The 60,948-nt window shown below is 43.0% G+C and overlaps 1 protein-coding gene across 2 annotated transcripts; it reads left to right on the plus strand.

Moving 5' to 3' along the window:
* Window positions 1-23,502: 23,502 nt before the first annotated feature.
* LOC118792086 (prospero homeobox protein 1-like) lies at window positions 23,503-59,465 on the plus strand. 2 transcript variants are annotated; one of them, XM_036549789.1, is made up of 5 exons: window positions 23,503-23,930; window positions 27,886-29,689; window positions 35,080-35,187; window positions 42,729-42,923; window positions 58,395-59,465. In XM_036549789.1, the coding sequence occupies exons 2-5, from the start codon at window positions 27,953-27,955 to the stop codon at window positions 58,578-58,580; spliced, it is 2,226 nt and encodes a 741-aa protein (XP_036405682.1). In that variant the 5' UTR covers window positions 23,503-23,930; window positions 27,886-27,952; the 3' UTR covers window positions 58,581-59,465. The 2 variants fall into 2 exon arrangements, with proteins under 2 accessions (XP_036405682.1, XP_036405683.1); XM_036549790.1 differs by lacking the exon at window positions 23,503-23,930 and adding an exon at window positions 23,957-24,168.
* Window positions 59,466-60,948: the final 1,483 nt, after the last annotated feature.

Genomic DNA, 60,948 nt, shown 5'->3' on the forward strand with positions numbered 1-60,948 from the left:
ACCGGGGGCAGTGTGACATTTCAATCACACACTAATATTTCAATTACATGGGAGGGGACCATTAAGGGTGAACTGTATCTGGTGGTGTTGGTACTTAAGTGTAATTATTGGATTTTTTGTTGATGTTGTTGTTGTCATTTAAATATTTCTACCCCACTTGCAACGTGTCATCTAATTGCATGATTAATAGGAGTTCCTTTTTTGTTTTTAAATTTTGTGAAACTATTGTTTTTGTTTCAACTTTACTTGAACCCGCAACCCATTCCCAGACACCATTCACTATCAGTCTTAATGAAAATCGAAGAAAAATATATTTCGGTATATATTATATTGTAATTATTTGTATAGTAATAATTTTATTATTTACTAATCTTAGAACATATATTTTGTAACATTTCATTTATATCTAGAAGCTTAATGAACATACCGAGGTATTATTTTTCATAATAATTTTTACTACACTAATATAATGGTACAAAGATGTGGGTCATAAAAAGAGGATAATAAGAAAAACCATCATTTAATAGTTCTATTTTATTCAGACTGAATTCAATGACATATTTTCAAATATTTATTATATGGAAATGTGCAGATGCAGAGTTTCTCAGTGTTTGTGCCATATGGACACAAAGCTAGTGTTAATGTCCTTATTGTACCAAACCACGGCTCTGAAAAGACCTGAATAAAAGAAAACCTGAGTCAGGACGTAATGTGTAAACTTCAGTGAGTCACCCTCCGGTGCTGTGGCAGGAAACGCCACCATTTCCGCGCTTCTGCCTGCGTGGGTCAGCGCCTGTGAAAACCCCTGTCACTTACAATGGGCCCTAAACAAGGTGATGAGCTGGTACACAACTTGGTGGGCAGAGGCTCGCAAGGAAAACTGGACTCCCCTGGGGGGGCCGGTTTTTCCATCACAAATTGAAAGTGGGCTTCTAAATTTATACCACGCATCCACAGAGGTAGATTAATTTATAGCCTGGTTAGCACACGGCTAAGCAATGGAACGTAATGGAAATCATTCAGCTGACTTCACTCTGCAGTGGCTGAAGTTTGCTGGCGGGAGACTGGGGCAGAGTGCGAGAGCTTTACTCCCTTTCTCTTCTAGGAAGAATTTCAAACATTTGCCGCTTCCCCCTATGGGGCTTGTCCGCATGATTCCATCACTTGTTCATGCATACGTGCTTTATTTTTACTTTCGGATCGATCCCCTCCATAAATAGGTCGCTCACTGTTCTTGGCGTCCAGACACCTTTAATTCTGTATCGCGCTCTTTCCAGCCCCATGCTGACGGAGGGAGGGAGGGAGGGAGGGAGGCCTGTTCATTTTGTTTTCGCCTTCAAATCAATGCGGGAGGTGATTAAAACTTTTATTGAGTTGTTCCACCCGCCTCTCATTGTTTTCTGAGGGGAACATATCTGTGTGCGGCTCGCGTACGCCCGTGCTGGGGCTCGCGTGGTAATTAGAAAATCTTATTTTGCTGTGGTTGTGTGCCAGCAATGTAATGCTTCCCCCGCGGGCAGACGGCTCCAGCCAAAACAAGCCTCCAGGTAGCAGTAATGCACCTGACAAATCAGGCACACGACTGGAAAAGGGTGTTCCCATCCTTCTGCTAAGCGTCCGCTTCCCTCCGTTTTTCCACGTCTGGCAGGAAGTCGTTGGAATGGAAAGCGACCTTCCTTAAAGACCCACGCCATCGGAGGTCCGAGCGGGCAGCAGCTTTCGGGATGTGCGCTTGCGCACAGACACCGGCGCAAACGTGAGGAATTAAAAAAAAAAGAAACGCACACGGAAGCGAACCCTCCCGCCTTGACCACCTCTCCTGGGCCGTATTGGGACCCGCCGGCTGCACGATGAACAGGATGTTATGGTTTATTTAACGTTTAATGTGGGTGTGAGGACAAGGTGGATGGTGCCCTCCAATCCAGTCTTATCTTGATTTATGGCCGTAATGGCTACCTCTTTTTTCCTCTGGGAAGTCTTTGAAACCCTTTATGACGGAAGCAGCTTTGCCGGCACTGAGCCTTGTTGTAACCTCTTAAGGAAAGTTCATGTACCAAAGAGGGGAAAAAAAGGTGGGGGGAGGAGTTGGCACAGGGGCACCAAAACTAGAGTGTGTGTGTGTGTGTGTGTGTGTGTGGGGGGGGGGGGGGGGGGGGGGATGTGTACGGTGTAAAAACAACCCACAAATGCAAAACCTGTTTATTGAAAGTTATCTTGATTCAAAAGAGACACTGCAAAATATCTGATTTGAGTTTCACAAAGAATCCAGAATAAACTTAGAGGAGATGGAGAGCAACATCTCCTCTAGCATTAAAGTCCTCCCATGTAACAAACAAGATTAACAGTTCTGCTCTGGGAGAGTCCTGAGTATAAATCTGAGAACTGCTGCATGCTAACGTGGATGAGCGGCTTCTCCTTCGGGACAGAAATAGCCAGGCCTCGATAAGTATCTGTATACCCCTGTCTGCTGAGAGGGTTTGAGCAGGTGAAGTATGTTATAGCTCAGACTCAGGACAAGGAGAGATGTTTTCATTTCTTTTTATATCAATTACATACAAAGCATGAGAATCACACAGTTCTAAGGGATTCCAGTCTTTTAACAGAATGTGTCATTTTCCACTTTGATTTATCTATATGTAAAGTGTATGTGTGTTTGTGTGTATATCTAAAATGTTATTCTGCAATCATAATAGCATTGCAAGGAAGCAAGTCATATTGTCATACACTCCAAGAAATTTTTAAATGAAATCTATACTACAATTATGCTTTTTGGAAGTCCATTAGAAGCTTTTGGAACTATGAAAAACTGCAGAGGTTTCCCGTTTCCCTGGGGTATGAAAAGTTACACACAGAAATTCATCAGTATCATCCAGCATCATGGTTAAGGTCAGAAAGCTCTCCAAATACTGTAAGTAGTAACTAACCTCTATAATTTGAAAGAAACCTATAAAAGGATTCACAAAATGTAAACCTAGTCTTGGCACTGTAGTGTCACTGTATGTGAAGGACAGCTGGAAGCATGTCATAGGGACATCTTAAACAAAATTTGAGTGTTTTGAATATGCTCATCAGCTTTATGTTTGGGGAAAAAAAGATGAAGCTTATGTTGCTTATGAAGCTCATGCCCACTGTAAAATATGGCGGGGGTCAATGATCTTTTTGGTATGTTTTTATCGAAAGGTCCTGGAACCACTGTAAAGGTAGAGGGAGTCATGAACTCCGCATGTATTAGGACATATTTTCCAAACATCACATTGCCTCCATCAAGAAACAATGTGCATGGCCACAAATGAATATTACAGGATGACATTAATGCAAAGCATTCATCCACATCCTTAAAGAAATATTTAACAGCACAAAATAAATGTTCAAACTGGCCAGCTCTATGTTCATTTCCAGAAAACAACCCGTTCATATATTTTTTATATCTGTGTGTGTGTGTGTGTGTGTGTGTGTGTGTGTGTGTGTCATTTATTTTTTCAACACAACAAAATAGTTCACAAAAAATCAACACCCCCCCAGAAGTGCCAGATAATATGTATTGTAATGTAAAAAAGAAAAAACAAAATCCTACGAGAAGTATTTGCAAAGTACTAAATACAGGGGTTTGAATAAATGTGACCTTTGTGTTTTCTGAGATACAACTATATACTTATGAACAATATGACTTCGCTCAGTGCAGTTTAGTAGAAGAGAGTATCCAGTACATACATTATTTGTAATATGCCTTTTGTTTTTTTTTACTATTAAATTTGCAGCATGAATAAATATGGGGGACATTATATAAATAGATTTTCCTTTCTAAATATGCCAAACTTTTTCTTTTCTTTTTCATCCCATGACTAATATTGCCTATCTCTACATCTTTCATATTTACATTTTTCCTAGTCATTTGGGAATGGCGTTTGAGGCTTTCATGATTGCTTTAATTGAAAAACTGAAACAAAATTGTACTATGATGAAACTGTCATGCATTGTTGCTTTTACATATCTTTAGTGTCAGCAAAGGCTGGGAAATCTTTTCAACTGCTTTCTTTCCCAAGCAACCTACCCAGCCTACACTCCTACATCTCCGAGACCGCACAAGAATTGGCGGAGCGCTGATCGCACCTGTTATTTGATTTTCTCCAGAAGGAGCAGGTTGAGAAAGTTACCAGTCCCCATGGAGAGATCATCACTCATCAATAATGGATCAGGCTCGACTGAAAGTGGCCATGTAGTCCATCATTAATAATGAGCTGGCCAACACCATCACTGAAAGAAACTGCTCTCTGAGTGCAGTTTGTCAAGCTTTCAAACCTGCAACGAGGGAATCTGATCTTATTTAATATTTAGAGGGCTCGTTCTGTGTGGGTGGTTTGTGTAATGACAGAGGCATGGCCGACGATCAAATGTACACATATGATGGAATAAATTCATGAGCGTTCGAAGTGTTTTTGGGAGTGCATTTACCGCAGTTTATTGTGGTAATTTCAGCAATGAATAGTATAGCAAAATGACTTAAGTGTTGTGTGAAGTAGGTGCCCATTTATATTTACTGGTTCTGTTCTAAGAACCACATTTACACCAAAAATGAATATTAGCACTGAAATGTGCGGGGTTCTGTAGGAGACACTGACATAAACTCAAAATGTCATTAAACTTGACTTATTTTACTAAACATTTTTACATACTTAAACATACACAACATAAAGGAATGATAGTCTCTGATAATGGGAAATCTTTTGAATCATTTCTGAAGGATCACCAGCTCAAAGGTCTTCACCTGAGGAACATGCTTTCCAGAACTGACAACCTCAAACTTGGAGATCTTCTGAGCTTCCTCCTCTCCATGTTCAACACTAAAAGCATCTACTTAACCAAATTTTCAGCAGAGAACCATGTGACCAGTTATTTCTCATACAAGTATCAAAATGAGCCACATCTACACTTCTTTAGTTAGTTGATCGTTAATACTTGAGCCCGATCAAAACGTAACCGTAGTGTTTATTAATACAATGCAGGGTATAAGAAAGTTTCCTAAAGAGTGATGGTACAGTTGCGTTTTGATGTTTCATTCAAAACTGCTTATGGAATAAACAAAAACATAATGAAGTGGTCAAGGCCAACAGGAGACAATCTTAGTGAGTAACTCATTTTCCGAATCTCTGAACCAGTCTCTAGGTGCCAGGTGATCAGTGCATAACTATGGCAAGTTACCATGAGGAAAAGACAGCCAGTCTCTTTTCTGCTCCTTGTGTTTCTGATGTTACGACAAGCCAGAATACACTGAGCACATTGAGTCAGGGTGTACATACATTCATTCACCTGCACAGGGAAGGCTAATCAACCATGGCCCATTTTAAGGACTAATTGCAAGGTACATCTAAGCTATGATAATTGTTTGTGTGTAATCACAGGCAGGTGAAGCGTTTAATATGAACAGGAGGCTATTAGGGAAAATGCTTAATTTCCACAGACTGGAAATTGTGTTTTGAAACTAGACCCTCTAGGGCTTGTGATACTTCTAAGTGGTTATGGTGGTGACCACAACAAGAAACAATTAACCTCCTGTGCAAACAACCTAGGTCCCTCACCCTGGGTATTGGTCACTCTACTACCAGACATTCTGAGGGGGGATGACATCACTGTCTGGGCTGGAGATGTGTGCACACATTGAGTCCCGTCATCAGTTTCATTGATGTGAGTCATGGTGTGCATTTAGCTGGTGTGACAGTAACCAATGGTGTGCATTTAGCTGGTGTGGCAGTAACCCATGGTATGCACTTAGCTGGTGTAGCAGTAACCCATGGTGTGCATTTAGCTGGTGTGGCAGTAACCCATGGTATGCACTTAGCTGGTGTAGCAGTAACCCATGGTGTGCATTTAGCTGGTGTGGCGGTAATGTCAGTTCAACCCATAAGACTACAGGACTGGACCACCAACGCCATGCAAGCAAAGATCAAATGGGTGAACCACAACACACTATCTCTAATATCAGGCTGCAAGTACTGGATCACTCTGCAAGTCCCTTTCATGAGTGACTAATTAAGGTCCCCAAGGGGTTATATCACAGTATTTGACACATTCCAGTACATAGTGGCACACCTTTCACAGGTGACTCAGCATTCGTGGATAGTGTTTTAACTTTGAGGCATGTGTGCGACACCCTACATAACAGTTAGTTATCAGTAACTTTGTTGTTGAAGGAACATTTAAATGTACTGATGCATGCAAGATAATGGTTAAATCAGGTAGGACTGACACCGTGTCATCTAGAGCTCTAGGATGATACAAGCATGAACCCTCTGACAGGCAGCCTGTACACCCCCCTCCCATTGTGAATCACAGTAAAAGCTTTGAAGTATAATGTATTTTCCATAAAGCTATTTGAAACGGTGTCACCTTTATTGTACGGCTCCGCTTTGTTATTGTAAGATATCTTAGCGGTTTCTTGTAATTTTTATGAGGGTGAATAAAGCAAACACAATAGCACCCCTGGGGAGAGGCCATTTCCTTCTCTCGCGCAAATACAAATCACCTGTGTTCAGAAGAAGGATAACAAACCTGTCCTTATCTTTATTATTTCACCATTTTCTTTAGTGCTTCTCGGTTTACACTCTTGCCCATAAAAGGGCATTACGAGGGTGCAGTGAAAAACACCTAAATATAGCCGCGGTGGCCGAAGGTGGGGTGGGAATGGAAAGGGAGGGTCCAGGAGCTGGACTCCTGCGGCTTGCCGCGCGTCATCGGATCACCTGCGATTACAGGGGAGCGGCTGCTCCGGCCACTTCTGGAGCACCGCGTCCCTGGCGCTTCTCGAAGAGCGGCAGGCGGCCTGATTAACGATACGTCAGGCGTGATTGATGCGGCGAAGGGGCGACCGACCGCCCCGCTCGCACGCCTCTCTCCGCCAGGAGGTTATTGTCTCAGAGGCTGCGTGGAAAGAAAAAAAAAATGCTGGACCGCTTCAGCGGCTCCCTCCTGCACATGGCCAGCTTTTGTTGGGGGGTGCAGCTCGCCACGAAAGTGTTCTTTTTTTTTTCCAAACGAAAGCTGACAAGCTTCGGGTCACGCAAACAATGTCGCCCACTGCCCCCCCTCCCTTAACCCCCCCCACCACACACACACCCCACACCCCACACCCCCCCATGGGCTCAGTGCGTCCGAGGCACATCCAATGACACAGGCCCGCGACTTCAAGAACACTACATGGCAACCTTGATAAGCGGCCGAGAGAGAGAGCTGAGGGCCTGGCTTGACTTTCAAAGCCTGACTGTCATTCCCTGCCTGTTTGAGCTGCCATTGTTTTTAAGGACACTGGGCTGAATGTGTTTCCGGGCTACCGCAATCCTCCTCCATCTGTGACAAGACCTCTAAGGCGCTTCACAGAATTGTTGTAATGGCTACAATCATTTGACTTCTTTGTCGGACGCATGATTATGTCTGCAATTTATGCACAACTCTTCAATGCTGAACAAAATAATGTATGTAAGATATGTAGGTGCAAATATCATTTATATAAAGCGATTATTTTTACACCTTTAATGCATGTTTTACAAAAGTACATGTCTTTGTGATTACTGTACAGGCATTAGAATATAGTCAGGGTAGTTAAATAGTTTGATGTAGAGTTAGAAACTCCTTTATTTTTTGTTTTCATTATTTTTAATGAAAAATATTGTGATTGCACAAGATAATACATTATAAAAGATTTTTGGAATATTAAAAAAGTATTCAAACTTTAAATATATGAGCAAATTATTCTGTATTTAGGATTGTACTCGATGTGAGCTGCAGCATAAATAAAACCAATTAAAATATTTTGAAAACACATTCATATTATTTTTTAGCCAATGATGGGCTCATAGCAGACATAGTTACTTCAGGTAGAATGAGCACAGTTTTAATTGCCTGTTATATTCACTGCCATCATTTTTTAAATGAACATATTTCTTTGCAAACTGGTCAGAATGCCAAAGGCCCCTTCTTATGTGCCTGTGTAAAAATGTAAGATCTATATTTAAAATAAAATTAAATAAGAAAGGGGGCAGTTCAAATTGACTTTCATGGAGAATGTTGTCAACTGACTACCCTTCAAAATTGTCTACAGCTATAAATAGTACATCATAGTTATTGGATTTTGAATTAAAAAAAAAATCTAAGAATAAATTTGTTCTGAATTTACTCTGAATCGTTGTTCTGTTGACTGTTAGAACTGTTGTGATAGTGAACATCTTATTTAAATGTCTGGTATTAAACGTATGGTCATTACCAAAGATTTTTACAGAAAACAGGAAAGAGCTTGCTGAACCCTTATATTGATTGAAACCAGACAACTGAATAAATGAGACCCATTCGAACTCCATTTATTTTTTAACTCCATTATGTATTTTATATCTGTATTAGCAACATTACACTTACAGTAATACTGTAATCGGTGAGTGTACAGTGGCATGTGCTATATAGTGTCATATGGGGGTATATGTGATATACATGTGAAATGACACTGACAGAGACAGACTGCCAGGTGTGTTATTTTGCCTTTGACTTCATAATTTTTATTTTAAAGATAACAAATAAAAATGAGTCACCATCTGTGATGCATTTCCTTGTTACATTTTTTTGTTTTGCCTACCCTCCTAAACAGAAGACTCAGTACTTCTTTAAACCATGACCCTCTTAGAACCTTGCAGATGTGGCTGCAGTAAATTAATTTCTCCCTTCCAAAGGTATTAATACATTTTATATTTTTGGCTATATACACTGTTTTTATCTTTTGTGGTAGTCTCCAGGAGACAGAATTTATATCTGTATTTAAAAGTATATTCTCCGAAACGTAGTCACATTATTTAACAGGAGGTATACTTTAAAAAGACTGTAATACGTAATGTTTGCATAGGGTAGTTTTCTCAACCTAATAGTCAATAATCCTCACATGTTCCTGTACTAGATAACATGAACCATTGAAACTGATCAGTTTCTCGTCATGCACAGTGGCGTGTACATGGCATTTTGGATTCAAGTCACTTTTAAGTCGGTTTAAGTGATATATTGGATGCATTTGTTAAATGTTGTGTAAAATATATTTGTGCCACAGCTGAACCAGCTAATGAAGGAGCATTCCATGGCTTTGAGAGAAAACCAGGCCTTTGAATAACAGGAACTACAAATCAGCGGTAGTCAAAAATTCCCTTGAGCGAGTGCCACATATGCAATTAGCTGATCGTTGCCACCAGCATGTCTCTCCCTGACCCCAATGACTGCTGGACCACTAGCTGTGGGCAGCCCTGTACAGGAGGTGCCAGTTCATCTTAGGTTTTAGACTTGACCCCCAAGTGCATCATTTTTACAAACTAAAACTGCCGTTGAGACAGAATAACTGTAGCAATTTAGAGAGCCATATATCTGTGAGCTGAATATGTGGTAGAACTTCAAAGAATGAAAGCTACTGGATTATACGAGATACACATGAAAGATTTCATCAATTTTTTTTAGCAATACAGTTTCCAGCATGCACAGGATAGTGTGGGGGTCAGGGAACTTGTGGTAAAAAAGGGTGCTATCTCCAGTCCTAGGCAAAGCACTCACCTGGTATCCTTGAGCAAGGCACTTGACCTGAATGGATTTGGTGCATACACTCTTTAAATGAAATGGTCTGTGGTAATACAGAATACCCAAGGTACCTAACTCCTGCCCTGGATGGCTGCAGTCAAATAGGTTGCAGCCATTATATGACTTACAACCTCAGAAATGTGTGCTGTGATCAAACTGTTTCTTTTAAGGAAGTGGCTAGTTAGATCTAGCACTTAATTAGCTGAGAGGAGAAAAATCTCATGGACTGCAGTCCTCCAGGAAAAAAAGCTTTAGCACTATTGCATTGGTGAACAGCGGTGACAACTGATAAATGGGGTTCTGGTCTTCCCTCCTGTTGTTTAAATGAAGCTGTTTACTGGATGAAAGTATCTACTGTTCTCCTGTTCAAGAAGTCCATCCACTGCTGGTTGAAATCCATCTCTAAAATTTTACTGTTGACTGTTGAGCTCCAGGTAAGGAGAGAACACCCCTGCTTTAGACTGAAAGCTGGTGAGAAAGTCAAGTCACAACCCAAACATTGCTAGTTCAGATTGGGATGTGTCATTGGTTGACTCTGACCTTGAGCAGACCTTGGTGGGCCATAATTGGCTTCAATAATTGGCCGGCTTGAGCTGGCCAGGGTTGCTTGATTCATTGCTACATCAGGACTTCTCAGTCACCTGTAAGCTGCTAAGCTGTTGTCAGTGAAAGAAACACCAATTGTCCAGTTGGTGTTGGCTTTCCTGTAGTGCACTGTGGGACTTGGAGTGTATAAAATATAGCCGTAGGCTGTTCTGTTAGCAGAGTGGAATTCAAAGACATTTAGAACAGGAGAGAACTGGAGTGATGCTGAGGAGAGCCATGTATGGTTTCTAGCAGGTTCCATCTCCACCAAAGAGAACTGAGCACTCTGATCCAAAACTGATGCTGAGGTAACCAGGTGTTCTCCTTTGGCTGGGTGAGACATTAGAGTAGAAAGTGGAGGTGACCAGGGACCCCTGTGACCAGTGAGGAAGTGCAGTACAAGGAGGTATGAGAATTAGCTTCTTATGGACCTTAATACACTTTACAGACATTTATAGAACACTATACATGTGTAGTCTATACAATATATGGATAGTACTATATATACTGAATGTCAAACAGTAAGTTATAGGTATTTTTATTTACTGGCATTTGTGTGCTGTTTGTATAAACTGTGTGTATTTCATTCTACTCCTTAAACATAAACTAATATTTAATTGAGTAAAGAGTTGTATTTAAAAAGGGCCTGCTCTCGATTTAGGAATAAAAGGGTCTGTCTTCCTCAAGCAACAGGGACTCGTCATTTTTGCGATTGTAACGCATGCCATGGCACTGCAAGTTCCAGACTGTGTAAATATATTCACTTTACCATTTGTTGGTGCTATCTGATACACTTGAGCCAATTTTGCCAAAGGGCATCATTATACTGTATGAAAAAAGTGTTAGCATTATGTTGACACCTTTTGTTCTCTGAAGTGTGGGGCACATGTATCTGCAGCTAATGCCGGTCTCTCATCTCAACTTCAATGGCTAACAGTTAAAGGGTAGAGCAAATAAAAGAGAAAATGCCTTTTGAACCCTTCCTCTCTCCTCTCCCTTTTTTAACTTTCCGTTTTTTGGCAACGTTGTAAACTGCCGACGTAAAAACAGAAAGATAACAGGCTTGCGTTTTCGTTCCTCAGAGCTACGGCCCTGACAGTTTCATCAGCCCACAGGCCAACGACATGATACAGCGCTCTCTGTGAAGACATTTGATTTTTGTGTCGGTTTGTTTTTTTTTTTCTGTGTCTTTGTGGGTTTTTTTTTTTTTTTTTGCTCCGTGTGAGACCCGGCGATAAACAGAACAGCGGCTGGAAAACCTCGCATGAGCTCTGTGGAAAAGTTGGAGAAGTAGCTGATAGGATTGTTAGCGTGAAATGGCTTCAGTTCAGTGCTCTGTCGTTTGAGGACCCCCTATTCATCCAGGAGGCCAGGGGGCCTGGGGGGGGTGGGGGTGTGTGTGTGTTTGGGGGGGGGAGGGGGGGTGGGGGGTGCATCGGGCCAGCAGGCAGGGAGGCATGGAGCCAGCCCGGCCCACTTGTCTCTGCCAGCTCGCCTCAACCCTGACCTGTGGGCCAGACTTGTCGAGAGAGAGAGAGCAATTTGGTCTCAGTGGTTCATTCATTCGTACCCAAATGCCAACGTGGTGGATGATTTGTGTCCAATTATTAGCAAAGATTAGAGATCAAATGCATTGATTTTTGATTATTTGAGATGAGTGTTGTATGAGCTTTTTATAGGTAATAATAATATGAACAACATTATAAAAATACAGCAGAATAGTTTCATTACCTATTTTGCTTTATATTACAAATACTTCCTGCATGAATCCTGAAATCCTAGTTCAGGTCAAGCAATGAGGTTTGTGGTATCAAAGTATTTTTGAATAATGACTAATATGCACTTTAGTGGGCATGTGTGTGAATATTTTTTACACTGGTAGCTAAATAACTAGCAGCATTGTTTGCCTATCTAATAGCATGACACCATAATTGTGTTTGAAAGGATGTACCCAGCTTTACAGTATCCATGGTAATGGAGGGGAGTGAGATTATTCACAACAATATGTATGCTGTAGTGCATTTGGGAGAGTACCAAGTGTTATTCTAACAAACTATTTTATTACATATCTGACACTTTAACCAAGGACAATTGATATCTATATGGTGTGTAATCGTTATTGAATTTGTTATTGCATTTATTATTTAACAAACCAATATTATATCTCACATTTAATACTGCTATTCATAAAACTCTGGCTTTTATTGGGTAGCAGCTGAGGTGTACCTAAAAATGCAGTGCTAACTATCTGAATCATTTTATATTTAAATATGACCTTCTTTTGCAACAATTCAAATTAGACTTTCCCCAACAATCCTACAATATTCTCTTATAGCCTTATGCTGAACAATATTTGAATTTTTTCTGATTGGGTTTACAAATTTGAAGAACATTTTGTACAAACATTACATTTGTTTTGTCACATCTTTAAATGACAACTCACAGATTACACCAACTGGAGGAATTAAGGTATCTGTGTTGTTTGACAGTAATCAATGGACAAAATGGAGATGTAGGTGGAAGGCTGAGTCCTTTCTCCCAAAAACATGACACTGTGACTTCTAGTCAGCTAATTGTAAAACACTTGGTACCTAACTTAACAAATAAGCACATCTCATGTTTTTTCCAAGTCTCATATTGTCATTCATGTTAACAACTTTCAAATGTTGCTATTGAAAAAGATGACCGTTCCTTAAATTTTTCCCTCAAATTTAAGAAGAAACTTTACTTTATGCAATGAGTTAGTTGGCTTTTCCCTGCAAAAGAACAACAATGAATTGTCTGAACAACAATGGTTGGTGCTGGCTTTTTAAAGTCAGTCAGATCCAGAGATATCTATTGCCATGTTGTTTACAGAAGAATAAAAAAACATAATTCAGAGACACACACCTTTTTTCTGAAAAAAAAAAAAAAAAATGCATGAGTTTTTTTATTTTTTTATTTTTTTGCAGCATGTTTCACTTTGTTTCAAACAGTATCAGATATTGTGGTGGTAAATAATTTTCAGTTTATGGCAAGTTATATAATAATGAAGCACGTTTTCCCCACAATGCTTTCTCTCTTTCCATACATGTAGCTTCAAAAATGACCCAGTGTATTATTCTGTCAGATTGCTGCAGCAAGTCAGCAAGGGGTATGCAAAGTGTGTATGTGCGCGTCGGCAGAAGAAAAAAGGGACATAAAATTCTGTTTTTAGCAACCTTTTGTTTTAGTAGCCAGCTGATTTATTTGTGCAGCTTTGTGGCATATGGGGCATTTCTTCCTAGGTCCGCTGCATTGGATTCACACACTCATCCAGTCATGCGTGCACACACACACACACACACACACACACACACACACACACACACACACACTCACTCACACTCACACACACATTGAGAGAGAGAGAGAGAGTGCCATGACCTCCCACGTCATGCTTTAGGAGGCAATATTTATATTTGTTCCCAGGATATTTTTGGTTTGTAATTTAGTTCTGTGTTGGGCTGTAAGCTTCACAGCTCCAGGTAACTCCTGAAAATGGCCTCCTCTGTGTGAGAGATGCTTTTTCCTAAAGACCTTGAAGACCCTTCCCAGATGTAATAGCTTTTAGCGATCCCTCCACTAATGTGTTGAAAAAGCCGCTCTGTGACACCAGAACCTAGCCATCATTGTGCAGCTTACATCAGTGTCTTTTTGCATGCTCAAATTATTTTTCTGATTAAGGAGTTTCATTACTTTAATGCTTAAAGTGTCAACATTCATGTGTATAAATATAAAAGACACTTCTTTGTCATTACTGCTGTTAAATTTTACTTTATTTTAATAAATTGTGCCCTCTTGTCGTTACCTTTCTGGGAAAATAGTTGTGTAATACCAATCAAATCTGCTACATTCACATCACATTTTAAGAAAATGCAACCTGTTTGCTGTTGTTTTGTTAATAAACTTCCCAAATTCTGTCACTCCACACTGTGTACAATCCTATTAAAAAGGGCAAAATATGTAAGACAATACATTTAATATTACAAGATTAACAGTCGTGAAAGGCCTTTCTGTAATTTATTCTGTGTATGTGTTTCTGTGTGCATGTGTTTGAGAGACAATGTGTGCATGCATATGTGTTCACATGCATGGTTTTATAAATTTTTTCTGCGTGTCTTCAAACCATTTAGGTACTTTAACTGCGCAAACACACTAAATAATGAGAAAGACATGTTCCCATTGCTCCATACTTGCATTTTCTCTTTGATACATTGCAATTTCATCAGCAATCCACTTGTAACACCAGCTCTCTGGACTGCACTGACATATTCAAATGTGGTCGATTTTTTCGTTGTTTGTTGATCTTGCATTTAAATTGCTAATGTTTTCAGGCCACCGACTTCGGCCATCTGAATAAATGCATGAATGAACTGTGGAATTCAGGGCAGCTGAGACTTGTGCAGTGACAAGATACAGTGACTTAAAATCCCAGCGCCGCTCCTGCGCTCAGACACGCTGAATGGAGTTATTAAAATGGACATGTTCATTTACATACAGTGTGTTTCACGGTAAGTCAGAAACCCCTCTGCTTGCCCCTGTGTAGTTATCAGGATGTTCCATGTGTGTGACAGGGGTGGAACATATCTGACATAGTACAGCAAAGCAACTAGCGCCACTTACAATCTGTTGTTGTTTGGGACAGGATGACCTCAACTTGGAGGTTCCAAGATCACCCAAGGTTGTACGCTGATAGAGAATCTGTGCTTGACGTTACCATTTAACTTAAGGTGTAAATTTGATTCTGAATTTAACCCGGGGACATTGCTAGGTAGGATGAGTCAGGCGCATGCCAGCAGATGGTCCGTACAACACTGACCGACAAATGACTGGCTTGTCCAGCTCTTCCTGTGTTTAAAGGTTTCAAAGAACAAGACCATCTCTCCCTTAGGTCACTCCGCTCAAAGTCTATCCAAAACTATTAGCTGTATAATATGTGTGAAACAAACCTTGATGACAGAGAACTATGCTTCCAAAGCATTGTTAGCCGACAGCAAACTACCCCCCAACCCCCTTCTGACTGCTAATGACTCAACTGGAGCTACAGTAGCTCTGAGCTAGCAAATACTATGTTGTTCTGGAATATTTTCTTCCAAAATGGATACACCTCCACACACGGAGTTAACACAATCGTTAAAGGCTGCCTCATAGGGTGGTGATACATACATTACCTTGGAGCAGTACAAACAATGGAGAACATTGCTGTATATATCTGCATAGCCTCCGTGTAGGTCAACAGGTAGGGCTCAACAAAACAAAGCCCAAGACCCATAGAGTATAGCTAACATAAAGATGAAATGTGACCCTTGCAATGAGGAGACACAGTTTGTGTCCATCTTAAAGAAGAGATTTCACAAAAAAAAACACCAACACACGCAACTGGAAGGAGCCAGGTTGAAGCCTTCCTGAACTTGATCACATGGTTAAATGGTACATTAGTATATTGAACACGTCTTCCACTCCAGACAACCAAAGGTCAATGCAGAAAGACCCCAGCCAGTTCAAGTGAACTTTAATGCTGTGACCGTGTCACATCAGTGCATAGAAAACAGCATGCATCAGAAGACAATTTGCCTGAATTAAGCAGGTCACAGAAGATACTCACATTGGCCATTCAGGTCTGACTTCTGTGTGATTATGGGGGAATCATTTTGCCCAGATTTATCACTTACAAAAAGGAATAGAGGAGTTATCAGAGTGAGGGCACATTGGATCAATTTAACAAGGATTCACAGTTATTTACTTATATAGCCTAATAGAACAATAATATTATGCTATCTGTGCAAAATGCATCACTTTGGCTTTCCAGCTTAGGGTGAATGCCAATACATTAAGTCCTGCCCAAAACAGAATGTCAGACATGTATATATTTTATTTGGTACTCCATTCATATTCAACATCAGTGGCCTCAGTTTACCTTTGCACTTATTCCTATCTCTGTCATCAGATTCAGAAAAAGAATAGCTATCGCACCTCATGTGTTTTAGTGACTACAGCTGCAACAATTCATATGGGTGAAGAAAGAATGTCAGTCCATGAAAATAAAATTTCGTTTGTTCAGAAATTTTAAAAAGTTGAAAAAACACTGAAATGGTGAAAAAAAAGAAAAACACTTAAAAACTTAGAGATAACACCAGCTTGTACCTGTTTTGTTGCATTGTGCCGCCCACCCAGCTGCAAGAGAAGATACACATACTAGTACGTAACAGCTCAATAGCATCTAACCATATAATTATTAACAGAGGCATTGACATTGTTAAGACCCTTATCAGTGGCAATTGTTAGAAGCCCTTATTTTTACATTAGGGCAAGAGATTCAGGACCATTTAACACTGTACAGAATCTACTCAGTAAAACTACAAATTTTGTCAGTTGTGGCCTATGACTAATGGACTATTTTGGGGTTTACGCGGAAAAAAATACAGCACTGATGATGCGGTAAGGATAGGGTGGTGGTGAATAAATCAAAGGCATATTTGTGGTATGTGATTATGTGGTAGCACATGCTTCATTTATTCTGCAATAAAGGCAAGGCAACTGACCAAGGAGTGTGCACTGAAAATGTACATTATGCTCTGTCTACCAAAAAAGGGGAAACAGTGTTTTAGTGAAACATTCTGGCTAATTCTGGGCCCGTGGCATGCTTCTCACACTCACTGTGTTTAACAAGTTGCAGTGATTGACATATTGCCTCTCCAATCACTGAAGCCTGACTGAAGAAAAACAAAATAGTGTGAGAATGAATATCAGCAGAGGAGAATGAGAATGAATAAATAACACAATATGTTATTTATTCACAAAACTGACCATAAAGAACATAGAACATGATTTGATTTTTCTGCCCTTTTGGTGTTCCTCATATTATTTTTTCCAAGTAACTCCAATTATTATTTTAATTGGATTTAATTGGATTTACTTCACTTTATTCATTCCTCCATTTCTTTTCCTTTTTAACTTCTTTTGTTGTAGTCTTTGCAGTATTTTTCCTCATATTTTTATCATATTTTAATTTTGGCCAAATATATTTTTGCCTAAAACTCCTGACCTCTCACTGATGTTTCACCAGATAAACTATATGTGTACAATATACTGTGGGGGCCGGAATGCAGGTATTATACCTAGTTTTTGATTAGTTTAGATTTTTTTTTGTTTAGTGGTGGTCTGGTTGGGGCTTCATTGGCATTTTTCCAGAATGGTGCTGCATTTAAATAAAGGTTGACTGTAGCTTTGATACGGTGTTGTACAAGGTGAGGCTTCATTTGTCTTTCCACAAAGTACTCTCGATTGGTTAAGCCTTTTCCTTCCCTCATTTTCCATCTTTATAAAATTTATAGCCTTGAACTCTTTTGGTATCCTTTGGAAATCCTATCACGGTGTCAGCGGTCAATGAGCTCTGTAAGTTGTTGTGAGTTTTGTGCAGCCATAAATGTTCCCGCAGGTGTGCTGCCTTTTGAAGACTTTGAGGAAAGAAAACAGTCCTGGGTACGTGTGCATGCCAAATGCATGCGAAACACCACCTTTCCCTTTCATTTGGATTAAACTGGGCAGAATAAATGGGAAAGATTTTTCTTCGTGTTACAACTGGATGAAAGCAGATCTAATGAGATCAAATCAGAAGCCATACATGAGCCCCATAAAACATATCTGCCCATATTAATACACCTTTAGAACTTGCAGCATTATTGAACCCTGTTATTTTTTCACAGCTCCATCATGGGCCCCATAGAATCAATGGATACTAGTAGTATTAAGATCTTTCTAGTGTTGCTGATTGTTCATGTTTCTGCTAAACCACTAAAATGGTCCAAATGGTCCAATGATCAGTCATCTATGATTCTATATAACTTAGATTAAAGCATACAATGCTCTACATGACACAGAAAATATTCCATTCTTTTCCAACTCTGAAGTACTGAACATATGTAGGATTCTCATCCGACCATGGGGATTAATTTGTGGCTAAATACATGGAGAATTAAATCTGCCATGCCAACGGAAAGCAATTGGCTATGCATTTTCACTTACAATCTGTTGAGATCTGAACACTCTGTGTAACTGCATTAAAAATGCCTTTATTGTTCATACCAGCTCTGCCTTTTGCTGCCATCTCTCTTCTCGTCGTGAGAGAGACGTCAAGTTAGAAGGCCTCCTTAGACAGAACGTCTGTGGAATGCAAATCAGACGTCCTCATTTCAGACACTGGCAGCACATCTACACACCATTCTCTGCATTTAGGAACATTCCTTCTGGATGTACCTCAGACTAGCAACAGGTCATTTGTCATGTTTTTTCTCTTTATGTTTTCTTCATGCACTTGTTTGTGCGATTAATACATGATACGCAATCGAGAATATAAACAAAAAAAACTAATTGTGAAGTGCTTGTCAGATAAAACTGTGCACTTCATCCATTTACTGTAGACAGCTGGATATTTGCTGGGGCAATTCAGGTTAAGTACCTTACCCAAGGGTACAACTGCAGTGGCCCACCTGGGAATTAAACCAGTGACCCTTGGGTTACATGCTCATTATCACTACTGCAAACTCACATCTGATTACAACATAGACCACGTGAAGCAACAATGAGGCCACAACAATGAACAATGTCCAGAAAGCAGTTTCTTATGAATATTGATCACAGACATCAAAATTTGGCTGCATCATCATACAATTTCATTGCCTTGAATTTGATTTTAAGATAGCAGTATATTTTTTGTCATGACTATGTCATAATCATCTTCTTCACTTTTACCTAATGTCACCAAAATCCAGCATAAGATTGTAAAATGTAAAGGAACCTCATCAGAACCATTTTATGGTCATGTCCTTTATTTATAACTATGCCATGATGAAAATTAAATTTTGTGCAATCCTTAAGATGAATCAGATTTTGGGTTTAGGTAATTATGCTTGGTCAAGTAGCTCATTTGGATGCTTCTGGCTTGTCATTGGATGATTTCAGTCTCTACATTTCAATTTAAATTCTTCAACCCACCATACAAATGCACAACTAAATGTGGGGCTAATGGGATTAGTGTATTTTGATGAGGTGACCTCCACAAAACCATTTGTAGGCCTCCTTGTTGGCTAATAATTGCATTCTTCATGCTATGAAGGGAACACGAAACCTTAAGCAAACATTAAAAGCAGATAACCATAGGGCTTATTTTATCTCTCCGAAATCTGAAATAAATGTAGGCCCATCTGGGGTTGACTTGGATGTTTGCCTACTACAGGCTAATGGACTGATAACACCTGTTATATCAAGTTTGTGGAACAAATAACAAGCTTGTCAGAGCACTTGTCAACTGCTTCATATAACATTCATAAATAACATTTGGCGCGTTGCAGCGTGTGCCACAGCGAGGACTTAGAGCTGGCCTCGGTTTGTGTATTATGAACACTTGCTAACTAACGTATCGGTCCGATGAAAGAAGAGCGGCGAACATTCCTGCCTGGCGCATTCGATGCAGCCCTAGTGTTTAGGTGAAACCTTCAGGTAGACAGTGCAGAAGATCTAGTATTACAATTCTGCGCCTCAGGGTATCGGGAAAGTGCGTCTACGCCTTTCTCCACAGGGTCAAAAGTCCCTGTGGAGAAGTACATTGTCAGTTTCTTCTCGTCTCTCGTCCAGCTGCAGTACAAGTAGAAGGTCCTGCACTTCTTCATTCGTATAGCGTTTTATTGAGCACGTGACAGACACGACAGGTTTTTGAGACCTGATAAGAAAGATCTTAGCTGGCAAATAAATGCGGGCGCTTTTAAATTCTGTTAGTATGATCACCAATCATATAATCAACAAGTCATCTTATCAGTAATTGACATCAAAAGTGTTGATAGCCTATAGACACACACGCACACACGCACGCACGCAGGCAAGCAAGCACGCACGGACACACACTGACAAAAGAAATATTTAAAAGGGATCCATTTGGAATACTTCGAGATAAGCGGTGCCAGTGTTAATAAACAGGCTTCCTCTACACCTCAACAGCGTCTTCCTTTCCTAAACAATATTCCTTTAATGTTGTAATGTGTTTTTCCACTTAATGTACGAACCAATCACACCTTTGGGAGAGAATGCAAAATTAACCGCACACGTTATAAAGTAAGTAGGAACACCTGTTTTGGAAAATAAACGCCTGACACCGAAGTTTCTGACTTCCTAACAATTTATTCATCCTCAAAAACACTTGCTTGCGACATGGAAACTGACTGAATGACTCGCCTTTCCCTTTTGGCACCGACAACATTAGTTGAAGGAAATACGGGGTGGGAAGACTTCTCAATAAGAATATTCAAAACGCATCGAGTTATTGAACTTAGAATGTCACACTTAAGATACACTGTAAATGGAAGACATAATTAGTAACGCATTTGTGACAACAGCTGCTGGAAGGAATACAGTATAAGATCGAAGTCAAGAATACATGCGGTATGAAAAGAAAATTCAGTACTTTTTTGTAGTGTTCCTCTGAGAAAGATTTATGACTTTCGGAAAATGATAAATTATAACATTTTGCCAAAAGAGTAATCTTCCGACTATAAAAAAATTCAGTTTACCCTGGATGCTTAGGATCAAGCCTTCAGCCTAATATCCATGCAAATATATATATTTATTATAAATATAAGCAAGTATGGTAGGCCTTTGCCAATAACTAGGCCTTATAATAAGACAGGTGTAATTTGCATTAGATTACTTTGGCTGTCCGGATTCTGGGGGTTTAAAGAAGAATAACTACTGAGGAGTTATGGAGAAATGCACTGGCAACATTAACAAGGTAAATTATCAAAACCTTGTAACGTCTATATTCCCCACACAATTATCTTAGCTCACCTCTGTAAACACAACACAGGTGTGAATGAATGGATTATGTAGTTCTTCCACAGTGTTCACAATTATCAGTTTAAACTCACAACGGTAATCAAACATCCCCACTTACCCTTGAGCACTAACAAAAAAAAGGATTAATTTCCGCTTTGTTAACCACTAGTAAATAATGGCACCAATGTTATGCGCACTGCTTAATTGAATGTGACTTAAAGAAATAAGCGCAAGAGAGAGAAAAGAAGAAAAGAAAATATTTTAGAAGTCTTTTTTTGAATAAAGGTGTATCCAAAAAGTGTGCTTAAACCATTACGACCTGACGCATTTAATGCGAGATTACCCCTAGTGGTTCTGGCAATACATTGAATCCGTTATTCATGAATTGAACATTAATCGCATAGACCTGCAGAATTTGTTTTGTTGCAAATAGTAGATACGAAATAAATGGGGGAAACAATGCAAATATAATATCCACTGAAATGAACTGTGCATTAAAACAGTTTACATTATCACTGTTAACCGAGTAGCATCGCTTCATACATAAAAAGACGACATCAAAATTAAACTGAATGAATCAAATAATAATAAACCATCACTTAATGTGTCTTGTGTGCTTATTAGTCAATCAGATTATAAATGAAGATATAAATTATGTCTATGACTTTTTGTCTTAGTTTGATAATTCACCTGTATAATATAAAGTTATTGGCAACTAAAATTTCATTTTATCACAATGCCATCTATAAATGTATTTATTTGTGAAGAGTTAAAATAATATGAAGGCGCGTAATGTAAGGGTGAAAGGGATCTTACCGGTATTTTTGCGTGCCCAGTTACTGCATATTCATCTCAAGTGAAATTGTTTCACTTCAGTGACATTCATTTCAGATGTTTGTAGATATTTATTTGTAGCTGCTGAACTAGAACGTTGATATGGACTTAATTCACATGATTTCTTGTGGTTCCCAAAAGCAATTAAGTTGATCAAAATGAGATACAAATACTTGAGAAGGAACAAAATATTTATTAAGTATATATGGAGCTGTATGCTGTATACCATTCTGACATAAAATGCGCATTATAGGAAAGTTAATTAGCAAATAATTAAAGATGTTTGATATTATTAACACTGATTAGGTCATCGTTGTGTAGCAGTATTTATTCTGAAGAACAGAATTTCTAATTTCATGCATGCCCTTATTGGGCGACTTCTTGCATTCCTGTGGTCCCCCCATGATACAACATGGCAATTCCTGCAACTGCATAAAATTGAGCACTCAAATGAGTTCTCATTGGCAGAACGTTACATGAAAATTCTTGAGAAAATATGATGCACATTCACGTTGTTTATCAGCTTAAAAAATAGTTCCTTTTTGTTAATATCACCTAAAACTGCGCAATTTACACCGGCGAGAGCGTCACATCGGCTACTATCAGGTTCGCTGACAAGGAAGGTTACAGAAGTTGATTTGAAATGTTCCATATCTGTAGTTGAGATGATTCTGCATGAAGGGGCCAAAAACAGCGAATGAACGAGCTGACATTTCCTCTATCACAGACATTTCACACTCCAATAATACATTACCATCTATAATACAGTGACCTACAATGCGGAGAAGTCTAAGATGCACTAAAACTCGCAGGGATGCGGGTAATTATTTATTGGCATGGTTACAGACCTAAAACAGACACCCGTTAGAGAGCAGTAACAACAGACTATATCAGATATGCTACGCAGTTGTTTGGATCATATATCTATTTTACATGTGCGTGCTCGCGTTGTCATGTAATAGATGAGCAATAGACGATCCACTATAAGGAGTCGAATGTGCTACGGGACACGCAACCTGTTCCCTTAACTTTCTCCACATTCTTGGCACTACTGGACGCGACAGGGCATTGTAACTTCCAACTATCAGGCCCAAGACTCATATCAATTCCGAAAATATTTTTACGTATTATCTTTTTTTCATATTTACTCCATTCGTGTAAGTTTTTTGATCAAAACAATTGAAATATAACATTCTCGGAATAAATTGTGTATTGGACACACAAGTCAAAAAATAAAATTCAATTTGCGTTTCTGTCATAGCAATATAAAGGTTTAAAAACATTCTCATACATAGCCTTTGTGATAAAAGAAAGTATTTTACTTCCGTTATATTTATATGTGTTTTATTTTGGGAAAAAAAAGTCATTATTTGAAATCTTGATAAGTATGTATATATTTGAACGTGCACGATTACATGTTAAATCTGAATGTTTAAATGTTAAACTAGCCATCCTAGTGCTCGAAATCTGACAGTATTCCTTTCCACACTTAACTGCAATAATGGACTGCATAAAACTATATGCTAGCTTTATTTTTTTTATATAAATATAAATGTTCCATTAAATATGTGCATTTATATGTAGGAAGCATTTTTATCAAAATCTAAGAAAGTTGAAAACTATACGTCCTTACACGTCGCTCAATTTCACTTGCAGATTTTCTGGAAAGGTGGAAAGTCGTCTTTTTGCTCGTAATAGTGTCATCCACGCCTTATCCCTCGGTGAAGTATTCAGTTTTTTGTATTCCTCTAAATCCATCGGACAGTTCTTATTGGTAGGTGCAAATGTTACATCACGATGATTATGACGCGCCGTCTTCCTGTTTCCTTCAACTGTGTCTTAAAGTGAATCTTGTTGGTGGGGGAGAGCCTCAGCCTCAGCTGTGCCCAGCTCGCCTCGGAGATAAATACAATTTCAATCCACAAAGGAGAGCGGCGCAAAAGAGCTCTTTCCTCTCTCACGCTCATCACTCCTGCCTGCCCTGAGAAATTACAATATTCATCACCAGGCGAACAGCCCTCTGTATTCTCCCTTTCACCAGCAAAGAAGCTCAATTTCCTCTCATTTGCGGAGTAAGTAACCTTGTCCTTAGATAGCTCCCGTTTGTTCTCTTTGATCGCTTGCGCTTGGGGGGAGACAGAAAATCGGAAAAAAATACACTGGTAGATGTATTTCGACCTAATCCTTTAAATTTAGCAACAATGCAATAAGTCTTTGTTATTAGTGGGGTTCTTCAGAAACTACTCTGAAGACGTTTTTCAAGGGTTTTTGCGTTGTTTGTCGGGAGGATAACGCTCATTCTGCAACTGAGTAAGTGGGGTAATAATGCTTGTTATGTTGTCTTAAACTTCAACGCGAATTGACGCGATGTCTCTCTGTTGAGAAGCTGTCGTTATTTAAGTTGGTCGAATATAGTCATAGAGCATGCATCATCTTTGAAGCAGTATAGACCTTTAAGTGTATTGTATTAGCATATGTTTCTTTGTCTCAATAGAGGGTGGTTCTTTCTCATCTCGCCGGTTAGGTGCGGATCAGCTTTATAGTTGTATACCCATATCTCCTCATTTACCTTGTCAAAAAGGGTATTGTGGAATATTCATGTTAGATCTGTTGTGAAGTGCGATTTTTTTTACTTAGATCGTTGTTCTTCCCTGCGCTTTCCCCAGAAAGAGTACGTTGCATCTTGAGAGGATTCAGTGGAAAAAGTTGCGTGAATTAAGTGCTGAAAGGTTGGAAACTCGTGAGTTCGTAGTGAATTGTTATGTTCCATTAGTCAATGTTGTGGGAGTATTGTAAGATTAAGAGTTCCGAATATAAGATAGAGCCGCGTTGTGTTCAGAACGGAAAACGGTCCAAGCGCAATAATGTTACATACACGAGCCCTAGCTCACGTACCTTTCCTTTTATACTGGTATGAAAAGCAATACCAAAGTGCTGTTTCTGACGCTGGATGTTGTACCGGTTAAATTTTCTTGACATTGCGGGTAATTTGCACATACGATCCATTATCACTCTTCATGATTTTGGACTTCATCCCATCTTTGTTCTGTTTGTGTACTTAGGGATGGCATTTTTTACCTACCGTCTGTTGCCTTTTGTCTGTAAGTTTGTATTTGGGGACGCAATATAAAGGCAGTGAATTTCTCGAGAACTATCAAGTGCGGGAGTGTTCCTTATGTTAAGTCCTTACAGTTTTCGAAAGGTCCTTCAAGTTCAATACTGCGCATGGGCGTAGGAGACAGGTGCGTTGTCTGAAAAGACAGGTGCGACTGACTTTATTTCTAGCAATAACGACTTCGCTCATTGTTAGCTATTGAAAGCTTAACTTAAGGTCAGTCTAAGGTACATTGTGACCCTATAAATAAACTGGCGAAAAGTCTGTGTATGTGTGTGAGCCCTTGATTTATTGTCATTTAACATGGCTTTACCGAAGAACCGTTTTGTAGACCTTTTAGACCATTTTGTTCACAAAAGTATTATGTTTTTCAGCTTTACATTTTGTACGTTAATAATAGAATAGTTGTCTCAAGTGTGTATATTTTCAAAATGCTAGGCCCACATTTAAGTGCCAATGTAGCCAATGTAAGAGTATAAAAGGACGTTTATATAATTACTTGCGAATACTGTGAATACTGGCATTTATATAGGGATGAAAACATGTGATAGGTGCATTATACATACATACATACATATATATATATATATATATATATATATATATATATATATATATATATATATATATATATATATATATATCCTGTTGATCATCTGTACGTAGTTCCACCCTTACCACTACTTAAAAAAAATCAACTTTAAACATCAGTTCTCTTGGTGGTAGCCTACCGTGTTAATGGCTTGGTCACCTTTCAGTTATTAGCTAAAGGAATACCTCCCGGCCGCACCTGGGGTTTCATTAAATTAGTGTCAGTGCTTTACAGCGACGGTTCTCGATATGACATAGGCATAATTGCAGAGCGAGCTGTGACGAAACGTCCCATATAACCGCTTTATTTATGGTTCGCCCGGGATTTTTCGTTTCTGGAGGTAGTGTATTTAGTGAAAAGGAATTTAGTGACCGAATGGATTTCACTTCGGACATGGGTGCTGATTGTCATTTAAGTGAGTTTTTTCTCCCTAAACAGTCACGAGATGTTGGTAACACATACGGAAGCAGGGTCGCAGAGATTGTACTGATAACTGCTTGAAATGTGTGTTTTTCCCTATCAGCCTATTTTTTGTGTGTGTTCATTAATCTGTACATCTGAATATGCTTGTTTTCGTTTTGCATTTTGATGGCTCTGTACTGACTAACTGATATAACTTGGGAATATTGTGGTGAGGAAAGTATTTGAGGAGTTACTTGACCGATCTACAAAAGTATGATATAATAATGTAGACAGAAATACGGAAACTAAACACTCTGACATTACACGTACAGTCCAAATCTTATCTGGGATTTTGTTCTATAGTTTATATCACACTCCTGAAATATATATCTGATAGCATCTTTAATCGAGTAATAGTTGGAATTAAATACGTGAATGCATTTGTATAATATTCACTGCTATATTTATTTACATTATTATACAAATACCTTGCCTAGCACTTACCATAAATGTACTACTCAAAAACGGGTGCCACTGAATGGCAGTTAATCGCTAAGTAGTGTTCCTAGTCGACATATCTACATCAGAAAATATTTGAAACCTGAACCGAGTTGGTTTTAATATGTTAACGCTTCCATTGCTTAGTGAAGTTGGATCGCCGGTATTCTAGCGCTTCCATGGGTCTAGCTTCATGGTGCGCCCAAGACAGAGAAATGTATGAAATTGGTTTCAGCACGGGCAGTTCTGCAGACCAAGTCACAGATGTCATCCTGTGGAGTGGGTAGATTTTTATAAAGGTGAACCGAAAGAGATGGGAGCGAGTCCAAAAAGTGGACAGGCTACTTTTGGCATGCTGACCTGTTACTGTGGAGATGGGCTCTGCAAGGCATAGGTATAAATTAACAGCTGAAAAAATGCCATTTTTCATTTGGAGATATTTGTTCTGAGTTGGACAGTCTGAGATATCGCTCCCAAAATATTAAATTGCTTTGGTCCAAAGCTGACTCTGGTAGATGGCTATTGTCCCCGCAGTAAGTACAGCACGACAGTAGTATGCCTCAAAGGCCAAGTTTGAAGTTTGCAAAAACATAAACATTTAGTAAATGGGTTTTTGTTTGACTGAGATTGATTTTAAGAGTAAACTATAATTTTGTGAAACTAAAATGGTTTTGTTAGATTTTTTTCCTGTGTTACCAGCAATGGATAATATTTTTACATTGGCCCATTTTTATGTATCACGGATTGTTTGGTTTGTAAGAGGCACTGTATAGTTGATGTTTTTTTCTTAAGTTAATTTTGATGCGTCTGTAATGTTTTATGCCACTAAAGTGCACAGTTCTCTGCAGAGTTTTGTAAAATGGCAAACATGGAAACGGGGCCAGGACTTTAAGTAATTATCATAATTGTGCGTAGCATTTTGTTTTGTGGGCACAGTCTGTCACTACATTTGAAACCAGGAGCTGGGGAAGTTGATGGACTTTGCAGTGGTCTTCAAAACGACCCCACCGTATGATGTTAAATCAAGGTCTAAGTCTGAGAACTAATAGTACAAATATTGACATGTACTTTTCCTGTCGCCCAATATTTCATTTAATCATATGCTTGTAAAACTCCTTGTCCAGGATAAGCTGGTGTATTCTTCAAGATAAAGTGTTCTCATTTTAGACATTTCTGCGTTGGAATTATGCTTGCTTAAGCACCTATTTTCTCTTAATCCATCATAAACTGCTGGAATAGAAAAATCTTAAAACATGTCATTTTGACCAGATCGCATTATAAACTGTGTAATTGTGCAATAACGTGCAAATCACACTAGCAGCCCATACTGCATTGTTATGTTTTATTCAGGATTGAGGTCAGGAAACTTGGAGGAATTTAAAGAAAAAGATTCATCTAGTCCTTTTGTTCTGTTGGACAGGGTCCCAGCATTCTCGAGCTGTGTCCAGCTGACAGGCTTTTGAAGATGGCACAGTAACAGTCCAGTGATGCCTGACCATGAGAGCACAGCCCTCTTAAGCAGACAAACCAAGAGAAGAAGAGTTGACATTGGAGTGAAAAGGACCGTAGGGACAGCGTCCTTGGATTTCGCGCGAGCAAAAGCTAGCATATTCAGTGCCATGAATCCCCATGGATCCGACCAGGATGTGGAGTGCTCGGTGGTGCAGCACGCAGACGGGGAGAAGTCGAACGTGCTCCGCAAGCTGCTGAAGAGGGCCAACTCGTACGAAGACGCCATGATGCCCTTCCCGGGAGCCACCATCATCTCCCAGCTGCTGAAAAACAACATGACCAAAAACGGTGGCGCCGAGCCCAGCTTCCCGGGCAGCGGGCTCTCCAGTGCGGGCTCGGAGATCCACCAGGAGGACGCCTGCAGCAACTCGTCGCGGGAGAGCCCCCAGGAGTGCCTCTCGCCCTTCGGCAGGCCCACCCTGGGCCAGTTCGACATGGAGCGGCTGAGCGACGAGCACCTGCGGGCCAAGCGCGCCCGCGTGGAGAACATCATCCGCGGCATGAGCCACTCGCCCAGCGTGGCCACACGGGCGGGCGACCACGAGCGCGAGGGCGCACCGCAGCCGCCCAGCCCCCGCGAGAGCTACCGCGAGAACAAGCGCAAGCAGAAGCTGCCCCAGCAGCAGCAGCAGAGCTTCCAGCAGCTGGTGTCGGCCCGCAAGGAGCAGAAGCACGAGGAGCGGCGGCAGCTGAAGCTGCAGCTGGAGGACATGCAGAAGCAGCTGCGGCAGCTGCAGGAGAAGTTCTACCAGATCTACGACAGCACCGACTCGGAGAACGACGAGGATGGCAACCTGTCAGAGGACAGCCTGCGCTCGGACGGCGCCGACCGCCACGCGCCGGACTCCGCCGTTGACCGCTCCGACAACGAGATGTCCGACCTGGACCCCGGGAACTTCCTGGACCGGGCACGCGCCCTGCTCCGGGAGCAGGCCATGATGGCGGAGGGGGATAAGCCCAAGCGGGACGGCCCCCGGGGGAAGGGCCAGGGGCTGCCCTCCATGAACGCGGAGGGGAAGCAGCTGGCCGAGACACTGAAGCAGGAGCTGAACACGGCCATGTCGCAGGTGGTGGACACCGTGGTGAAGGTCTTCTCCAAGCCGCCGCGCCCAGTCCCTCAGGTCTTCCCGCCCCTCCCGATGCCCCCAGACCGCTTCGCCGTGAACGGGGAGAACCCCAACTTCCACACGGCCAACCAGCGGCTGCAGTGCTTCGGCGACGTGATCATTCCCAACCCGATGGACACCTTCGGCAGCATGCAGGTCCCCAGTGCCAACGACCAGACGGAAGCTCTGCCCTTGGTGGTCCGTAAGAACTCCTCAGATCACCAGTCCTCCTCCGTGCCCACGCACGCGGGCCACCACCACCCTTCCCTGCACCCCTCCCAGCTGTCTGCCACGGTGGGGTTCAGCCCTCCCTCTTTCCGGCACCCATTCCCGATTCCCCTCATGGGCTACCCCTTTCAGAGCCCTCTGGGTACGCCCTCGGGCGCCTACCCGGGCAAAGACAGGTCCTCCCCCGAGTCCCTGGACCTGTCCAGGGAGACCACCAGCCTTCGGACCAAGATGTCGTCCAATCACCTGAACCACCACCGGTCCTGCTCCCCTTCGCACCCGGGCAGCACCGCTGAGGGCCTGTCCTTGTCCCTAATCAAATCCGAGTGCGGGGACCTGCAGGACATGTCTGAGATCTCGCCGTATTCAGGAAGTACAGTATCCTTTCAAAAAAAAAAGATGAATAACCTTGTTGTGTGTTTCTGCACCCGCCCCCGGCGCACACACACTTTTTTTTCGATACTAATGATTTCATTTTCCGTTTGCTGTTCCCCCTTTCCCCCTTTGTTTGCCTTTCCCCTTCATGTGTGTGTGTCTCTTGTTTATAGATGCTCTGATAGACAGGGTTACATGTGGCTGTCTAAACACTCCAGACATCCCTGCAGGGCTTTCAAGGGCAGGATTCAATTACTGTACACGACCGTCACGAGAACGAACACTTGTGGATCACCTAAGACTGGCAGACATTCTGTAGTAAAGACATTCTTAACATCAGTCTGCGTTTGACTTTAGTTTTAACCCCACAGCTCCTATAGTGGTCTGACAGTGAGAAAGCTCTGTCTTTAGCGGCTTTTAAGTTTAAGCTGTTGGGAACTGATCTGAATGTTCCTGCTGCTCGGCTCACACTTCCCCGTTTCTGTTCTTTACCTCTCTGTTCTAACCATCAGAGGCCCCATGATTAAACTGCTTTCATCACTGACACATCATCATTTCCTACATAAATGCTCAAAGTAAATTATGTTTCAAAGCCTGCAAGCAAAATGGCAAGAGGCTTCATAGCCAAGAGGTCTTAAAAACTTACATTTGAAGAGAAGGAGGGGGGAAAACCCGTTCCTTTATAAGAGGATGTTTTGTTTCCCAGCGATTCGGCTTCAGTTGGACATAAAAAGCTGATTGACGCTGAGATCTAGTGGGGATTGTGTTAAGCAGCATGCTCTAGAGGAGCAGGTCCTAAGCTTCGATTTCAAGTCGTTTTCCGTTTCTCCACAGCGTTGCTGGCATTTAAATTCAAGTGCAGAACGATGGAGAAAACCGCTTGAGGTTCATTTGAGGCCTTTCATTTAAAAAACAAAAGCACAAACACCACACCCCCAGCATTGTACATTTACAATAGGCCATAGAGTGTAATAAAGACCCACTTTCTACCTGCTTTTTCTTATCATATCACACTGTAAAAAGAATAATTGCCGGCTCTATTCTTATTTTTTTTTTATGAAGATTTGTTGACAGCCCGAGGCACCATTCGCCGTTGCTTGGCAGCCAAATAATTTTTTTTCCTCTTTTCTTTGAAGCCCATGTTAACAGGTGTGTGCGGGTAGCTGTTTGTCTCATTCCTCTCTCCTGTCTTGTTTCTTGACCTTTGTGTGAATGGTTCCCAGAACACCCCCCCCTCCCCCATCAAAAAATACTCTTATGAAAGCTCCTGTTTGAGATATGAAAAGAGAAATAATTTGAAAAGCACACCGTAGATCTACATACCAGATGGGCACAGTCATTAATAATACTGTATTTCCCACTCTTAATCTGCTGATTTGCTCTTATGGCTAGTTGTAATATATTACATATAGATATAAGAAAGAATATCTATAATAACTAGTATAAAACACTAATTCATGCCAATATTCAGGGTAATGTACATGTATGCGTAGTAGCAATACACAGCAATGTGTGATTTTATGGGTAACTGCAAATAATGTAAATTAAACTATCAGTTCATACAAAAAATGAACTTGTATTATTGTGACTGCTGCTACACATGCAGTGTGATGTGTTTCTCTGGTAACTGCATGTCAATATTTAGAATGATATTTAGAATGATACTCTGCTGTAGAGTACGTTTTTTTAAGAAAGTAAGAATATATTATAATGCAAAGTCGTTCAGTTGAGTATCCCCAGAACTCTTATAGTGTATCATTACGTGCTGTTATTATTATACAAAACATAACTGTTATTATACAAAATAATTTTACAGTTCAGCTTTAAAACAGTACATTCTCAGAGAATATTTTATTTAATTTCAGGTCTTTGCTAGTATTGGAAAGGCAATGTGTTGATGTCAGCCTGTCAAATCTCACCCTGAGCAGGGCAGTTGACACAGATGACATGTACTGATTTTCTCTCCCAGTGGGAGCTTTGTCTCTCCCTTACGGTGCTGAAAGAGTTAACCTCGCAAGGTTTCTGTTAACATCCCCAGAACCACCACCTGCGCTGTGAGTTTGTACTTCAGCCCAGCAACAACAACATCTCGATATTTGCAAATGAAGCTGTTTAATCAAATATTAAGTTTTATTCAAATGCTTGAAGAAACAGACAGCCAATTGTCTTTACCCAGGCCCAGAATGATCTTCCTTGTCACGCGGTCTCTTTGCATCTCAAGAAAAATAGCCTTGTTCAGTCCCCCAGAGCATTTGCATACAGAAAGTCTGTGCACAGCCTCAGCGTTGTGCTGCACTAAGACATGGAGGCAGGTGAAGGCACTTTGCATTTTCCATAGATTATAGGCAGGGGCCGGTTCACAGATGCACAAAAGGAACTCCCTGACCTTCCACTGGAGAGCTGGGACTTTAGGGAGGGCCTGAGGACCCTTTGTTTGAGAGAGACATTTGGCAGAAATGGCCAATTCAAGTTTTTTCCCCGTAGGGAAACAGAACCCTTAAGGTTCAATAAGCATTGTCATTCTGCTTTTGAGCTGTGAAACCTGCCATTGTTTTCTTGAATGTGTCTGTGTCGACCATCACTTTTCGAAGTTAGTACACAATGTTCACTCCACTTTTTACATATGAATGCCCATATGCCATTTTGTGCTCTTAAAAAACATATGCACACTATAGGACAACACTCGGCTACCTGCTTGTTTTCATGGTCAAAGTCTTTGTGGTTGAGCAAAGCCCAGATTTCCTGTTTGTTTGAGGACTGCTTGAGGTTCAGCTGCAGTGTACTGTTCCTCTAATCTTTTCTGCTCCAGAGCAGATGTCTGTCATTAATTTATGGATTTATCATCTATCTTTTCTCTCTCTCTCCTTACACCTGGAAATTTGCTCAGGTTGCAGCAATGGCCGTACCTCTTACACATGTTAAATTCATCTGTGAGGAGGTGGGTGGTGTTAGGAGGTGTTAGAACATGGCATGCACCACCATGTCCACCTCCCAAGTCTCACCACCCCCCAGCTTCCACTCCTCTCCTTCAGACTACTGATTATGAATTTTTAACATGTTCTTTTATGAATATGCCTTCGATATGGCTAGGCTTGTTTTCTCCGTAGCTGTATGTTTACACAGTCTGTTTTTCCATGAGTCATTCTGCATGTATGTATCCTGGAAACCATTAGGTCTTTTGTGGAAGGAGGGTTATGTTGCAGGGAGTGAGAATTTGAGTGAAATCCACCCTGAGAACTACTGTCTGCTTTTTCATGGTTTCTCTAACTATTATGTTATAGCGCTTGCGGAAAGGTAAGCTTTCACTATGACAACAGGAGAGAGTAGGTGATTAATAGCAGAAATCAGTAGCTAGAGACATCCATTATTCAATATTCCATTTTAATGTGACTTTACAGTAAGTTAAACACAATTATAGTTTGTGAACTCAAAGCTTCAGACTGGACTATGAGCATTTTGAAGTGTGTGAATTTGGCGAGGAGATGTTAGCTTTTGCATCTTTATGAGGTACTTAAGAGCATTTGGTAGGGCATAAACGTTTTTTTTTTAATTGTAAACCCAAACATATAACACAAATTTTTTTCCAGTGAAATTCTGGTACTTGATTTACATGCAGTGAAATACATTTTGTCTTTCCTTGCTTGAGGCCTGCTGTCGCTAAGCTTTTAAACAGATTTAGCCCTTAATTGAGATCACCAATATGAAATGTTTACGGATCGGCACAGTAATTTGAAAAGAGCACCTCAAATGTAATTAATTTTTATTAAGAAGCTCAAGAGGATGTTTAGCATTCCCTTATCCGTCCCCTGCCCTGCTGTCTCTGTGGTCAGAGGAAAAAAAAAAAGTGGACAATAATCTATAATCGAAATATTTTTTAATACACACTTTTTTTAAAAAATGATTTTCTGAATGGGATGAGTTTGACTCCTTCAGAAGTCCTGCCCAATCAGGAGAGGACAGCTTGTCTCCCACTCTCCCAGTGCTGTTATTCTGCATATGCGTTATGACAGATGGCAGCGGGGAGGGTAATGCTCTTTTAGTCCTCCCCATCACACTAATGGAGGTCACCCGGGGTTCTTACAAGTCCCCTCTCCTGGCACAAGGAGTACGTCAATCAGGAGTCATCCTCTCTGCGCTCACCGAAAGCGACGGCAGCACAAAGAGCGCGTTGGGCGAAGCTGCCGCTCGGTTTGCAAACGAGGGTGCATCTCTCTGCCCGTCCCCCTTTCTGCTGGGCCGACTGACCTGCCACCACTGAAGGGTAGCGTTAGTGCTCCTATTTGTTAATGACCTTCTCTCTAATGTGTAACAGAATGTGTCAGTGTAAAGCAGTGGATGGGCAGGGTCCTTTAGCTTTGATCTCTGTTTGCATTTAATTATGGGATTGTTTATAGTGTGGATAAAGCCATTATCTGTAAATGTCAAGAACGTAGGGATAGTTGTGCTGCTGTTAATATTTCCCAAAATTCAGATGCTCCCTTGTCTCTTTAGTTGCATGTTTGGAGTTTGTTTTCTGGTCTTTCACTGGACAGGAGCCTTTTAATTAAACTTACAATGATTCTGTATGTGATAGTCTTTCCCTCTCTGCCTCTCGCTTTCTCTCCATATATTGTAATATAATATGGATATATATGTGTGTGTGTGTCTATCTGTTTGCATGTATTTGAAGATACAGATGTGGCGTTTTACCAATCACTGTGAGCCGCGTGGGTTACCTCTGCAGATTTGTGTCTGATGATTGACCTTGCAGGGGCCTGCATTGATTTTTCCCCCCACATGCATCTTCATCTCAGATAAATTCTAAAGCCGTTAATTTGCCGAGGAAATGGCACGGCCGAGCTGCGGCACAGATGTGGCCAAAGCCGCCCTAACTGGCAGAGCGCGGCCGTGCCAGGAAGCTGGGGGTATAATTGGAATGGCTGGATGGCTCCAGTTAGCCTCCCTCTCTCTCCCGGGACACCCCTCAGCGGCTTCTGTTTACAAAATCTAGAGAGCAATGCCTCTTCCCCGATAAATAGGCCCTTTATTAGGGTAAGTAGGCATTTATTGATCAGCAATCCTGCGTGCATCGATTGCCCCCCAGTTGTACCCCAGAGGACCCTTTTTGTTATTGGGTGGATAAGAGGAAAAAACGCGAGAAGTCGTTTTTAACTTGACGTGTCTTGTAAAGACCAAGAGCCTCCCCGAAGTGAGATTTAACTGCAGGTTTTTTCTGCGATATGCAAATGTTTCGTTTTGTTTTGTTTAAAAGGTGTGCAGGGCATCGCTTATTTTGACAGTGAAATGCACATTTGCTTTGTGAAATGTTGACTACAGTTTTATTTGGCGTGACTTTCACACCTAATGGTCGGATGCTTTGCTCGATGATTTTTCCTTGACCCCAATCTTTCCAGATTCAGGAAGGACTTTCGCCCAATCATTTAAAGAAGGCCAAGCTGATGTTCTTCTACGCAAGATACCCCAGTTCCAACATGCTGAAAATGTTCTTCTCTGATGTGAAGGTGAGCCCATTTGTGTTTGACCCGTATGTTTTTTGTCTCTGAGTGTTACCGTGACATCTGTGCTGATTGGTTTAAGTCCTTCCTTACTCCCCAGTTACAACGACTGTCCTTTTCTACGGCAGAGACTGCCACCGTAAGAGCAAACTGATTTCACATCTAAAAGCGTTCTTGTACTACAGAGTAAAGAGGAAGTCAGACAGGCCTTAATGCATGTGCTCATCCTTGTTTAGAGATTAGACACATTTGTCATGTGAACAAATGCACCTCTAAGAAATGACGATGTGTTTATAAAGGCCCTGTTAATTAGAGGGCAGTGAGAGTTGCTAACTGCCTATGTATCAATAGCTTAATGTGCAATTATCATTTAAAGTGTATATCTAATAAGAGCTGACAGTTATTATACTGTTTCACAGAAAAAGTCAATAAGTATTTTAAAATGAACTCTGTAGACTGTGTTCAGTGAGAGTGCCAAGCACCTTCCAAGTCATGAGCCAGCCTCACAAGGCATTACAAATGGCTGATACTCATCATGTCAGTTTTATAGCTTTATTTCCTCACAGAATCACCCAAGGTGCCATTTTAAAGAGTTCTTTTTCTTTGCGTGGTTAAGAGCTGCTGCTTCAGGATTTTTAAGAGGGCCAACTCAGAGCAGGGGGAAAGGGAGGAAAAGTGGGTTGGGGGGAGGAGGGGTGGGGGGTGCAAATGAAATGCAACACACACAGAAAAAAAAAAAACACAAAAAACAATGGCGCTGATTGTCTCTTATTTACAACTTAATTTGTTGTTGATGCGGCGTACAGTGAGCATAAGGAGGACAAATACCGTGACAGATTCAGGGCACATTATTCAAATGAGGAGATAAGGGCTCTCCCTCCCCAGCTGCCCCCTGGCCGTCTCCACGGAGACCGTGTCCCCGCCGTGGTGCTGTGTCCTCCCTGGCCCCTGTTGTGGGGTGGACCACCTTGGTCATGGTGGTGCGGCACCAGGTCATTAATCGTACCTGCTCCGACATGGCAAGGGGACATGACGGTGACAGAAAGTTGTCAGTGTAGGCAAACTTTTTCAGTGAAGCTGGCTTCACTAGTGACTATTATTTTGCTGACTTTCTTAGACGGACATGAATTTTACCTCAAACATTTTTCCTCTATTCCTATTATGTTTAGAGACTAACAAATAATTATTGGTTATTTTACATTATTGTGTTAATTCTGTTCCTAATAACTGTTTTCAATGTTGTGTAAAAGCTAAAATCATTGACTGAAGTGCAAATTGTTCTTATGTCAAAATCGGTCTATCTTGAGTAAGTGGCTGTACGCATTTATTTAGAAAGCTGAGACAAATGGGCCTTTATAAGAGTGGCTGTTACTTTCACATTATCATATTCTGAAACAAGGTCATATTGTTAGGATTATTTTTTTTCAGGACACCATTGCACAGTAAAATAATAGATGGCATGCCATTGTTGGATTATCTAGTTTGCATGTATGGGAATTAAGCACAAATCACCAACTAATTGGAGCTGAATAGCTCATGAATAGCCATGAGAATGACTGTTTTAAGACATGTATGAAGCAACGCACCGCTAACTGGATCAGAATAGATAATAATTAGTGTGGGAAATGGGCTGATTTGATATGTGAATGGCTGCATTGAAATACTCACTAATTGCTATTGTAAAAACCCTTGCCTTTTGACCTGACTACAATGTTTCAGTAGACTGATAAAATAACATAAAGTCATAAATGATTTATTGAAGATTAATAACTCATTCATTTGTCTCACACCAGGCAGTCAATGAAAAAAATTAATGGGCCCAACTTTGCAAATAAAATTATCACTGTACGGCCCCATTTGCATAACGTCAATGTTATTTCGCAGTAAGATCCTGTTTGTGTGCCGTGTGATTCTGTTCAGGAGTTCTTTATCAACACTTAAGACTTCTCTTCGTGGCAGGGTTCAGAGCAGATGCACTTTGCCAGCCTGAATTATAGAGTCCCCCAGACATAGCGGCATTGTTATCTTGACTTGTGGGCTCCGAGGGGCTCAAAAGCTTAGCTTTGTGTCAGAAAGCAAGGGATCATGGTGGTTAAATTGTCATTCTATTTTTACAATGTGATCCCTCAGCCACGGCCTGTCTCTGCAGGCGGAACCAGAAGCGAAGAGGATTCGCTCTCTGCCCGTTCTTGCCAACGCTGGAGAACGCGGCGCATTCGATGCGGTCAGATGTTTTTCTTTTTTTTTTTGTGCTGATGGACAGAGTGCGGGTGACGAGGTGGCAAACACGGTCGTTTGAGTCGGGTTCGAGTTCCGGTGTGACAAAGGCGTGTTTTTGAAGCACAGATTGTGTGGAGTCAGCCAGTAGTCACGAGGAGATTAACATTCAGCCTTCCCCTCATAGTTCGCAACAGGAAGCCAGAACAGTCCATTGATTTCACTGGGTTATGTAAAGCAAAGTTTGTGTTTTTGTTTCCCTGTTGTTATTTGGTTGAGTCCAGAGGTGTGAGGTAATATGCATCTTTATTTTCGCTTTTTGTTCAATTGTAGACAACAGTATACAGGGAGGATCTCAGAACATTATCACCAACTCTAGCAGTGACCACTTGGTGATTCTGCCCCTCTCCGAAATTAGTTTTCAAAGCACTTAGTCACAGCCGGTTAGTGCGTCATTTTGGGTTTGGTATCGTCGTCAAACAGCGTGCTCCTCAATGTCATTCTTTTCGATTAAGATGTTTTGTAGGAGGGACGGGGGTCAGGCGCGTCCTTTCGTGAGAGCCGGGTGTGGAGGGAGGTGAATAGAGGTGTGCGGGGAGAAGGTTACATAAGAGGTCACAGCAGGGGATGATGGGGACTCTCAGTGATGGGGGTCAGGGTGTTTATTTCTATCCAGGAGGCTGCCGCAGCTGTCGATGAGATGCTGAGGTCGGAGAAAGGACGGGTGGCCCCATGTGCCGCTGTAGGGCCACGGCTATATTTCATACGCCCATACTCCACATGGAACCAACTCGAAAATAAGACAAAACTGTTTTTTTCCACTTACTTACCCCCTGAAACGTTCGCATGTTCTAATTTCACAGCATTCCCAGTCTTTTTAGAGACTCAGAAGATTAGTACGCTCGGCGTAGAAATCCAAAAGAGGGAAGAGATTTTGAGGCGGCGTTCTTGGAGTGCTGGGAAAGGCGGGTCTGTTTACTGTTTGCAGTAGTGTTTCTCATGGAGAACTAGAGCCACTGAGATTGATTAAATCCACTTTTGACACTATTAACCCCTCAAAATTTCTTTTTTATCCTTACCTCTCTTACCTCAAAGACACGCCTGACTTATCAAGCATTTTCTCCCCTCCCTCCTTTAAGGGTAAACAAAAAATCAAAGCCACCAAGGCTTGCCCTTTTTTTTCTTCAAACAAGAGCGCGAGAATAGTGCTAGCCCATAAACTGACAGCCCCTTTTGTCTTCTTTTGGTGTGCAGTGGGGGGTGGGGGAGAATTGTAATTTACGATTAGGTGACAAAAATTTTAAATTTTCAAAAATGTAAAACTCTAATTTTGATACAGAATTTTATTTCAATATTTCTTTCTTCATTTTTTGCCTGTGTTGTTAGAGAGTGCAGAGCTATGAGACCAGAAGCTGGTGGTGACTCTGAGTGTGTATGAGCTCAGGTCCCTGTCTTGTGGAGTGATGACCTTTCACAGGCCTCTGAGCACGAGTGTGTGAAACAGTCTTCCGCCGCTCCCCCCACCCTCCGGAGCCAACCGCTGCCGGAGCAGATTAAGGTGTCAGATTGATTTGTTTTTATGAATCTTTTGACCGTGCTCGTTGAATATTTAGGAATTTTCCTTCGCAAATATTGAAGCGGAGATGTCCCGTGGGAAGCATTAATCAAAGTCTCTGCCTCTTATGCTGTGGCAACACGGGCCTTTTATTGTAGCAATTGGTTTCCTGGTAAAAGGCATTAGCCTGGTGCAGATGTCACGGATTGGGTGTTTATTTTATTTTTTCCCCTGTACATTGGTAAGGCACTTGCTTTTTCCTCAATGAATCAGAAAAGAGCTATCAGAAACATGTTTATATATACATTTTTTTTATCTCATTCTTTGCAATTCAGTATTATACTGATTAAAACTGTGCAGTTATATATGAGACTTTGTATAAAATGGTATATATGAGACTTTGTATAAAATGAGTTTGTATTTTAATGCAACTCTTTACAGACAATTGAGGTATTGTTTATTTGTCAGTTTTGACAAAATTTACTTGGATGTTTGTACATTTTGTCCCAGAAAAAATTTCACCTGCACATATTGGGCAAAAAGTATTTCTTACATATTAATATCTTATTGCATTTACACATTTTTATGGAGAGATTTGGATTTGGATTTGGGATTTGGAGTTGGATCATTTTTTGGGGGTGGGGGTTCAGGGAGGCTGGCTGGTGATGTGGGGACTGACAGAACCAAATTAATTACAAATGACCAAATATTAAATTTGAACTGGAACTATATTTGAAAGGGAAATTTACATTTAGATTCAAATGCAGATTTGGATTCAAATGTATTTGATCCCATGTCCACATTCACGTTTTATTTTATGTTTGGGAAAAGGGGAAGGTTATTTCCACATCCTTTTCCCAAACATGTTTCAATAGGATGAAAGCATTTGCATTTGTATGGTGTATTTGACCCAAATAGTAATGTTGCATTTGAAAGTCTTCGGGTATGAATAACAGTAGCAATGTTTTAAAATATCTCTCATGTTCAAATGTAGTCATCGTCTCAACTGTCATGAATTATGTGTCTGGACACTAAGCGTCTTATTTCCTGTTTCTGTTTGTATATATTGTGGTGGGGGTGGAGTGTGTGTGTGTGTGTGTGTGTGTGTGTGTGTGTGTGTGTGTGCGTCTGTATGTGGGGGGGATGTTTGTTTGACGAGCAGATGACATGATCCTTAATTGCTGAGTTGTCACGTTCCAGCAACGCTGTCCTTTTGTCCACTGCATCTCTGGTATTTCTATTCTGCAACAATACGCTTTAAATCTCCCTTTATGCCCTCCTGCCAAACAATGTCATGCGGACTTACTTTTTTTGTAGTCTCCATTATGTCATCTGTGGGCAATTCCAGAAAAAAAAATCCCCCCTCCTGACCCCCCTCCCTTCCCTTTTCCCTCTTCTCCTGGGCTTGTTCATATGAGACAATGTCTTGTAACAATGCTGGAGCCTAATCTCCATGTCAAAGCAATTTTCATTCCCTAGTGAACAGCCTCCTATCATTTTGTAATGTTTTGTTTCTTATTCTAAAAGAATTAAAAAGGAACAGTAAGCCGTCACGGGGGCCTGGGGTCCTTATCTCAGTGTCTGGAAATTTGGACAGCGTATTTTGCTGCTGAGATAAAACGGAAAGAACTCTGAGTTCAGCGGATCCTAATAGGTTTAAGTTCTATTGAAATCGGCGACCAGGAGATCAGATAGCCTGGTTCTTCGGTTGTCGTTTCTCTCTCACTCTCTCTCTCTCTCTCTCCCCCTCTCTCTTTTTTCTTTTTTAATCGGGTTCCCCGCAAGGCTGAAAGCAGACAGCGCAGACCCACAGAGCGAATGTATAATTCTTGGATAGGTTAAGTACATGTTTGAACTCCTCCAGGCAGGAGCGATTTGATGATGACTTAATCATTTTCTGGTCAATTATCTGTAAGAAGTCGCGCAACGGCGTTGGCAATTACGACGTGGGGCCAGCCTTTTTGGGCAAACGCGGCAGGGCCTCCCAGCTTTTGTTGCCTCACTGCTTAAGGTTCCCTGCCATGAATTTTCATTCACTTAATTATCCCAAATTTGCTAACATGGAAACAACTTTCTATACCGCAATTACTCCCCCTTGCACACCCAGTCTCTCCATAACTCCCCTTGACTACTTGACATCTGGACTGAGGCTTGGTTGTTCTTACAACCACAGTTGTATGAATGTATTCTGTTGTTTTTTTTTTTTAATAGTGCCTACATGTCTTTGTATTGGTGTGTGTGTGTGTGTGTGTGTGTTTGGGGAGTGGGTGGTGATGAATGGCCATAATGACAAAAGGTAGTAGGTTGTGTGTCAGAGCCCGGAGCATAAAGCCGTTAGGATTTATCGGTTCCAACTTGGGTAAATGCAACTCAGCTTTCCTTTGTGAATGGAGCGGGTCCTCTCCTCTCTCTGCCTCTTTCTCTCCACAAAGGCTGCAGCGCATGCGTCTGCCGCACAGGTCACCTGACCAGGTCAGAGGGTCACACAGAAAGCCATTCGTGAGCCACAACAGTGCCATACAGCCCCAGAGGTGCCTGCATCCAGTCAGCACCTCATTTAAGGCTTCCAATGACACTTTCCATGTATTACGCCTGTTTCAAAATGACTTCTATGCTTATAATGCTTCTAATATTGTTGACTCCTTATATGGCTTTTTGCTTGTGCTGTACTCTGCTTCACTTGTAAGGTGCTTTGGATAAAAGAATCTGCCAAATGAATAAATGTAAATGTAAATGTCAGTTTTTAGTCAGGAACAGAGAAAATATTCACATGATTCCTGCACTTTTACTTCATACATAACTTAGACATAGACTTAAGTTATGTTTTGTTACACAGATTTATTCATCCATTGGATCTGAATCAGGCCTGCACCCTTCACACGATCCTGGAATGCAGTCCCCTTTGCCTTTGGAAGGGTTAAAACCGGTCTTTGGTTTAATCACTCTATCACTTTGTTCAAAAGGCCATAGTGTGGAAAAGGCTTGGGGCAAATCACAATTAACCTTGCTTGCCGGCATGGAAATGTGCGCTGAAATGCTTGCCAGACTATAGACATAATTGTAATTACAGTTTAACCTACCTCTGATCTCTGCCCGCTGGTGCGAAACACCATGGTCCAGTGTGCAGACCGCACATGGCTCTGTGTGAGTGTGTGAGGACCTGCCTCCAAATATGCTGCGAGTGTGAGGATCGTACAAGGGAAGTGTGTGTGTGTGTGTGTGTGTGTGCGCGCACGTGCATGTGAGGGTTTCTGTCCACTGTGTTTTGTAAGCATTAATTAGCCAGTATTTAAAAATATGGCATCTTATTCAAAGCTATATGTAAAATATGGCGTTCGTGTCATCATAGGGTGTACATTAATTTATATACAGGAACTGAAATGAACAGTTTCATTGATATGATGATTTTAATATTGAAATACAGGAAGTTGTGTTTATGTACGTGCATATGCACATGTATAAATATGAAAGAAACCTGTATTCATGTGAATAAAATGATATGATGTATATTTTATAATTTTCTCATGGCTACTCAAGGAACACTTAGCCTTGGTCCAGTTCAGCTTTCGATTCTCAGAGTGGTACCGATTTCAAGACCGTAAGAGTGTTGGACGTCCTCTTGGATGGTCCCTCTCTGGCTGAGTCAGCCCACTCTTTCAGCTCTCTGTCTCCCCTGCAGATAGAGTGAGTCCTCCAAGGCTAAGCTGGTTGCTGTTCTGCCCACCCACCCCTGTCTTCGATTCAATCTCCTCCCTTTCTTTCCCCACCGCTACAGTTCAACAGGTGCATCACCTCCCAGCTCATCAAGTGGTTCAGCAACTTCCGCGAGTTCTACTACATCCAGATGGAGAAGTTCGCCCGGCAGGCCATCAACGACGGCGTGACGGGCGCTGATGAGATGAACGTGAGCCGGGACTGCGAGCTGTACCGCGCCCTCAACATGCACTACAACAAGGCCAATGACTTTGAGGTACGACTCCGTCTGGTGCCACCGCCGACAAAGTGGCAAGGCTAGCCAGGGAGGGGGTGGGGGGGGGGGGGTGGTAGGTGGGGGGTAGGTAGTGTTTAAGCAAGGAGATATCCTCCCAAAAAGCACTTCTGGTCTTCTTCTGTTTTCTCCAACGCTGGGGGCAGTGCTGCAAGCCTGCAGTCAGGTTTAGTGTAAACCAATCCGTCCAAGGTCTTATCAGTATCACCATTATCATGGATAAAAGGATTGCTCCATTGTCAGAGACTTCCTTTGATTAGGTACTGTTCTTTTGATTCCATCACAGTTTTGACAAGAAGAAACAACTTTCATGGCATGTTGAATCAAAGGTAACAGAGGCAAAAACATAGCTTTTACATTTTTTTGGCAAATGTTAGAAAAATGGTCTCTGAAAAGTACAGTAGGCTTTGGGTTTTAAATGTTTTTCAATGTTCCTTTTGCTTGAAAAGAATACCGTGGTCCCTCGCGCTTGTCTGGCATACTTGCGAGGCACTTCTTCTGAGGAGAGGAATTTGCCGTATCAAGGTTACACGTTCCTCTGCTTGGAGAGGGAAGAGAAGGCAAGGCTTTAGGCTCAAGGGCCCCTGTCATACAGAATTGGCGGCGCTCAAATTAAAGTACAGAATATGTATCAGTATGCGTCCACTGGGAGGCCCTACGTTTAAACATTATCAAAACGCCTTCTGGTTTTCATGATGAAAAAAAATCCTCCCAACGAATGATTTGAATAAGTCAGGGATAGGTTTGTGGGAGGGTGTGTGTGTGGGGCAGGGGAGAGGTGTACAAAGCCATGTTCCTTTGCTACCGGGAACTTTAGGGGATCGATCCCATTTACATACATAAATGTAGAATTTGCAAGCTCAAAGAAGAAAGAAGGTATGAATAAGACTTTTGTTGGTTGAGGAGCTGTGTCGGGCAGGGGAGGGGGGGGGATTTTTGCATATCAAGGGTGACGTTTTCTCTGCAGGTGTCTGGGCAGGTAGATGGAAGCAGCGATTAGCGCCCGGCACAAGGAAAATTTGCCAAGCGATGCAAATCTTTCTAGACAAACCACCTTGGCTTCGAACGAAGTGCATTTTCTCCCCCCTCTTTTTTTTTTTCCTCCGGTGCGCGGCTTGTCTGCTGTGACTAGACATTTCAGAGCCCGGCAGCATGTGCAGAAGGGGACAGAGATATGCCCAACCCCCCCTCCCTCCCGCTCCTCTCCCCAAAGGGCCACTTACTTGGATATTCAGTGAATTCTCCCTTCTCCACCTGTCAAACAGTACCCACACTGAGGCAGGAAACTGGAACCACAGCCGATTCAGCAAGTTGCGCTTTTGCCAAATTTAGCATCATCAAAGTTCCTTCCACCTTGGTCGCGGCTCCAGAAAGAATATGTCCTCTGTTTTGCTGATCTTTTGATGTTAATCTGGTCTGTCACTGTGCACCAGTAAAATGCTCTCTCCTCCTCTGAGATGTCTGTTGTTGTTGTGTTTTTTTTCTTTTCCTTCTGCTGCCTTGCATCTTTCATCCTCTTCAAATTTGTTTCTTCCCCTCCACCCCCCCCTCCACCCCCCCTTGCCCATTACAAACTTTTAATGACATAATTGTCGCATTCCCCATGGCGGAATGAGCACAAGCTGTAATTAAGGCAACTTCATTAATTACCTTTGCCGCAGTCGCGTCTCTCGGCCCTCTTTTTGTGCCTCCTTTCAAGTTCTTCCCCTCCTCGGCATACACACAAACGCACACACACACGCACACACACATACACACACACACACACACACACACACGCACTTTCGTAAGACAGTCCGTAATTACCGGCCTTTTCCAACTCGGTAACCAGCTCCGGAGTGAATTGTGACGGCAGAGAGACAAAGGGAGAGGCTGACACCGCGCAAACTAATGACTGTGAAGTGAACTGTGGTGATGCAGATCTGCTCCAACAACAGAGCAAAGACGCTTGGGTTGGGGAAAAGCGTTCCGGGGGCTTAACCGCGCGCAGCGCCTGCATTTTTACTCGTGCAGTCACCGGCGCTCCCAGGTGCTGGGGCTCGTGCGCGGGCGCGGCGGCGCTTCTTGGCCGACTGGAGCAGGTGCTGGGAGTGTTGTGGTTTTCATCGGGGTGGACGTGCTGTGCTGTCGCTTTCGCGATCTGCTGCGCTGCCGTTTTCAGCTCCGCCGCTGATGGAGGAAAGGGCACGGCGCTCGGACGGGCTCAGCTCTCCTCAGCTCTGCCTCGAGTTAATAACTCACATCGTAACTCAGACGTATGCGCGTGCGCGGAGTTATGTTACACGTGTGCACCGTGACATTTGGCCCCGTATTGTGTGTGCTGGCATTAGCGGTGCCCTCTACATGGGAATCCAATTGTCTGTCGGCGCAGGCAAAGCTGTGTCACTTACTGTATCAAAGTTCACGAAGCATTCAGGAACAAGGGGGGGGGGGGGGGGTTGGGATGAGGGAGGAGGGGATAAAAAGACGTTTTTATGACAGCTCAGGGGAGGGTTTCATATTTCCTTCAGAAAATACTTCAAGGCTTTTCTGTCAAGCCTCCTAACCATGAATCCCCCCCCGACTCCCGCCCCCAGCCCCCCCACCCCCCCAAGCTCCTCCCTTCCTCCCCCAACTGCCATGCTAAAGAGCGTTTAAAGGAGATTGCAGCCATCCCTGTGAGCCCGGCTTTGTGGGAGAGAGCAGTGGCTTTAGACAAGCTGTGTAAGCACAGAGAGGCCCTTTGACTTCAAGAGTTCACATATTGTCATCTTCGGGGTATCGGGTGTCTGACCTTATCGGCTGCCCCATTTCACACTGAGGCGAAGCCTCCACCCTTTGTGCTGCTCTGGCCTTGTCTGTTCTTTTCCACTCCTTCCTCTGTAACACCCTTCTCCATTTGATTCATTTACAAATACCATCTTTTATCTGCTTCCCGTGTTCAGCAATATCTAGATAAGAGGGGTTTTTCCTAAACAAATATCTAATGTTCAATTTAATATGTAGGTGATAATAGGGAGACCCTGCAAATGGACACAATAAACCATCTTTCTGTTGCGGTGCTCCTTCTTCACAGTGGGAGCTGTGGACCACGCTGCCCAAAAAGACCAAATCATTTAACAAAGGCGTGAAGCTTCACTATCTCCTGTCCCCTTTGCCCTCTGTCCCCCCCCCCCACCTCCCCCCGCCTCCCTCTCTCCAGTCTCTGTGGTACTTCTATCCTCTGCGGTCTGACCTACCCCAAAGGCCCTCATAATTAATTGTGCTTCTGAGACACGAAAGTTCAGAATCGCCGCTTTCCGTGGCGCCGCCTCTCGCCTGACATTCATCTCCCCTCAGCCTCGGTCTGTCCCTCCATTCTTTTCCCCTTCACTCGGGAGGAGAGCGGCTATCCATCGAGTGGAGAGAACTGCCATGACTGCAGCTGTATGTGTCCACAGTTCCCTCTGTCCACTAATAGAAAGTGCAATAAACTTGTCTTATATTGTATTAATTACAAAGAGTGAGCTTCCATCTCCTTGTTAAATGATCTTCATCCCAGTTTTTATGAGCTTGTTCCCCATTGAAAGCATTAAACTTCTATAATTCTATAATTTCTTAATTAGTGGACTAGTTCTTTTCCTTGATGAGAACAGGCTCAGTTTGACTCATCCTGCAGTCTTCTGTCTTATCCGGTCAGATGCCTTGCAGTGAGCTCTGGGAGGCTATGAAGGCGACCTCTTGTTGTGGGAGTTGATGGGAGTCACGAGTGCAGAGACTCCCTGACGCAGGCGTCCATTCCAAGGGGCACGCCGCAGCTGGGACGGCCGCCCTCACAATGAGCAATCTGTGGGGTCCGCTGGCCTGTCATGTGACCCCCCCCCCCCCCCCCTCGGCTGCTGCAGGCCCTTGACTCTAGCTATTGTCATTTCTATACCATGCAGGTTGTGATAAACTCTTTTCTGCACCCACCCCCCCCCGCCCCACTCCTCCCATTTAACTTTTGGTCTCACCTGCTGTACCAAGAACATCTGGGAAATCAGTTCTCTCCGCCTCAGAGCTGGCAGGGTATCATCTGTCCAGTAAATCTTTAACCTTTTTCCGATAGGAATGAAAGATTTGACACTGGGGCAAAAAAATCCCACGGTCATCTAGTGTGGCTTTTGGCGTCTGGGATTATGTGTAAATTGCACTTTTTATCAGAGTTGAAGCATTTTGGGAAGGCAGTGCCTCTAGTTGTGTCTGACTATTGAAAAAGAATTTTTCATCAGCACCAGATTTGGTGGTAGGAGAACGCTCAGCGTATCACCACATCGTGACAGACGGCGAGCGCTTCGAACCGCGGAGCCAGGGAGGCCTGGCGTATTTCACTAGCGGGCCGCTCCGTTCCCTGAGCAGGACAGACGACATGGCAGGCCGCGGTGCCTGCTGCGCTCTTTCCGCGCGGTCCCTCCTGTTAGCGTCACGCTCCGCGGGTCGACGGCACTGCGAAGCGTCCCCCGGCCGAACGTAACGGCGGTCAGCGAAAACAAACTCCTGTCGTACCGCTCCGATTATCACCGCACCTCGTTTCAGGACGATAAAACCGGCCAGCCGTTACTCGCCTCATTTTTCCTCTCGCTCTCCTCACCGCACCTCGTCACGCTAGCTGGACCCCCGCGCAGATTCTGACATCCCTCATTCACCCAGCGCCCTGACTGCATGGTGTTAGATATCCAAGTGTTCCCGCCTGTTATATCCCCAGACATGCCAGCACAATGTATAAATACACATTCATTCAGCTGATTAGGAACCAGTGCTAGAGACAAAATGTACAGCAGACATGTTGTAAAAATTATTCTTGTCACTTGTAAGGTGGGGCGACTTGATGCCAGAATTATCTTTTATGAAAGTGAAGAGGACCGGCTGTGTCTTCATTCTTATCCTTGCTGTGAAGGTGAGCTGGTAATTTCTGTGGAATTGCCCATTCCGTGGACGGTATCAATGTCACTCCAGAGACCTGACAGGCACGTCTTTTAATATCTTGTCCCCTTCAAAGTGACAAAGGATAAAATGCTGGAAGGGAGCTATACACACACACACACACACACACTTCCCTTAAGACATGATCTGGGAGCCAGAATGAGGTTTGCTTGTTGCGAGGCGCTGGCGATGTCTGTGACGCAACACGTCACGGCCCCCGCGTGGTCGGATATGCGTTCGGGCTACCTGTCACTGTGTAAACACTTCGCTTCATCGACGGTGACACTGTCGGCCACCAAAAGATGCGACCCTTCTTTGCACTTCAGTTCCATCTGGAGAGGTCATTCGGAATTCTGAGGCTAGCGTTTGTGCCATGCTGTGTTTATTCCTTTAGAAAATACATGACTTTTTTTTTAAACACCCCCTCCATCCCCCACCTTCACTGTAAACCAATACCAAGCCTCCGTCGCCACCTGACAGGGTGCTAAGTGGACAGGTGCTAAGTCAGCGACCTGCATTTTTTGCATCACAAGGCTTCGAAACAGGCCTCTTTCAGCATAATCATGTACTCGGTCCCAAGAAAGGTGACATATCTGAGCAGCTTTCGTCCAACTCTGCTCTGTCTGACCTCGTTTGATAGGTTGTCTGCTGGACATACAGACTGCATGTTCTCCCTGCTTTCTGAACACTAATTTACCAAAATGAGGTGGATGAACAGTCAAAATAGTTGATACACGCTAGCGGAGTGCAGTCAAAGAGTGTTGCCATACACAAACACGTGACCGCATTGCTTTCAATATACCACACTGTGCGTGTGTGTGTGTGTGTGTGTGTGTGTGTGTGTGTGTGTGTGTGTGTGTGTGTGTGTGTGTGCGTGTGTGTGTGTGTGTGTGTGTGTGTGTGTGTGTGTGTGTGTGTGTGTGTGTGTGTGTGTGTGTGTGTGTGTGTGTGTGTGCGTGTGTGTGTGTGTGTGTGTGTGTGTGTGTGTGTGTGTGTGTGTTCTGTGCGTGCTTGCTGTGCTCCTCTCGTACAAATAATACGTTTTACTCATAAATTATTGAGGATGTGCTTTTTGTGCCTTTCCTTTTTACTCTTTATTGTCTCTATATCTCCTGAAGCAGTCTCCCACTTACGGTTTACAAAAGTCACTTACAAGCAGACAGCTCCAGGCACACAAACACCTACTGTTGTACCTTCCACAGAGAAAGGGCAAGCTCTCAAGTGATTAGATCGCCTTGTACAAAGCTTTCAGGGCTTGCCGTTCCTGCCAGGCGAAATGACTTATTAATGGATCCTAATTTGCACGGAGGGGGGCTTTTGACATACCCTCCGCACCAGGCCAATCTAACCTGCTTTCCTTTTATTCAGAAGTATAAAAACAGCCGAGGCAGCCCCACCCACCCACCCATCTGCCCAAGGATCCACTCTCCTCATACAAAAGATCAGCCTGTGAATACCGTAATGTCTTCCACTCAGCATAAGTGTGTGTTTCAGTGTCACATATAGTGTTTTGCATTTTTTTTTAGTTTTCAGTTGTTGGATTTTGGATTTCAATATTACAGTACCCTATTACAGTAGCAAAATACCATAAAGCCTATAGCCCATAGGCTATATGGTATTTTGGACCATTTTCAGTGGTTACTCTGATTGGCTTGAGGGTTGTGTCATCATATTACGGAAAGCTTTGGCCCCCTGTCCCACCCCTGTGCTTTTGCAGCTTGCTGTTATTGGGATAGTGGCAGGATCTGGCTTGGCTTTGGCCTCTGGAATAGCAGAGCGATCCACAGAAAGGTGCTAATAAGCAGCAGGTTCAGGAGTTCACTCGTAAACCAATTCCCATTCCACAGACCACTGCTAGTTTAGAAATGTGCTATCTGCGTCTGTGTGTAAGAGTAAGGGCCGCGTCTTGATAGTTTTGCTAAAGAGTCAGGAGAAATTGGTGACAGGGTAATAAGAACAGTTTGGCTTACATTAGTAGTACACTGTCTCTACAGCTTTGATTAGGTAAAAGTGATGCTAAAGCTCAAAACATGTGATTAACTATAATGACAAGCTTATTCTGCTTTAACAGTACTTTGAAATGGATGTGGAAGTGTGGGCTAGGATCTGGCACAAAGAAAAGTAAGTAAATTCTAATGTAGCATTGCCCTCTCACACATTGTAAAAAATTATACACAGTTTCAAGAAAGGAAAATCCAAATCTAGACAGCATTGTGCAAGACTCCCTCAGCCCACCACAGCTAACATTGATATAATGCAACCTTACTTGCAGTGTGATGCTGAAAAGATGAGGCTATGTCAGGATCCCGGTGCAACTGCTTAAATAAATATGGAGAAGTGGGTTCTGGCTTATGGTGGCTGTGGTTTTGGAAATGAAATCTTAATGAGGAATCCCATTCAGGAAAGCTCACGTCGTACGCTTCCTTTTGGCTCTGGCTCCGTGCTCCAAGCAGACCGTTTCTTTTAATTGCCTTTCAGTGTAAAGTGGCCACTGCTGCTGCCTGGGATATTTTCCTGTCAAGAAGGGACCTGGTGCTGATCATAAACAGAGGCTGTTAATAGCTGCAGGGCAGACCGCAGTCTGCAGAGCTCAAGATCTCTCAGCTGGGGCCGAGACGGAGGGGGGAGGAGCCTGTCAGAGGTCCTTCTGCCGGTTTGAGCACAGCGGCAATATTTACGGATATTAAAAGAGGCCCTCCATTGACACCGTCAAGATTTTCTGAGGCATGAAATAGGAGGGATGCTCTCCCTTGTGTTGTGAAAGGTGATTTCCCCCACATCAAATTGTGGCCCTGATGTGTTGACGCCATTTAGAGACATGTGGTCCCCTCAGCCTTTCTGCTGTACATGAATGAGAGAGTTTGACTTGACTTTGTCTTGAGAGCAATTAAATGCTAGCCCAGGGGCTCCAATCGATAAATGACCCGGACAGCTTTGTAGAGCAAATGATTCTAAGGCAGCCCATTATAGGAAGACCTTTTATTATTTTAACTGTTCCACTTGATAGAGCGGCACAGCATTTTGTAGGGAAATGTGTTGTGGTACAAAGGAACTGAAAAAAATTTGTAATGATTTTAGCCATTTGGAACAACATTTCTAGTTTGTTAGTTTGTTTACATGTAGAAAAATGTTGGCTTTGTGGACTTTTTTTCAATACAAACACAGGTGTTTTCATGACCAGACTTTCTCACCAGACTGTGTGGAGAAAAACTTTAATACCTGCATTTAGTTGTTAGAGTTAAGGACACATGTTGCTTCACACCAGGCCTCTTTTGTTCTGCTGGTTTGATTTAAAAAACATCTGAAGGAGAGGAACCTGGAAGAATCAGAAATGGCTGTGCTTGCAGTGTCCTGCAACAGCTGTTCCTTTTCCTCCCTGCTCTCTCCAAAAAGCGAGACGGTCCACCTGGGAGAGCAGCAACGGGTGGAGGCGTCCCGCTCGGCCGCTCCCGTGTTCCCGGGGCCCCCTCCTCGGCCCCCGCTCTCACTCATCCTGTCCCATGTCACCTTGTGAGCTGTCCGGTCTGTGACACCGCAGCTGATTATGTCATTATTTTGCTCTGGGGGGCCTTGACACATCTGCAGCGTTGATGCGCGGCTTCCCCTCGCCCTGGCATTGATCCCACACCCCACACCCCCCTCCCCCCAACCCCCCAACCCCCCCACATGCACTTCATTAGTCTCACTGCCAACAACCCCCTACCCCCTTCACCAGACAAGAAAGACCCCAACTCCAAGCTGCCTCCTTCCTTCTGCCCACTCTGTTCCTTAAACCATTCTGTCCTATCCAGAACACCCCCCCACAGACACACAACACACACACCCAAACACCCACCCTCTCCCTTTCAGTCTCCAGATGTCCCCCTATGGCTCCGCCACCCCCTTTTTTTCACTGCTTGCAACTGCAACAAGAGACAAGTGACTTTGTAACCCTTGGCCAAGCCCAGTGTGGTCCCCCTTCCTGGACCCCACCACTCCCCACCCGTCCATGTTCTTTGTAATGGATCTGCGGAGCATCTTTTAGTCAAGGGTGGGGGTTGTCACGCTGCTGCCCAAACAGCTCAATTATCTGGGTGCACGTGGAAGTGGGTGAGTGTCTTTACACATATTTTTATTCAGTTTTGAGTCAACACATTGTGGCTTCTCCTCACCCTCACTGGGCGCAGTCCAAGCGTAGAATTATTAAAATTAGAACTGAAAAATTATTAGGAATGGCAGAAATTCAGCAGTACTTTTATCAATACCATTATACCTTCAATTGTATGGGTCAGGGCTGTGATGGAAAAAAGGAATTCACAAATGACAGCACTGTGGCTGGGTATTCTCCAGCTGGATTGGGGCAGCTGAATCAAACACTGATTTGATATGGTGGGGGCGGCGGAGGGGGGGCAAGGAACGATGGGATTTTATCTGCGTCTTCGACCCCGTCCTTGACAGTCTGTTGTACACCTTGAGAAATGGACACATGGCGAACGTTTTCTTAAGAATGAAAAACAAAAGTTCCCCCACAAGGCCAGTGGTATCAGCGCCCAAGCGTGTTTACCCAGCTTTCGAGCAGAAACCTGCTGGGCCGATTCAAGGCTGCATAGTTTGTGAACCTTGGTTGCATCACAGCCGTGGCTTTTGAAAGCATCTTTATCTAAGGGGGAAACCTGGAATCTGTTTGACTAAGTGACACCCCAGCCAAGAGTTTATCAAGCGGGAAGGTTTCAGCTCATATAGGCTATTGATTACAGGAGATGAATGTGCACAGGGTACTGCATGTCCCCCTTTTTTTTCGGTTCAACAGAACATTGTTCTTTTGAAGTTTAGTGCAAATCCTCGACCCAGACGCCGGACTTATTTTTTCCAGGTCGTGACGGACGAAAGAACTTAGTCACTTCAGCCCCCGACCTTGGGATATGTTTGCTCTCTGTCAATCTATTAACTCTTAAATTTAAAGCTTTTTATCTCAAAACTCTGATTCTGGGAATTGCAGGGCCACTTTCACCCATTAATTTCTTTAGTTTGTTGTTTTTTTTTTTCTCAAAGGACATTATCTGGTCTGCTATCTGTTGACTTAAGATTACGATTAGAGAAAGTTACGGCAACCAACTAACCAACCAAAAGTAAGATTTGTAAGATTCTCAAAGCTGCAGCAAGGATTCATTTACAGAATTTTTACTTATGTACTGAGGCTGGAAAAGTAACCTGACTTTATGTGTTAAGAGGGCCTGGATTCTCTCTGCATTAGTGAACACTGTGGAACAACATGTGGAAATCAGGGCAGAGCAGAGAGAGACGGCATGCAAACCAGGAGAGGAATCGTTATTAAAATCTACCTACAGACACAGTTAATGTCACCTGAGAAGCTGTTAGCTTCCCAGGCGGGGAGGCATTCTCAGGCCATGACTAGTTACGAATTAACCTGAAGAACTTGGAGCATGTGGGGTCCACGCATCCTTCAAGGCTATCAGATGTATTTATCGTAATGGACTTGTTTGGCTGGCACTGAACAAATAAAAGGTGTAATACCTACTTTTCCCTGATGCAGTAAGATTCAGACCAACTTTCCCCAAAAAAGGGACAGCTCTCTGAATCATTAACCGCAAGCCAGTTTTTTTTTTTCCAAATGTTATCCTTGCTCGATCACTGTTTCAGTTAGCGGGAACCTTGAGCTCCCTGACCAGCTTACATGGGGGGTCTCCAAAAGCCAGACCTCCATATGTTCAGCACCGGTTAAGGCAGCACCTTTCTGGCTTGGGTCATTTTGCGTGGCGTTTTCATTTAGATTCTTGAATGGAGCCCCCCCTCCCCACACACACACACACACACACACACACACACACACACACACACACACACAAAGCGCACACACACACACACACACACACACACACACACACACACACACACACACACACACACACACACACACACACACACACACACACAAAGCGCACTGCCAGGGAAGGGAGAGATCGGAGCACAAAGGCAGGGGTGGGCTCCCCCCGCAGTGGCCTTCTGCATGAGCACGATTAAACGGCTCATGTCTTCATCCGCACTGCTTGTCCACCACCGCCATCAGCCCCCCACCACACACACACACACCGCCCCTCGCCCCTCGCCCCCCGCCCCCCCCCGGCCCCCCTCGCCCCCCCCGGCCCCCCTCGCCCCAGCCCTTGGCTTGCGTGGCTGCTATCGGGAGGTAAGTCTCTCCTTGATCAATATTTACTTAACAAACAGCGGGGATTGGGGGAGTTTGTGCAGAGGGACGAGTGTACACACGAGGGTGAATGAATGCTGGGTGAAGTGCCGGGCCTGTTTGTCCCCGCTCCTTCTGCGTTCTCCCTTTTTTTCCACCTCTCATCTTGTGTTTCACCGTGGAAGAGCGGCATAATATCCCTTTTCATAAGGCCTCTTGTTCAGCGGTCTCTTATCCCCGGGATCCACAGAACAGGGGCCACAACAAAGCCGGGGAGAGCTGAAAGGAAGACAACAAAAACAAAAGGCCGACAGTCCCATTTGTGTCGCTGGTCTAATAGAGGGAGAGAGCTGTCCCTTTTTTGTCATAGAAATCAAAGAAACGCAGTGTACAAATCTTTGTTCTGAATTAATAAGAGACGGAGTAAAGTTTCCCTTTTTTCACAAGCGCAAATTTCATATCGGTTCATACCACTCCCTTTTTGTTTTGCCCCCCCCCCCCCCCCCCAGCTACTTTTTTATATATTTGTTTTGCAGATGTAATTGTTTCTAAAAACAGGATTTAAAGGTCAGCTCTGTCAACTTGTTCTGTTTAATCAAGTTAACCAGCTTTTTTGTGGGAAAGGCAGTGTAAAAACCATGGTTAAGTCAGGGTTGATTTTTTTGGTTCTGTAGTGAGAGCTATAGAATTGAAACTTCACTCATATACATATTTATGTGTGTGTGTGTGTGTGTGTGTGTGTGTGTCTGTTTGTCTGTCTAGATATATGTATATACATTTCTCAATAGACCTGATGGTAAATATCCTTGTTCATTTGAGGAGACAAAAAACCTACAGCCAACACCACGAAATCGCACGTGCCTCAGAAAGGACAATTTTGTCTAATTTTGCCTCATTGTCTTAAGGTCCTGAATGCATTTAAGTGCAAGGCAGCCCTTCCTTTTCAATTTTTTTTTTATTTTTATAGCCCTTCAAATTGGGGAACGAGGAGTCGTAAAGGCCATATGAAATATTTATGAAGAATTGTCTGAGATGCGATTCGGCTGTATTTACCGCACAGCAGAGCGGCCACAGTGGATTAGCCCACACAATAGCCGTAACAAAAGCACAACAGCTGATCCGTGCGAAGAGAGGAGGTGACAAAACAGTTAAAGCACGCTGCTGGCTATGGGCAAGCAGTCAGCAGATGCAGACAAAAGGGTTTGTGACAAGAATAACTCTCTCTCTCTCCCTCTCTCTCTCTCTCCAAGGCGAGCAGTCAAGAGGATCCAAAATACCAATACCCTTTTCTCCTTGACATTGTCTTCTCCTTACAGTCAGCATTTTGCTGCCCTTTTATAGTAAAAAACGGCAGGAGAAATTCCTCACAGGAATATTCTTAGCGATGCCGCAGCCCCACGCCACAGAACCATCCCATCACCCCCAGGAGTCAGACTGGACTTTTTGCTTTAGCGGCTCGGCATTTGTCTTTCGGGGGGGGGGGGGGGGGGGGGGGGGGGAGCGGCATGAAATTAAGGAAAAGGATAATAAATAAGGGAAGCTCGGGAGGGAGGGACGGGGGGAGCAGACGTGTGCTCCGCAGAGAGGCGTATGCCGGGTGCATCTCTCCAGAGACAAGGCAGTTTTAAGAAAGGCAAATTTTTTCCTCTTTTTTTAATAGGGAAAGTGGATGGTGGTGGTGAGGGGGATTGTCACAGAGGGTTAGTGGGTGGAGGGGGTTAAAAAAGGGTGATTTTGTGTTTGGGGGTGGCAGGAGCAGGGTGATATCTATAACCTTTTCATCTGCACACCTCCCCCCCAACCACACACACACACACACACACACACACACACACCGCACACACACTCCCCAACCCCACTTCCATTCCATGTGACATTCATTCATCAGCCAAGTACGTTTGGCAAGCCTTTGCCAACGAGCCCCGTTCCAGTGACCGCTAACCTTGGTATGTCCTGACAGCCATGATGAGAATCTGCAGGACACAGAAGGCGAGCAGCCTGCTATGTCAGGCTTTTGTTGTGTGTTGTGGAGGCTGGGGACAGTCAGCATAATCAAAGAAATGACCCCTGAAGGCTATACCACTCGGGGAGAACGAAGGAGAAGGAGACCCGCCGAAGCCGGAAGGACTTCGGGAGGTTTCTGTGTGGTGTGTGTGTGTGTGTGAGTGAGTGTGTGTGAGACCTCGTCCCGAGAGATGGGAGGGAAAAATCAGACAGGAAAATGTACGCGTGTTCACCTTTGCTAGACAAGGGCTTTTGGCTTTTGTCAGGATTTGAAAAGATTCCCATGAGGGAATTTCCCTTTAAACAGGATATTTTTCTCTATTTTCAGATTTCAGGCGATGCATTTGTTTCAGAGCCCTTCATTTTAACTAGGTAGCTTTGGAAGTCCAGTATTTTGGACAAAAACATCATCCCATTTGCCAGAGGGTGCTGCATTTGATGATATGACCTCAAACCAGAATTAATTTCCGGTTTTCTTTTATGCTACAGAAAACCAGCACCATTATTCCATTATTTGTTAATCCTAAAAAGGGTAATGTCGCAGGCAATGTTAATAGTACAGGATAATAGTAAAAACAAAGAATAAACTTCAGTTGTGAACATTCCAAGGTTTACAGATGGTCCACACAGTTGTGCCCTTAAAGGTAACAGAGAACAGAAGACTGCTTTCCTGACTTAGACCCTGCATAGGTGTGGTTAGAGTCTCAGTAAATTGGGGGGGGGGGGGGGGGCTTCACTACTGACCCACACCTGCTGCCTCATACCTATTAGTTTTATTGCATGTGTGGATATTGTGTACAAGGACAAGGAAGGGCAGCATGTACATATATTTGTAGCAGATGCATAGGTCATACATATTAACACATTAAATTTCATTACTTCTCAACAGTGTATTTGCAGTCATTCAGTAACTGGGTAACAAGAATGCAGTTGGTGGTCTTTATTTTGCCAGTACAGCTGTACAGGGCAGGCCTGTGAGGAGGTGTGTGATTGCAGAGTCGTGCGGGGGGTAGCTATAAGTGAGAGTGCTTCTGGGTAGCGGCTGGCTCGGCTCAGGGGGAGGTGTCACAGTTCCCAGCGAGTCTAATCACCTCTGTAGTGCTGTAGAGCGGGACTGTCAAGGGTACTAAAGAGATCAGGGGATCGTTTCCAGCACGGCCGCGGTCTCGGCCTCTCCGAGCGTTCCGCGCCGGGGAACCCTCCGAGGAACCATCCGAGAGACGGAGGGAAAATGGGTCAATTAAACGAGGGGGGGGGGCATCCGCCAGCCGCCGTGCGCTGCCATGGAAGAGCGCGCCGTGGGCCGGGGATCGGTGATCTCGCTCAGGGAGCTCGGGGCGACCGGGGCAGTCAGCTCGCATCAGGGCTGATGGCATTCGTCTTTTCAAGGAGGCCCCTGACTAAATGCGGCGGACTTCAGCGGGGAGCGCCGACGGGGCGGGGGGCATGGGGGGGCCGCGGAACACCTGAGGCCGAGAAAGGGCTGGGAAACAGCGGGCTGGTCAAGTCAGTCCAAATCGATTAGCTCAGACCACCTACTGCATCTGGGGTTCTCAGCAGGGTGGGAGTGGAACGGCTGGGGGGGGGGGGGTGGGGGGTGGGGGGTACGCATTTTGTTGTCATTCTCAGCTTCTCTTCAGAAAGCCTCTATGTCAGTGCTCTTAGCTCTCCCAAAACGCCAACTGCGTACCACTTCCCCTTCTCTGGCCAGTGTTATAGATTTATGATGAAACTCTGGAGGACTGTAGGAGTTCACTTCACTCTGCAGGTCATAATCAGTTTTTATCTCTTGCCTCTTATCAAACATGGAAGTGAGGGGTTTTACTACACAGGTAGATATCATTGTGTCAAGAAATGGGAAGTTACATGCAAGTCAGTGTTATGTTGCTTTTAAGGAAGTAGGAACCAGAGATAAGAACATCTCGCTTTCTGCCTGAGCTTAATGATGTGCAAGCTGTATGGCCAAAAGAAGTGTGAGATAACGAAATCTGATCATACCTGTTTTATTTCTGCAATGGTCAACCTCAGGTGTGATAATACAGTGAATTCTAAAAAGCACTGTAACATAAAATCAACCTCTAATGCAAAGGACTGAGCATTACTCTGATGATCCCTTCAAAGTGTCAGATTTTTTCTTCTTTTTTTTGCAAGAGAGTCTGTTGGGGGGGCAGGGTTCCAGTTTGATCCTCACCCCCATTTTTAGACCCCGATGGGGCCCGGGCCTTTTCCAGAAAGGCCCCCTCAGTCTCACGGAGGCTTACTGCAGCCTCCCTTTGGTGAATCGGAGACTTGAGATCGAAATTCAAAACTTTTATTAATGTCATTGTCTCCTTGTGTATCAGCAGGTTCCGGACCGATTCCTGGAGGTGGCTCAGATCACGTTACGGGAGTTTTTCAATGCCATTGTCGCCGGCAAAGATGTTGATCCTTCCTGGAAGAAGGCCATTTACAAGGTCATCTGCAAGCTGGACAGTGAGGTCCCTGAGATTTTCAAATCGCCCAACTGTCTGCAAGAGCTCCTTCACGAGTAAACATTTCCATTACCACTCTGTTTTTGTTTTTTTTTTGTGTTTTCTTTTTTTTTCCTTTGAATGTATGAAGTAGCATTCCCATTTTGAAGCCCCAGCTTTTCTGGAATGACCTAGCCGTTCCTTCTTTTATGTTTTTCTTTTTCTCTCTCTCTTTTTTCCTTCCTCTGAAAAGACATTGAACCCGTTGGGTGTTTTGACTGTGTGAATCCCCCCTTCCTCCCTGCCCCTCAGTAAAGGGGATTATCACTTTTCTGAAGCCTGGTTGGCTATTTGTACTGTTAACCTGACATTTTTTTCATCTGGTCAAAAAGACGGCCCTGTTTCACCAACAGACATTTGAAGTGTGTGAAGGTTTTTTTTTCCTGCAGGAATAGGGCATTACATTTATAGGTTGTATAGATTTAATTATTATTATTTATTATCATTCGTGTAATTATTGCTTGCTATTGACACGTGATAATTTTGGTTTCATGACAGCTCTACGTGGAATAAATTATTATTGACAAAAATAGAGGGGTAGAATCTGTCCACACAATATATTTGACATGGACTCTGCTGTTTGGGGACTGTGGCAACTGTGTCTAAATGTTGCTTTTTCCTTTTTTTGGCACTCATCCAAGTCCTGTGTTTTCTGTCCACTCTGATAGCGCAGACACCAGGGAGAGACAGGCCTGCTCCTCAGCTTTTTCCTTGACAGAGCAACCTTTCCTGTAGCTAAGCAACATGGCCATATCATACTGAGGCTGGCCAGTTTTGCACACAAAAAAAAAAAAAAAAAATGGAAGCTTTCCCACTGAATGACCCCTCTCGCTCAAAAGCACACGGTCACACTCACATGGTCACACAAGCGCACGCGTGCACACATGCACGCGCGCACACACACACATGCACGCACGGACACACACAGACAAATGCACAGATACACACACAAAAACATGCACTCAGTGTACTGTTGTTGTAGTGTCCACTTAGGTGAATGCAGCCAGGCAATAGTTGAGTTATTTAATGAACTGAAATTTGAAGAAGTTTATCGTTCAAGGACGGACTTTCTCAGAGACCATAGTGCACAAATGGTCACATGGAACTATGTGACTGTCCATTAATTTAATGCTAAAAATACATTTTAAAAGTTCCTTCCACAATATGAATTTTTGTGAGTGAATTTATCAAAATAGGTTGGGTAGAACTAGTGTTTAGCATGATTACTTTTTGCAGTATTTTTATCTTTGTAAAGTATCTGCTAAATACATGACTATAAATATGGTGACAGAGAATACAATATATGGCTATTTAGACAATTTAAGCCTTTATTTTTTATCTGGATATCATCACTATAAAAATATATTGTAAAAAACTATATATAAAACTACACTATACTATTCTTGCAAAAGGGGTCAGTTGCCTATTTGTTTGAATTTCTCTTTTTCTGTTGGTCATAATAGATTTAGGGAATTTTCAGATTAAAGATGAATTCTGCAGTTATTGTAAATAACACTGGTTTGTACGTTATGAAAGTTCAGCTGATTGGCTTTGTAAACCACCCTGGTATCCCAAGTCTACTTCCCAGGTCTTTACTGCGATAAATTAAATTAAGATAAATTACTGCTCAATTTACCCAACTAATTACATTTGGGTAAATAAAGAGCTGGAGCAAAGCGTTCAGTAAAACTAGCCCATCTCAGACTCAGCACTTTTTTTTGTAGGACACCCGTACAGTTAAACACAAGAACAATGCAAAGATGTCTCTGATTTTGCAGTTTTTTTTTTCCTTCTGTGAAACTCTGGTTGACTTTTGGAGGGCAAGAGGTGGCCATGTGATCCCTGTAAGCGTTACACAGCTTTGCATTTGGAAATACAGCTGATGAACTGAAATGCAGGACCACGATTATTGTCAGCACAAAGCCTTAAAAAAAAAAACCTGCTGACTTCTGAATTAGCCGGCACAAAGCCTGCGAGGGCCTGTCATTACGCCCCAAGCACTGGCAGAATCCGCTGCCCCTGGACAAGGCCGACAATGTTGGGGACAAAGTGCCAACGTTTTCACTATGCATTGAGGGAAAAAAACACAAAAATACAAAAAAGATGATCTTCTCTTCTCAATCTCCCTCTGCCACCCCTTGCTAATTTTCACCCACTTTGCATCAGATTATTAATGGATGAACAGCAGTTCTAAAAGCAATATACGAAAATAAACAGCATTAGAAACAGACAAAAGCACTTAACCCACCGTATAAAATAAAGTGAATCGTTTTGTGTTTTCATTTTTCCGGAACCAATCTCAGAGTATGTAGGTCACTGTAATACGACTTTAAAACGTCATTTCAAGCCGGTGTTCCCATGTGAATCACAGGCCTCTCCCACAGTTCAT

The sequence above is a fragment of the Megalops cyprinoides genome, chromosome 17 (genome assembly GCF_013368585.1).
Source record: "Megalops cyprinoides isolate fMegCyp1 chromosome 17, fMegCyp1.pri, whole genome shotgun sequence".
NCBI classification, from domain to species: domain Eukaryota; kingdom Metazoa; phylum Chordata; class Actinopteri; order Elopiformes; family Megalopidae; genus Megalops; species Megalops cyprinoides.

Excerpts from the sequence above, each read along its gene's own strand:
- LOC118792086 (XM_036549789.1), top strand. The coding sequence starts at position 27,953 with ATGCCTGACCATGAGAGCACAGCCCTCTTAAGCAGACAAACCAAGAGA. Across the intron at positions 29,690-35,079 it reads CGCCGTATTCAGGAAGTACA|ATTCAGGAAGGACTTTCGCC; the intron begins GTATCCTTTCAA and ends CAATCTTTCCAG. Across the intron at positions 35,188-42,728 it reads TGTTCTTCTCTGATGTGAAG|TTCAACAGGTGCATCACCTC; the intron begins GTGAGCCCATTT and ends CCACCGCTACAG.